General features: G+C 33.2%; 4 protein-coding genes and 1 long non-coding RNA gene across 6 annotated transcripts; 3 read left to right on the top strand and 2 right to left on the bottom strand.

The window, feature by feature from the left end:
• Nucleotides 1-1,375: 1,375 nt before the first annotated feature.
• On the top strand, nucleotides 1,376-3,721 carry LOC132629288 (uncharacterized). Its single transcript, XR_009578165.1, has 2 exons — nucleotides 1,376-1,729; nucleotides 3,409-3,721. It is a non-coding gene; the product is annotated as an uncharacterized LOC132629288 (long non-coding RNA).
• An 11,377-nt stretch (nucleotides 3,722-15,098) lies between these two features.
• LOC132626052 (DEAD-box ATP-dependent RNA helicase 37-like) lies at nucleotides 15,099-23,876 on the top strand. Its single transcript, XM_060340773.1, has 7 exons — nucleotides 15,099-15,256; nucleotides 16,968-17,936; nucleotides 18,067-18,150; nucleotides 19,084-19,326; nucleotides 19,635-19,802; nucleotides 20,444-20,557; nucleotides 22,910-23,876. The coding sequence occupies exons 2-7, from the start codon at nucleotides 17,220-17,222 to the stop codon at nucleotides 23,399-23,401; spliced, it is 1,818 nt and encodes a 605-aa protein (XP_060196756.1). The 5' UTR covers nucleotides 15,099-15,256; nucleotides 16,968-17,219; the 3' UTR covers nucleotides 23,402-23,876.
• A 9,472-nt stretch (nucleotides 23,877-33,348) lies between these two features.
• LOC132626050 (F-box/kelch-repeat protein At1g55270) lies at nucleotides 33,349-39,875 on the top strand. 2 transcript variants are annotated; one of them, XM_060340772.1, is made up of 3 exons: nucleotides 33,349-33,624; nucleotides 33,747-33,811; nucleotides 37,602-39,875. In XM_060340772.1, exons 2-3 carry the CDS (start codon nucleotides 33,749-33,751, stop codon nucleotides 38,850-38,852), a joined length of 1,314 nt encoding a protein of 437 aa, XP_060196755.1. In that variant the 5' UTR covers nucleotides 33,349-33,624; nucleotides 33,747-33,748; the 3' UTR covers nucleotides 38,853-39,875. The 2 variants fall into 2 exon arrangements, with proteins under 2 accessions (XP_060196755.1, XP_060196754.1); XM_060340771.1 differs by having other exon boundaries at nucleotides 33,351-33,811.
• A 3,552-nt stretch (nucleotides 39,876-43,427) lies between these two features.
• Nucleotides 43,428-48,504, bottom strand: LOC132626049 (uncharacterized). The gene is made up of 2 exons (XM_060340770.1): nucleotides 47,361-48,504; nucleotides 43,428-43,714 (listed from the first exon to the last, which is right to left on the bottom strand). Exons 1-2 carry the CDS (start codon nucleotides 47,874-47,876, stop codon nucleotides 43,670-43,672), a joined length of 561 nt encoding a protein of 186 aa, XP_060196753.1. The 5' UTR covers nucleotides 47,877-48,504; the 3' UTR covers nucleotides 43,428-43,669.
• A 6,044-nt stretch (nucleotides 48,505-54,548) lies between these two features.
• LOC132626048 (non-specific lipid transfer protein GPI-anchored 14) lies at nucleotides 54,549-56,566 on the bottom strand. The gene is made up of 3 exons (XM_060340769.1): nucleotides 56,038-56,566; nucleotides 55,550-55,645; nucleotides 54,549-54,933 (listed from the first exon to the last, which is right to left on the bottom strand). Exons 1-3 carry the CDS (start codon nucleotides 56,384-56,386, stop codon nucleotides 54,794-54,796), a joined length of 585 nt encoding a protein of 194 aa, XP_060196752.1. The 5' UTR covers nucleotides 56,387-56,566; the 3' UTR covers nucleotides 54,549-54,793.
• Nucleotides 56,567-60,948: the final 4,382 nt, after the last annotated feature.

The following is a 60,948-nucleotide window of genomic DNA, read 5'->3' as shown; positions in this document are numbered from 1 at the left end:
TAATGGTTTGAAAAGATACATTAAATCTAGGAATAATCTACACTATATGTTAATTAGGGTAACAATGCTATTAAAATTGACCCACCCTTTTAAATCTTACAAAAAATGACCCACTTCCTCTCCTTCCTCTCTCTCTCTCTCTCTCTCTCTCTCCGTCCATTAAATTATCAGATTTGCTCCAGGATCCTCCATCGGCCCAATTCACTTCTCGAGAAAACCCCTACTGCCGTAAAAAAACTTCCCAATTCAACCGCACAACGGTGGCGACGAGCAGCAACCACCTCACTTGTTAGTGTTTTCCGGCGACAGAAATGGAAAATGAGAAGAAATTAGAGAGCTTCGTGCTTATACATAAGCAAAGAGACATAACGTCGGAATCCTAGCTCGTAGCGCCACCGCTTTCGGTGTCTCCTAGATGTTACTCATTGGCCGTCGAGATTTCAACGCCTCCGCTTTTCTATATAATAGTGTATAATATTGTATAATAGTGTATAAGAGGTGTGTATACACTCGTATACACACCTCTTATACACTATTATATATTTTTATACACCTATATACATTATGTATATGTCTTGTGTAAAAAGTGCAATTATTATTAAAACCAGTCCAGATCTATGTTTATACCCACTTATACAATATTGTATGTTACATCCCGTACTCTCATGCGTTGGAAAGTGTGCGGTTAAATGATATTAGTAATGGACACGAGATGATCCCCTAAGCTTATAGGTGGTTAAAGTGATGGTACACACGTATCGTAAGGATTTGAAGTTAGACCAATCGAAGAAAAATAAGTTTTGTCAAGTTTCAACATTTATTTGAATGAAATGCGGTCCGAGCAATAATACCCCGTATTTTGGACCGTGAAACTAAGCCATCCAACATGAGCAAATTTACCCGAGCCCGGAGAATTCGATCATATCCAAGGATGAAAATTAAGAGCCCGGTGTATACAAGGAATGAAGTCCCAAAATTATTTAAGACGACGAAATGTAACGACGATGATCGAAAATAATATTTTATGTATGGCAAATAAGGCTATAGACTAGTGCTATATTAGATGAGCATGATAATGAGTATATGTAGTGTATTAAAATTTATCCATATTTAAGTTAATTGAGATCAGGAAATTAATTATGCGTGTAATTGATTAAATGGAGATTTGTATTGGAAACAAGAAATTTATGAAAATTATGGGATAAATATTAAGTGGACATAATCCAAGTAGGTACGGATAGGTGGCAGCAATATCATTAATACATGAGCACACGTCCACGTGGAGTCTTGCCAAGGAATGGAACAGATGACTAATGTCCTATATATTGATATATGTGTTGAAGTACAACTTGGATAATTTCCTAATATAATAAAATATTGGAGAAGAGTTGGAACCCACGGCTAATGAAATATGAAATGGTTTGGATTGTATTCTTTTTTATTTCTCTAATTCAAAGCTTGTAGGAACAATAGGTGTGACCCTTTCTTTTAGCTGAATATTAACCCTCAAATACAAGTATGGCAGCAACGTTTTTTTTTCCCTCTAAAAGAAAACACAGTAGTAACGTTATTTTCCAAAGCATGGCAGCAAGTTGCCTTTCCAAAAGAGAATAACAATGTTTCCAGTTACGTTGGGGAGATCGAAGGTTGCTTCGTAGTGAAATAAAGCGGAAGAAGAAATTGCGAAATTTGAGCAATTAAGAATAGAAATTCCTCCGAGAAAAATAAGGTAAGATTTTCTTGTTTTATGGTGTAATTGTGTTAATAGTGTTGTAATGGAGTTATTAAAATTAGATTGGACGGAATTAGAATTAAGAAAATGCATGAAATTGATGTTATAGGAATTGTGGGTTGAAATGGATTTAGAAAGGTTGTTGGGTTGTTAGAATTGTTATGGGCTGAATTGTGAGAATTATATATATATATATTTTGTTGTTGTTATTGTTGTTGATAATTTGGCCGAGTTGAATTCTCGGATTGTTGTCGATAAATTGGCCGAGTTAGATTCTCGGGGACGGTGCATTTACAGGGGAAATGCTGCCGAAATTTCGGCATATTATAAATGAATTTATTTGGAAGACTAAGGCAAGTGTGTGACAATGTGTTTAATGATTGTGTAATCTTCTTGAATGTAGACTAGCGATAGCGAGCTTGGACAAATAAGCGTAGCTAATAGGACGTGGGACATGTATGTAAAGCTGTCCTTTCCTTCTTTTTGGCATGATCTATGACAAGTACGAAGCGTAACGATATCCATAATGAATTCATTCCTAGATGTAGGATATCCTGAGTTCTTTGACCTCTTAAGCCCGAAGGGGCATTCTCAAGTTATGCGAATTCATAATGTTGACTAAATCCCGAAGGGGACATTCATAAGGTCTTTCTCTTACCTATGCATTTTATATTTAAATTTGTGAGTCTCGAAGGAGACAAATGAAAAGGGTTTGATTGTATACATGACGTCCATAATAGTTTTTTTTTCTAAATTATTTCATGACGCGACTGAGCGTGCTATATAATGTATGGCCTCGGCTTAAGTCTGAGTGTGCTACGGCCTCAGCTTATGTCTGAGCGTGCTGTATAACATATGGCCTCAGTTTACGTTATGCCAATTGAGTTATGCATATGGTTTCACTAATAATTTCGAGGAAATTAGTTTTATACTAAAGGAAACATAAAGTTAGATTTGAATAATGTCCATAACTTTCTTATGCTAACTCGGATTGTCTTGAAACGTGTTTATGACTTTACTAATGATTCCGAGAAAACTAGTTTTATACTAAAGGAAATATAAAGTTTGATTTCCAAAACCACTCCGAAGGGGGTGTGAGATTTTACTAGTTAATTTTTCAAAACCACTCCGAACGGGGTGCGAGGTTTTACTACTTCATTTCATTTACAACTTATGTCTACTTTACACGTCATCATTATTATGCCGGAAGCGGCCGTCCGAAGGGACTATTATATTATTATGCCGGAAGCGGCATGCCCGAAGGGGCCATCATCATTATTATGCCGGAAGTGGCCATCCGAAGGGACTATTATGTTATTATGCCGGAAGCGGCATGCCCGAAGGGGCCATCATCATTATTATGCCGGAAGCGGCCGTCCGAAGGGACTATTATGTTACTATGCCGGAAGTGGCTGTCCGAAGGGACTATTGTGATACTATATTTATATTGTGTATTCTAGAATTTGTGTATGCCGTATTTATATTGTGTATGCTAGAATTTGGGTAAGGTACCATATGGCACAGTTCAAAATGCTGTTCCAGGTTACTCCCGGGTTGCTTTTAAACTTGTTTACTATTACGCTTTTCCTTGTTTATGATTCAGTAATGCTTTACATATTCAGTACATATTCCGTACTGACCCCCTTTCTTCGGGGGCTGCGTTTCATGCCATGCAGGTACACCCAGATAAGTAGAAGATTTTGCTAAAGGTGTTCCAGCGGGATTGGCGAGCTCCATCTCAGTTCGGAGTGTTGCCGGGTCGAAGTACTTATGTCATGGTATTTTGTATATGTTAGAGACTTTGCAGACAGTGTCCTGTGGATAGGGCGTCGAGAGGTGCGAATCATTTGTAGATGTTAAAAAAAAAAGTATGTATTTTCAGGTGATCTCAGTTGGTAAAAAGTACGTAATTGATTGAAAGTTTTCATAATCTGTATTAAGACAATGATCTCTATTTGGAAAAGTTTCATGTTTTAAAAGTTTTTGAAATGACAGGTTTTGGTAAAGCAAACGTTTGAGGGTTCGCTCAACTCTGATGAGAGTCGGGTGCCCGTCATGCCCTACCATTGCTAGGGTGTGACAGTATGATTGTGTATAAATGTGTATAAGTGTGTATTTTCGTGTATAAAGTATAATTATATCTTTAGGAAATATATCTACACATTATACACTTTCATACACCTACATACATAATGTATCTGAAAAGTATATAAGTGTATACATTGTATAAAAGTGTTTTTGGGTTATATTTTTACAATATAGGTTTTGAGCTATATTTTTGCAATGTAAGTCAGTGAATTGTACATTTATGAAATTTCCCTTTAAATCTATGCTTGTGCATATAAATGAAAAATAAAATTTAAATAAATAGTAGATTATAAAAACTACCGTTTAACATAAAATTCAAAAATAGAAGCCACCTTGAAACTAATTTGAAGAGCAAATAGGTCAAATATTAAGTGGAATATTGAAACAAATTATTCCTGTAGAATTTTCAAAAGTCACGTCACCCCCCCCCCCCCCCCTCTGAAATTCTCGTAAGTTTTGTTCTCTTTTGTAGCACGGTTAATATATTCAAGTGCTTAAATAATCAAAGACTATTAAATATGATACTTCATGCACGTTATACTTGTAATTCAAATAATGTCACATTTTCTTCTAAATTGTAATTTTATGTTGTCTAAAATAGTTTCTTTGATTATATGTTATAAACACTACCAATATTTTTAATAACTGTAATATTTGGAGTACATGATCACATTTCTTTCTCATGTATTTTCAATTTAAAATTTTTGAGTTTTAATTACAACTATGAAAGTTACCTACATGATTCTTTTTGATATTTTTAGTCCTTTAATCTGCTATTTGACGATGTAAAAGTTCATTTGAACTATAATGGATTGGGACCAAAGATTGCTTCAGTTAGTTATTTTTCCTTATCCTTTATGCTAATTATAACTCATTAATATTTTATTTGTGGAAGGATATGTTTCTTTTTCAATTCAAATTCAAAATTTAATCACACTCAACTTAAATTTTTTATTTTTCAGTTTAAGGTCAAACGTAACCATACTTTAAAAGTTAACTCCATTCAGAGTTATTACAAACGATTGTAGCATGTTTATTTTTTAATTCAAATTCGGAAATGTTCCAGATGGTGATACGATCCTCACCAATTTTCGCGTTGAATCTCTTTACTTCTCCATTGGAAGAATTTTGGGCATGAATATATGCTTGTGGGACATCTTCAATTCGTGACATAATTGTGAATGCTCTGGTTTCAATTATTTTCGAATAGCTTGACCATATCGTGTTAGATAAAACAGAAGATTTAAAATTTTCAAGTCCAAGAACTGAATTTTATAAGAAGTCATTAGGTTATCATAAAGCAAATACAAAACAGAGTTGAGGACCTAGAAAAAGGATATGTATATTCTGGTAAAAGCATTTCATAAGTAAATTGTGTAACAGTGTAAGTAGTCTAGACTCTCGTGAATATGAGAAAATACTACATACAACGACCTTCGGTATTTTTGTAGGACTTTAATTTCATGTTCCAACTATCATGTGTTTATTTTAATTAATTTTCTTTGAGTTGGTTGATGTGGCGTGATTTTACGCCACAATCGACGCTTTTCGGCTATAAGTTTTACTTGTTTTTAAGCAAGTCTATGTTATTTTACGTGTTTTTTAGTATGTTTCAGGTAATACGGGGTCCCTAGAGCCAAAGTGTGGAAAACAAGCAAAAAAAGAGCAAAAAAACTGCAAAACTGGAAACAATTGGACATTCTGGAAAAATTCGTGAAAAAATACTCTGCGTGTTCGCGCAGGTATCCCACGCGTTCGCGCCGACGCGCGTTATTAAGTCCACGCGTTCACGCAGGAACGACACGCGACCGCGCTGAAGGAAGAGCGTGATTTTAGGCGTTCGCGCAGATACGTGGCGCGTTCGCGTAGAAGGAATTTCTGCCCAGTTCGACCAGAACTTGGGTTTTGACGATTTCTTCCATTCCAGTTCCTATAAAAAGAAAACTAGGGTTTTCTAAACACATCTTTGACAGTTTTTCATCAAGCTTTGGAGGTTAGGGTTTCATCTACACCATTGGAGGAGAAGATTGGAAGCACTTCAATGAGATGTTTCTTAATCCTTTCTTCAATTCCTTGTTTTGTATTGATTATCTAAGTGTGTAGCTTTCTATTTCATGACTTGAATCTTGTTTATGAAAATATTCTTGATTAAAGTTTGGTTTGAAACTCTTGTTATGCTTATGTATTGAATGATTTTTATTCCTAATGAAGTGGGTTATTGTTTCTTTAATTGATCTCGTTCTTGAATGTTTCCAAAGGGATTAGCTAACCCTAGGACTCACCCATTTACTTTGATTGAGCTCGGAAGAGGAAATCTAGGTTGGGAAAGATTGATTAACAAGAATTTGGGTCATTAAACCCATCTAATAACTTGAGCTCGGAAGAGGATAGTTACTTGAGGTTAAATTGATTGTGCCTAATATCACACTCTAAGGCTTGGAAAAGCTTAGAGTGAGATCCATTGATTTGGTTGGAAGACTTTCAATGAGATTTTAGAAATCATTATCTATTTACATAAACCCGTTCTTAGTTGTAAAATCATGAAATACATTGGATCGTTACTTGAGTGTAATTTCCTTTGTATCCAAACTTGTGGTCATTGATCATTTTACTTGCTTTCTAGGTTAGTTTATATTTTTGCATTAGTTATAATTTTCTCCAAAAACCAAAATATTATCCATCGTTTGACTTTAGCTTAGTTGGTGAAAGTTCCTTACTTTCTTAATCGCCTAGCATATTGTTCCCTGTGGGATCGACCCCGACTCATAGTTGGGTAAAATATATTGCATACGACCGTGTACACTTTCTCTTTGAGGAGTGGATTTGGACGTTATCATTGGTTATTATAGATCTTTTTAATGCCTTTATCTGCTTTTCTCTGAACAGGAAGTGTTTTTGGCATGTTACTCTTCTTGGTGCCAATGTACTTCCTCTTCAAGTTTAATTAGATGCACCACATCTAATTAATATTACCACTATATTAGCTTTTAATCAGCAATATAAAACTTCATTTAACTACAATTGATTTGGATAAAAAATTACTTTCGCTAATCACTTTTCCTTTTACTTTCCGTTAATTAAAAAGGGGGGAAACGTTTTACATGTGAGTTATTTTTCCCTCTTCTTTCATTAGTTATTTTCAATTCTTACACACACACACACAAAAAAAAAAAAAAAAATTAAAAAAAATCAAGTTTTTCACCATCATTCCTAGTCTTAAAGTGAGCAGTAGAATTGATCTTACCAATTACGATCTTGAATAACCTCGCTTTAAATCAATCAATCACATAGTAATCTGCATCAACGGTAATGGATTGACTATTTAAAAGTTCTTTTCAAATAAAGGTAACGACGTAGCCATGTATTACCATTATATCAAAATAATTAAAACTTTGAGGATAACATACATTATACATGTACTCCAGATATGAAGAACTGTCAAAAAATTGATACTGCTTACAACTTTGATTTGAAAGAGATCTCCAAAATGATATAAATAAGTAAAACTGCACCACAAAAGACAAGAAATAGTTTAGAATTGTTGAGACATCCTACAACAAATAAATCAAGTGAAAGAGAGCAATATGAAAAATGATATGGAAAAGTTGAACTGCATCAGTAAAAAACATGACGATAATGAATTAACAGAAAGTAACGTAATTAATAACATGAATAATGAGGAAAGAGATAGTAACACGTTAAATAAAAAACAAAAGTAAGAATATGAAGCATTGAAAGAACATCACAAAAGAAAGAAGAAGGAAAATGCTGGCGAATGTTGGATCCAGCTTTGGATTTGAAGGGATTAAATAGGGGAACGAAATAGAGATGTAGATAATAAATATAGAAGACATAGGTTCAAATTCAAAAAAATAATTCAATTTAAATTCAAACATTTTATCTGACAATTTAAATTAACCATATGTTTATCACTTTAGCCACTCAAAGCTTTATCCAGTAATTGATTTTTTAAAAATTGATTCTGAAGCGATCTTTCTTCAAATGATTTTAAATTTTATAATTAGCTTCCAAGATTGCAACAAACTCATATACATTCTCTATGCCTACCAAGCACCTTACTTTGACTGAGGAAAACAAAATTAAATAATGAAAATCAAACTCTCAGTTCAAGCACGGACTTATCTATTGAGAAGCAAATCAAATTAATTCAAAAATTGAACTTTATATTTAAAGTCAATATTTTATCTTTCAATTAAAAAACTTTATCCTTTTCAAAAAAGTTACATGGTAAATCAAATTAAAAATCTTATATTTCAACTTATATTTTGTTACATAAATATTAAACCTTGTCCGAAAATTGCTAAATGACCTTGTATTAGCTTGTCACTCGGCTTAATCACGTTGCAAGTTATATATATGTATATATAGACACACACACACATACATATTAAATAATGATTTGACAAAAAATAATGTCAAAAATTAAACTTTATCTTTAAAGTCAATATTTTATCTTTCAATTAAAAAACTTTATCCTTTTCAAAAAAAGTTACATGGTAAATCAAATTAAAAAACTTATATTTCAATTTATATTAAATATTGTTACATAAAATATGAAACCTTGTCCGAAAAATACTAAATGACCTTGCATTAGCTTATCACTTGGCTTATCATTAACAGTTCATTATTTTTTTCCAACAATACCATAACAATTATCCCAAAAAAAAATGCAACATATATTTTAGTTACATTTCGGATTAAGATTATTATTCTTGAATGTCACGTGAGTTTTATGTAGATAATTACTATAATCACTTTTATGATTATTATCTAGTGGATCTTATATATAATATTTGTTTTCAAATAATTAACTTTAAGTTCAAAATTGAAAATTTTCAATTATCATGGAAAGATAAAACATGTACCCAAAAGGTGTTTTTATTATATTTATAAATAGAGAAAATTTAATTAATTCTGTTATATATCAAGTTGTTTCTCAATTTAAATTTTATTTATCCGAAAAGTACATGTTTTATATTTTCATGATAAGATTAATTTTATAAAAAAATAATAATTAATGAAGCTAAGGTTGATAACGTACCGCAACTAAGAGATCTCAATTTCAAATCTAATGGATATGGATTCTTTTATCATTACATTTAAATTTAATTTAAAAGATTTTATCTTCCAATTTCAAATTTCAAATCTTCTAATTTTAGTTTATATTATATGTTATTACAACAAAGAAAAACATTGTCTTAAAGTAGCCAAGTGGCTTGTTATTAGCTTGCCACTTGGCTTAATCCCATTGCTTGTGCCTCTCCTTTTTTATATATATAGATATAGATATTTTTTTAGTCATAAAGCTCGAATCCGGTATTCCTGATAAATCATATTTATTTTATCACAGTTTTTAGCTCTCGTTTGATCATAGATTTTCAAAATAAAAAATAAAAAAATTGCTTGTTCATGAAATTTTAATCAGTTTTTGAAAATTTATCGTTAAATAATTATCAAGTTGAATTTTTTTTTTTGTTGAAATTTCACTTCTACTCACATAATTTTAATTTTTTCAAATAAAATACATGTTCAAAAATAACTTCAAGTTCCAAAAATTATTTTGCAAGTGGCCAAACACTAAGTTAGTGGCATGTAACTATAATGATGATACTTGTTTATGTCATTTTACGTGTTTACAATGTTGGGAAAAAAATTCATATGCATATATGACCCAAAATTTGATATGATCCCTTTCATCTTAAGTGAAAATTTTGTATTTATCTATACTATTTTAAAAGCATGAATATAAATGTTGGTTGACCAAAATAACCTTCAAATATTAAACAAATTTTATACCCTTATTATTAACTTTAACTTCTACTAGAAAAGAATAAAATTGTCATTGAAAAGAGGCTATTACATAGTCAGTTACTGATGTAAACACAAATTCTAAAAGTCCAATCCTATTTAGGCCAAGTTATGCCCATTAGCAAACATACGAACTCTTTGAACCTTGAAACCTAATCAATTATGCAACAGATTTTTAAGCATTATCCTTTTAGTACCAATTAATTGCTATAATCAATTAAATTGAGCACTATATATAGCTCAGAAGTAGAGCTTTGTGTTTTGTGTTTAAGAAAACAATAATTTAATTACCATCTTTAATAAAATAATATTAATGTTGATAACATATTCTAATTTCAAAAGACCAAGCGGTAACTTTTTGCCTATATTAATTTCTACCCCATAAGTTATGGACCATAACTATGTCCTTTTTTTTTCGGGGTAACTTACAGAAATGACTATATAATTAGAGTTGTTAATAAAACAAACAACGCATAAAATAAAAAATTCAATTCATTTGATATAGTCATAATACAATCAAATATATGTATTCAGTCATATACATATGTATATAAATACACATACAATTGTACTAAGCTTTTGATACATATATACAACTATATGTGGCTACGAAATGTAATTAGCTTAAATAGTAGTTATTAACCATAAATACCTCTTAGAGTTAGGTATGTCATGTAAATTTTCCTTTTTTTTTTTCCACCCGGTGTCCGGTATCTGCATTGGAGCCTGACTATATCCGGACTCGCACCGCGTAGGGCCCCATTCGGGGGGAAGCACTCCCTACCAAGAATCTTTCCATACTCAGGGCTCGAATCCAAGATCTCTGGTTAAGGGAGTAGGAGCCCCGTCCGCTGCACCACATCCTTTGGTGGTGACCATAACTATGTCCTACCAATTAGTGAGAATTCTAAAATCATTTCAATTCTACAAGGTCGAAAGTATATAAAACTCAAAATTTATATGATTAACGATTGATGATAATTAAATTGTAATAATATTTAAGAACCCAATATTTAAGATTTTGAGTTCAATTGAAATATTGCTATCATATTAGACTATAGAGAGACATTGTCATTACCCTTTCAAACATATCAGTACTTTAATTTTTTGAATATCTTAGAATACTAACGAAAGCTAATAGGTTCTAATTGCAAGACTTAATACGACTATATATGTAGAATATAAATAATGTTACTTCGATTTGGACAAAACTTGAGTTTTGTTATATTTGAATTTGAGTAAAAATGATTATATTATTTGTATCAAGATTTTGAAAACTCCATCTTGAACTTAAGATATAGATCAAGTTTATTGGCAATACAATAATACTAATCTACAAAAGGAATTGTTGGTCAATGTAACTCTCAAAACATGATACGGTTGAATTTTAACTTAGTAACATACTTTACGGTTGAATTTTAACTTAGTAACATACTTTTTCCTTCTCTTTATTCTTGGATATTCTTAAACAATAATATGTTTGTCCGTTAGTTTTTATTTTAAGTACCTCTATGACAATATTCAAGTTCCAAAATGTCAGAAGGATTGAAACGGTCTAATGCATAATGATTTTAAGGACCAAAACTTCCTATAATTGAGTTATTGGTTAATATGCAAATTCACTTTAGATTGCTATCTATTTATAATTCCGATATTTTATAAAGGGTCTTTTGATCCACAACACGTGCTAATAATTGGCATGATATTAACGTGCAAGACACGTTCGTAGAAACTAGTTCCACTAAAAAGTTAAAAAGTTTAATGTTTTGATATTATTGATAAGCCCATTTATGGAATGTAGAGTTGTGTGAGTTTTTTAAAAGGCTTAATACATAGATAGCCACTCAAACTTGACACTATATTTTTCCTTTTGACAGCTTAACTTAGCCTTGTTCCATTTTAACACTTGAAGTGGCCTCGGACTGTGTCATTTAAACTTCGCTATCTCCCATTCTGTGTTTAAATGACACAGTCTGAGGCAACCTCAAGTGTTAAAATGGAACAAGGCTAAGATCAGATGCCAAAATAGAAATAGTGTCAAGTTTGAGTGCTTATCTATGTATTAAGCCTTTTTATTACTAAGATTTTAGATTACAACAAAATAAATCGCTTTTTTAAAATGTTAGCAACAAATTATAGGAAAATCTTTCATTTTTAGCATTATTTCTATTTTCTTAGATTCTTATATGGAGAATTATTGATCTAAAATTCACTTTCAAGCTTTAACAATGTACATGTAATCTGTTTGTATTATGGAACAGAAAGAGTAAGATGGAATCGCTATTGCTAGTCAAGAATAGAATCGATCTTGCTTGCCCTAGAATGATGAGCATCTTTCATTCATCGCCTTATAATTTTATTCCTTTTAGCCGAGTTGAAAGACTTACCGTGATTATTTATTCTTTTCACCTTTATGGTGTTCTAATATGGTATAAGGAATATTCACTTCTTCCACTAAAAATATAGATTGGTATAAATAATATATTCACATAAATTAACATTAGTGTATATGAAACGATTTTGTTTTGGAATTCATATAATAGTTTCATGGCTTTTTTTATTTCCCTAACCAATTTAGTATTCATTCCGCAAAAAAAATTCCTATATGAATAAAAACGTCTTTCAAGATTCGAACTTTACTTAGCGAGGAAAGAGTACAAACATAAATATATCTGAACATTAATCAACGTAATCCTAAAAGCATAAAGAGAAGCAAACATCGAAAGATTATCTTTTTTTTTGTGGGTGCACAAAATATAAAATACTCCCTCCGTCCCATAATAAGTGTTACCTTAACAAAAAACACGCATATTAAGAAATTAATAATGCAATGTAAAGTTTACTAAACTACCCCTATATAATAAAAGTAAATTATTTTCCCTTTTGATTAGAACATGCATGAAAAGTAAGTCTTTCAACATTGAGAATCCAACAATACCAAGTTTTTATGTGCTTTTTGTCTTGAATACATAAATTTATCAGTTTTTATCTAAGGGCAAAGTAGGAAAAAACTTGTCAATATATGCATTGATTTCCTAAGGTGATACTTATTATGAAATAATTTTTTTTTTTATTAAGATGACACTTATTGTTGGATGGAGGTATATATACATGAGAATAGAGTTTCAAGTAAAAAAGACTCGTACAAGTATATAATACTTTACTTCAAGCGAATAGCGAATAATAGTGCCTAACTTTCTTTTGCTAGGATGAGAAGTTGACATGTTACCTCAGAGACATCATCTCTTTCTTATGTCTGTGTGTCTATTCGATATACTTAATAGAAACAAATTCCAAGGCAAAAGAGGGAACAGACAATACAGCCAGAAAAACCTAAACGCCTAAAAATCTTATTTTCACTATTTTTTCACTTTGAGTGAAAAAATAAAGTGAAGAATATTTAGTTTCTATGCCCAAATGCCTACTGTGAGTTTTTTTTTTATAATTTCTCTTTGCCATCTTCATTCAAGGTTTTTTTTTTTTTTTTTGTTAGTTTCTGTGTGACGCCATATTATTTCCTCCTAAAAAAGAGATGCTGTCTCTTAGGTAACATGTCAACTTCTCATCCTATTAAAAGAAAGTGACGCACTATTATTCGCTTAAAGTAAAGTATTATATACTTTTACCAGTCTTTTTAGCTTGAAATTCTCTTCTCCTATTGATGAAGAATTGTTTCCACTACATGCTAACTAGAAAGATCATAAGAGAAGATGCCATTAAATTAGATAGATGCCATCAAATCAATAGCTCTTTGATCCGCAGAAGTTAAGAAAAAAATTAAATTCACATGTAAATTTACGTAATAAAAACAGAAAACAAAAAGGAAAATATAGGTATAAATGTATAGAAATATAAAATAGAATACTAACTTCTTTACCGAAGAAATTTGAAGAACGCTATTCAAATGTTGAGCTTGATTATTGGATAAGACAAAATGAGTTATTTTCAAAAATTTGGTTGAATCAAGATAGTGGTTTTTTATTTTTTTATTTTTTAGGGTTGAAGTTGTTCTAGCTAGTGGGAATTTTTGGGATTACTATTATGGGTATTAAATTTGAAGTTGATCTGTATCAATTTGAAGTAAAAACGTGTTGATCAAATGTACACACAAGTAAGTTCTGATAATCTGTCAAGATTAAAGTTTTGATACAGATTGTACTAATGTCCTGATAATCTGTCAGGACTTAGGACAAGAAAAGTTTGCCCATCCATCAAAACTTATGTCAAGTCAAACCTTCAAGACTTGCAATCAAGTTTTAACTTGCAAGCTTCAACTTTTGGTAGAATAGTTATTTTATGAAATTTATTTAGACAGAGTCAATATTTAAATAGTGGCATAAATTGTTAAAATTTCATTAGGTGGTCAGTTTTCACCCTTGTTTTTGAGGTTTTTCATTTTAAAAAAAGCTATTTAATTTATAGTCGTATTGACAAACTTTATACAAAAGCCTTCTCCTTCCTCCTCCTTCTCCTTTGTAAGCAATCACCAACATCCATTCTTTTTGATAGATTTGGGTGCTCATTTCAGCATCAAATATTTGGCTAATCAATCTCAGGATTCAACCCCCCATTTGACAACTCAAGTTTTTGGCATATATTTTATGAAATACTGGAACAAAGGTTGTTGATTATATAGCATGAATACATGATGACACAGTGACTCATAGACACATAAATGTTTTTCAATTTAAACTTGGTCATTATTGAGATATATTTTTATCCTAAAGTTGAATGCTATTCGAAAGAAAAATAGTGAATCTAATTAAAAGTTATATGGTGAATTCTGAAGTTAGGTTTAGTAATACAAATTTCAAATAAGAAATGTTTAAAATATGCTTACACAAGCAATATGTCAAATTATCTATAGTATTGTTTTGACAAAACTTTCGGCCGTGTACGTCCAAAATTGATTATTAAATGGTTAAACTTACAAAAAATTACAAACTTCGATTATACATTAAATAACAGAGATCCTGAAAACGACTATTTGTGTACTTGCCATGTTTGCTCCTGTTTGTGTAAATCGCTCCAAAGAAAGCGAGATATTTGCACCTTAACCTAAATAATTCATCATCGTGATCAAAAGTGTCTGTATCTATACATTTTTCCATATATTTTTGCAGGAAAATTATTTTCGATTTCGCAACTCACATATTACTCCTAGATTATCAAAGAAATAACCATAATCACACCAAAATCCTCCTAAAAAATCGTAGAAATTTAATTTTGGATAAGCTGGTAAGATACCACGGTTATTAAAAAAAAAAAAAGTAAAAAATATTATCCAAAAGAAAAATTACTAATAATAGTAGTTGAAAGAAAAAGAATAAAAGTAGGCCAAAATTTAGCATAGCCGCAATCACAAACTGTATATATACATAAACGTACGCCCTTTTTCTTTTTCATTTCAACCCCTTTTTCCCTTTACGTTTAATCAACGGAGACCCAACAAAGAAGATTACAAAAAAAAAAAAAAAAAAAAAAAAAGAAAAAAAAAGGTATATATATAAAAAAAAGTAAAAAAAAAATCAAACTACAACCAAGATATTTTCTTTGCATTTCCGATCAGAAAACACTTACCTTTTTGTCTGCTTCACAAAACTTAAGGTTTCTTTCTTCTCTCTTTCTATTTATGTATTTGCTTTAAGTATTGATATGTGTTTGTGTTGATTTGTGTGTTTAAAGTGATTCTTGAAAATGGGTAATTGTTTGTTTTTCATGTTTGTATCTCAATTGTATGTATTTGCTTTAAGTATTGATATGTGTTTGTGTTGATTTGTGTGTTTGGTTTGGGAATTGTTGTTGTTTAAAGTGATTCTTGAAATTGGTATTTGTTTGTTTTTCCTGTTATCTCTCACATTTTATGTGTTTGGTTTAAGTATTGATATGGTTTTGTGTTGATTTGTGTGTTTAAAGTGATTCTTGAAATGGGTAATTGTTTGTTTTTCCTGTTTGTATCTCAATTGTATGTATTTGCTTCAAGTGTTGATATGGGGTTGTGTTGATTTTGTTGTTTAAAGTGATTCTTGCAATGGTATTTGTTTGTTTTTCATGTTTGTATGTCAATTGTATGTATTTGCTTCAAGTGTTGATATGGGGTTGTGTTGATTTTGTTGTTTAAAGTGATTCTTGAAATGGTATTTGTTTGTTTTTCATGTTTGTATGTCAATTGTATGTATTTGCTTTAAGTATGTGTTGATTTGTGAATTGTTGTTGTTTAAACTGATTCTTGAAATGGTTATTTGTTTGTTTTTCCTGTTATCTCTAACATTTTATGTATTTGCTTTAAGTATTGATATGGTTTTGTGTTGATGCACCACTTTGATTATGGATTTTTTGATGTTTTGTATGTGTAGTTATATATAATGAAATGGGGTTTTTTTTTCCCCTTCCCTTTTTGGTGTTTTTGTGCTGATTATTGAAATTGGAATTGTTTTGTTTTTCTGGTTATCTCAGTTTGAAAAAGTTGGTTTTTTGATGTTTCTTGAAATGGGTATTTGTTTGTTTTCCCTGTTTTTATCTCAATTGTATGTATTTGCTTCAAGTATTTATATGTGTATGTGTTGATTTGTGTGCTTGGTTTGGGAATTGTTGTTGTTAAAAATTGATTCTTGAAATGGTATTTGTTTGTTTTTCATGTTTTTATCTTATATCTATGTATTTGCTTTAAGTATTGATATAGGTTTGTGTTGATTTGTCTGTTTGGTTTGGGAATTGTTGTTTTTTAAACTGATTCTTGAAATGGTATTTGTTTGTTTTTCCTGTTATCTCTCACATTTTATGTATTTGCTTTAAGTATTTATATGGGGTTGTGTTGATTTATGTGTTTGGTTTGGAAATTATTGTTGTTTAAACTGATTCTTGAAATGGGTATTTGTTTGTTTTTCATGTTTTTTATCTCAATTTTGTTAAGTGGATGTGCCTATTTGATTGTGATTTTGGGTGTTTTTTATATGTATATGTCTGCTTAGTTATCAATTTTGAAATGGGTAGTCTTTCTTTCCTTTTTGGTGCTTTTTTGCTGTTGTTGAGATGGGAATTGTTTTATTTTTCTTCTGATTATCTCAATTTTGATAAGGGTTTGTTCTTAAGACACACACACACACACACAGTGTGTGTGTGTGATTTAAGTCAATCTTTAAGTCGATGTTTTTATCTCAATTCTTATCTGGGAATTCTGTTTTGTTTCCTGGTTATTTCAATCCATTTGGGTTGGATTGCATATTCTTGATATGAGGCTGTTTGTTAGAATATGTGCTTCTTTAAGTGGGTATTCGGGTAAGTGTCTGACTGATTTTCCGGGTTGTGGAATTTGCAGGCTGATAAGAGACTTGGTGAATTTGAATTTTGACTTGATGTTGACGAAAGTTGCTGGGTTTTGATCTGAATTTTTGTTTTAGGAAGGATAAGTAGCTTGGATTGGATTGAATATTTAGTTATCAAAAAAAAAAAAAGTAGCTTGGATTTGTAAAATTAGCTGAAATTTTGGTTTTAGGGATATCTTCTTTTTTGTTTTGGTTTCGGTAACTTGAAGAAAGGTAAAGAGTGTGCAACTTTTGGACGTTTGACTATGCCGATGTCGTGGGCTGATTCTGTTTCTGCAGCCGAGAATCCGGCTGGAGCTCCCGCCAAGTCAGCATATGTTCCGCCACATTTACGAAACCGACCTTCAGCAGATCCTAAACCTCCTGCACAAGCTTCGTATGCTGGGGCTGCTGCATTAGGTAATAATGACCATGGTGGTTATGGTGTACCAAATGTGGTTGGGAGTCGTTGGAGTGGTCAAAGAAATGAATACCAATCTGGTTATTCTGGTGGAGGAGGACGAGGTGGTGGCGGTTGGAATGGCAGAACTGGGGGCTGGGATCGTGGGAGGGATCGGGAAGTTAACCCCTTTACAGACGAGGATAATGAACCTGTTAGTGAACAAGAGAGTTCCGCGATCAATTTTGATGCGTATGAGGATATTCCGGTGGAAACAAGCGGGGATAATGTGCCCCCTCCTGTGAATACTTTTGCAGATATTGATTTAGGTGAAGCTGTCAACGAAAATATTAGGAGGTGCAAGTATGTTAAGCCAACCCCTGTGCAACGGCATACTATACCTATTTCACTCGCAGGGAGGGATTTGATGGCTTGTGCTCAGACTGGTTCCGGAAAAACTGCTGCTTTCTGCTTCCCTATTATAAGCGGAATCATGAGGGGCCAATTTCCTAGACCTCCACGTCCACGTGTGGCATTTCCTCTAGCTCTTATTCTCTCCCCGACGAGGGAGCTCTCATGCCAAGTAAGTTTTTCTGGTTATTGGTTTATATAGTTGAACAAGAGAACAAAAAAGTAACAAGGATTGTACATTGATATATGGTTTTCTTCACAAGTTTTATCTGAAGGGTTGAGGTTTGTGTTATGACCTGCAGATTCATGATGAAGCTAAAAAGTTTTCATATCAAACTGGCGTCAAGGTGGTTGTTGCCTATGGTGGTGCTCCTATAAACCAACAGGTCCTATATTTTCTCTTGTTTGCTTGGTACTTCTCTTTTAATTAGTTATGTTTTGCTGGCATTTTTGGTTATTTTTGGATTTGCATTGTTTGTTGCTGGGTTTTCTTTCATATGCAATGTCAGCTTTTATCGTAGTGTTAGCTTCTCTAGTAGGATTGTTTCTGAGGTTCTGATATATGGATTCGTTATGCCACTAGAGGGATTCATGTTCTGAGTAAGTTGTTGATCAAGTTCAAACTGGAACTTGACTACATTTTGTCACTTTCTAACCTTATTTCTTAAGTGAGTAGATTCTTTTATGCTGACCTTTAATAAGAGACCCTCTAGTCTCAGTAAAGTTATACATGTGTGAAATTGGCCTTCGTTTCACTGAAATGTGAGCACATGAAGAGGTTCATATCAGCCTAACTGGTATTGTTAATGCAATGGTGACAATTGAAAACATTTTGGGGAAATATGCATTGACTGGTTGTTGCAAAGTTTATGGGTCCATTTAATGACTCTGTGTGTGTGAGAGAGAGAGAGTGCAAGAGAAATAGAGAGAGAGAGAGAGAGAATCATCCGACTGTTTTATTCTTTTTTGAGTAATTTGTGAAATAGATTCTGATACTAGATCCTCGTTTCATAATGGAAATATAGGGTAGCTTCCCACCTTCTCAAATAAATAAATATAGAGTAGCTTTTCTTTGCTACCGCTTTGCGGGCACTCTTTTGGGCTCGTAAAAATATGAGAATCTGAGAGTGAAGCTTGGGAGAGATTGCTTCATTGGGTTGTTTAATGCGTACAAGTTTTATCTTCTTTTGGTACATCGTTCGACTCCACGGATATCATGTCTTACATTTTGCCCTTATTGACAAAGAAGAAATATCTTTCATCATTGAAGCTGTGATTAGTTTCTCACAGTCGATTTTATGCTGTGACACTGTTAACAGCTTCGCGAATTAGAGAGAGGTGTGCATATTCTTGTGGCAACCCCTGGACGGTTGGTAGATTTACTTGAGAGAGCAAGAGTCTCATTGCAGATGATAAGGTATTTGGCTCTAGACGAGGCTGATCGAATGCTTGACATGGGTTTTGAACCTCAAATAAGGAAAATAGTGCAACAGATGGACATGCCCCCGCCAGGTGTACGACAGACCATGCTTTTCAGTGCCACTTTTCCAAAAGAGATTCAGGTTATTTTTCTACATTAACGGACTCTTCTTCGATCCATCACTTTTTTGCCTTGATATTAATTTACTTTAAACCTCCATTATCCTGTGGATTTTTCTGCTTCGGACCGTCATCGTGGATGAGCAACATTTCTGGCGACCTTCCAAAATCATTACAAATTTCTTGAGTTGCTTGATCTTCTACAATTAAATGAAGAAGCTCATCTTATTCTCTAATTTTTGGATATATATTACTTGATTAAAGCATAGGGAGAGCCTTGGTAGTGATTGTTGCAAGAATTATACACTTAAAATTTTTAACCTGAACGCAGAGACTGGCCTCAGATTTTCTATCCAATTATATCTTTTTGGCCGTCGGAAGGGTCGGCTCTAGCACAGATTTGATTGTCCAAAGAGTTGAATATGTTCAAGAGACTGATAAGAGAAGTCACTTGATGGATCTTCTTCATGCACAGAGGGAAAACGGTGCTCATGGCAAGGTAGCTTCTGTCTATTGTTTCAAGTTTACTTAATTATTCATGTTTACGTGGTAGCATAGCACACTCTATTTCTCACATTTATAATTATGGGGGAATATGTTTCCGACTTCCATTCTTGGTTACGGATTTTGAGAGCAGTTGCCAGTGCCTTGCTACTGTTCGGGTGAACTAAGCATAATTCTTTACAAATTTATCAGGATGAGAGATAATTCCCGGTCTTGGAACCTCTATGGTTTGGTTTGATTAATATCTGTTTCCTGAAAATTCTTAGAATCACTATTAAGCGTGTCTGTGATGAAGAAAATACAAGTACAGGCACTAAAGATTGGCCTCCGGAGGTAGGAACAATTTAGGTAATTAAAGGAAGAGGCAGCGAAGGGTGATAGTTGTATAGATTGTCAATCTGCTTCACTTGCTGTGTGTCTGGTGTACCCTGTGATGTCCTGCCAATATTATTTTAACTTTTGGAGAGTGAAAGATATAAATTCATATCTGTGGAAATATGCCACTCTCGCCTGCGTGGTGAGTGCTGTATTATCAAGACATATGGCTGACATAATTTGTGCAACTTTTTCTTTATAATCATCCAGTTTCAAACTTCTCAACTTTTTGATTGCTCATTGCTACTCTCTATTTCTCAGCAAGCTCTTACCCTTGTTTTCGTGGAGACTAAGAAGGGAGCTGATGCACTGGAGCATTGGCTTTGTATGAATGGCTTCCCTGCTACTGCTATTCATGGTGATAGAACTCAGCAGGTACAGTTGCTTATTCCTAGTGCCTTCTGGTTGACATCTCATGATACATAAGCTTATAACAATGACTGTTTTATTCTTTCTAAGTTTTTTTTAGCCTTTTTCTTGCCTCTGTTTCTGCTTTTATTATATTCTTTTAATCCATTTCAAATTGAATTTTGCGGTTTTAATTTTGGCTATATTCACGAACTGTTCTCTTCCCGTTGTTCAATTAGAAATCAAGGGACTCTTGTTACTTCATGTCAAGTTGAACCATGTAATCAATATCTGAAATGGAGGATGTATTTGAACCTGCATTGACTACGTTTCTTTTTAGCTGAGGGTCTATCGGAAACAGCCTCTCTACCCCACAAAGGTAGAGGTAAGGTCTGTGTAGATCCTACCCTCCCCAGACGTCACTTATGGGATTACACTGGGAATGTTGTTGTTGAAGTATTTGAATTTCTGGAGGTCAACAAGGAGTACATGCTTCAGTATACCTCCTTACTATGGAACCTCAATTTTCATGATCTTCACTATGTTAGGTTGCTTCTCCAGGTTTAACATAACTTCATTTGCATTGTCTGTGTGATGATTAGCTGGCTTATGTGTATGCTCCAGTTCCAGATTCTAACCAAATTTCCAGATGCAATAGTCTAGAAACAGGAGGGGGTGGAGTTTCCCCTCTTACTCCTTTTCCTTGGGTTTAAGTAATCTTATTTGTCCACAAATGAAAGTGAAAGAAGTTGGTGAAGAAGTTGCTTCCTTCGTAGAAGTAAAATAAAATTGGAAATATTGTTTCTGAAGTTCTAAAATTGAGAGAACACATAATAAATCTCCTGATTCTCTCTCTATTTCTTGAAAAAAGAAAGAAAAAGAAAATTGACTTCCTACTCTGTTCCTCCTTTGGAAAAAATCCTTCTGCTCTTTTCTTAAAATGATATGTCATATGGTGGCACAACATCGTGCTTGCATTTGATATATACAAGTTGTAACCTTTTGTTCTTCGATTTTGTAATCTCAATTGCTCAAATCTTTTTCTTTATAACCGTGGTATTCGGGCCAGCTACGCTCACCTCAACTAATTCCACGGGGTACCTGCTACCTCCAACCAACACAAGTACCGAGTAACTTTGTGCAGCAAGGCTTGGCCTGATGAGAAGAAATCACTTAGTATTTTTATCTTGACTGGGATTTGAACCTGAGACTTCATGGTTCTCAACCCCTACTAGGCCACACTCTTGTGTTACCTCCTTGCTCAATCTGAAATGTGCTATATTTCAGCTTTTTGCTGGATGATGCTTTAATTTGTAGTTTTAATTAAAGTACCCAAGGGTGTGATCAATGGCGTGGGTTGAGAACCATGAGGTCTTAGGTTCAATTCCCAGCGGAGGCAAGAACACTAGGTGGTTTTTCCCCATCTGTCCAAGCCTTAGTGGACAGAGTTACCTGGTACTGGTGCTTGTCGGAGGTAGCAGGTGCCCCGAGGAATTAATTCAGGTGCGAGCAAGCTGTCCCGGATACCACGGTTATCAAGTTATTTTTTGTAGTTTTAATTAAATGGTACCTCAAAGTTTCATTTTTTTTTCTTTACTTCATAAAATGGAATATGAGTCGTATGCTTGCAGTCCCCAATCACATGCTTCTTTAATGCAATACTTTTTTGGCTTTTTGTGGAGTAAGATGTTGCTTTGGTGGCAATTGACTTGAGCCTTGGGGTGCTCCCTTTCAAGGTCTCAAGTTCGAAACCCACTGGGTGCAAAACAATTTCTGAGGGCCATCGGACTGGGTAAAACCTGAATTAACCGTGGTGCACTTGCGGGAAACTCCTTGCCGAGGGCCTGTGCACCCCCGGGATTAGTCGGGGCTCTAAGAGACCCGGACACCCGGTGCTTAATCAAAAAAAAAAAAGATGTTGCTTTGCATTGCTACATCTGCTACGGTTTGACTACAAATATCTTGATTTTAACAAATGAGTAGTAGAATGGCTCTGGTTAGACAAGCACTGCTGTATTTCTTATGTGCTATTATCGTGAAAGCTTGTCCATTAAGTTTAAGCTTCGAATGACAATGTTGTATGAGACAGCATCCTTTAGGTTCCATATGGAAGGTATATTTGTACTGGCATTGTGACATTGAGCATTGAATTATCCGTAATATTTCGGCTATAGCAGATTCCTGATTAGGTAAATGAGTTTCAGAATGCCAAATTTGACGTGTTAATTCAGCTTTCTTTGTTGTATGTCATCACGGTGTTTTAGTTCTCATGGTTCACTGACCTGGGCACCTCTTTACCTTATTCCTTCATCTCGCTTATGCTGGAGATGTTTTTTTTTTGGTTTTAATCCTTGATCCATTGTTGTGCATCTTTGGCAGGAAAGAGAATATGCCCTGAGATCCTTCAAAACTGGTAACACACCGATCTTGGTTGCAACAGATGTGGCAGCACGTGGTCTCGATATCCCGCATGTCGCGCATGTTGTCAACTTTGATCTGCCAAATGACATTGATGACTATGTGCACCGTATTGGAAGAACTGGACGAGCAGGGAAAACAGGTTTAGCTACCGCCTTCTTCAATGAGAACAATTCGTCACTGGCAAGATCACTATCCGACTTGATGCAAGAAGCAAACCAAGAAGTACCTGCTTGGCTCTCTCGCTTTGCTGCTCGATCCACTTACGGAGGAGGCAAAAACCGTCGTGGTGGAGCCCGTTTTGGTGCTCGTGACTTCCGAAGAGATTCCTCTTACAATCGAGGTGCTACAGATTATTATGGTGGTGGGGCCAATATGAACAGTGGCTATGCATCTGGGGGGTATAATAATACATCGTATGGAGCAGCAGGTGTGACTAGTGCATGGGACTAACCGGCCTCATTTTGCCCCGTTAGTAACTAGCAAACTACGTACTTTTTAGAGCTTACTCTTGTTTTGCTCACTTTTTTTTTAGTTCTCTTCCTTTCGTACTCGGGTTTGATGGTTGTCGGTTGTGGCATAGCAAGGGCTCTAGGGGATGTGTAAATCTTGGCAGGTAGCGGCGAATAATTACTAACAGATTAGGAATTTTTGCCTCATTTTAACTTCCTCTGGTTTTTTCACTCTGCGTTAGCATTCTGTAGGTGATGGAAAGGGGAGTTTGTGTTTCTGCTAGACATGTGGTTTATACTTCTCTTAACCCAATTTTGTTGGTTGTAGATTTCTTCTGCAGAGCCCTTTGAACCAAAAGTTTGAAGTTATGTTTCAACTTTAGTAGTCACTATTGTAATATTCTGAAGTCTATTAACCAGATTTTCTATTGTATACACATTAGATATGTTCTTGGAAAAGGTTTTGTTGTTTTATATTTCATTTCTCTTTAACGATTGGTTATGGTTTGATGGTGTCTGATAACTACATTGGTGTCCGACTGAATACAATTCGCCCCGGGAAGCCCCACATTGGAGAGTAAAGCATTTCCTAACAAACATGATTGCATACGCAGGCTCGAACCTAAGACCTTTGGTTAAGGATTGATTTAATGATAATTGGTAATGGTTTGTTGGTGTGGGGTTGAGTGATCATTGGTAATGGTTTGTTGGTGTGGGGTTGAGCTTATTGAGTTGTCTGTGTCTGTCTGATGGATGACTTGACATTACCAACTTCTTTTTGGAACTTCTTGTTAGTCCTTGTCCTTATGTTGCACCACTTTTTAATTAGTGGTTTAGTTGCCAAGGACATGTTAACATTTAGTTTTTAGTGGTTTAGTTGCCAAGGACATCTTAACATTTAGTTTTTCTTTTTTTTTAATAAGTGACGTATGATGAAAACTAGTTTTCAACACAAAATCATGACTTCTATATCTATAATAGGTTCTTTTTAAAATCACAAACAAAAGTAGATAATACCATAGGATGTTGATTCCCCAAAATAGCTCATTAATAACTACTGCACTTCGCTCTCAAATCAGTTGGAGTTGGCTATATGAATTCTCACTATATTTTAAGCTCAAGGAGCAGACTACAATAGTTGCAGTGAGTTGCAGTCTCACTAAAGTGCAATATGAAGAAATTACTTAGTGTTTTTTGTCTCCACTACGATTTGAACTTGAGACCCGATGATTCTTTAAAAAAGCTCACTTTCAAAAAAAAAAAAAAAACAGAGAGAAAAAAGGACAAAAATAATTTTTTTTTTTAAATAAAAATCATTTCATTTTCACCATGCTTTAATTATATTGCGAGAAGGAAGTTCATGGAAAGGTAGCTCACATACCTTTCCAGGCCTAATTCTTTAATAATCACTTTTTTTTTTCTAAAAGACAAGACTTCAGGCCAAATTAGATATGAGGAAAGGTTGAAACGAAAAATGAAAATTGATGGAAAATTTTACTCTAGTGGAAGAATATGTAAATGCTTTTCTTATGAAAATGAAAAAGAAAATTTACTTACAATGACATCAAATTAGTAAAACCAGGTTAAAGATAAATTCCACTAGCTCTATTGGAATAGTTGACAGACTTTCCATATTTTTCAAGGTTCTTTGGTTTTATATTTTGTCTTTTTATAAAACCCTTTCCATTAGGTGAGGGGTTTGAGAACACACCTCTTTTCAATGGCTTATATCCAATTTGCATCTCCCAATAAGACAAAGTGACAAACCATCCCTAGAAGAAAAGTAGAAAAGCTAATACAATTATCGAGATTTGCAGCGTGGATACGATTTCTTCATTCTTAATGAAATGATTGAGTTCGAGCTTTAAAATGAAAAAGAGGATAGAAAGTGCTTACTCTTTTAATAAATTTTATGTGGTGAGGATCATGATTATTCGAAGTCCTAAAGCAACTATCTATCACCAGATGAAAAATTAAAAATATAATAATTAAAAGCTAATACATTAATTTAACTCTTCAATATTGACCTAAGCATAAGAAATAAACATATTATTATAAGGCTCCTAATATAGAGAGGGATAGCTTCAGAGATGTTCCTTCAAATTTGCTTTGGCAACGTTTAGTTCATACGTTGTTTGAGACATTACACTTTTTTATTTATTTTTTATTTATAACTAAACTAGATAAATGATAAAATTTGATATGTCCCAAGTTTACCACATAATAATTTGGGAATGATTTTGTGGTATTTGTAGGTTTGTAGATGAATTGGTTGACCTTTAGAAATCAGACAAAATGGCAAGTAGTTGTTTGGTGTGGACATTAGTTGTTTGCCTAAACTCGTATAGACTTATAGTAGTGTTTATTTATTCATTTAATTTTATAAATTGTCGCATAGCTAATGTCTAAACTATTTTAATTTATTGCTTATCACGATGTCTTTACATGCATGTAATTGAAGTAGTTTTTTACAATCGAGGCTTGTGACGAAATTGATAAGGTCCTTCCGTCCTTAACTAAAGATCGGAGTTTGAGCTTTGAAAATAGGAAAATTTACTTGTCAATAACTATTCCTAAGGCTTAATTATGAAAAATAACTACCTTATTTAATATTAATTTTTGCAGCTATATTATTCTAAAATTACACTTCATAGCTACCCAGCTATATTTCAATTACTGTGTTTCCTCATCTCCTAAATACACGGTCCATTAGCTATTCTATCCCTAAATACACGGTCCACGAGATCTCACCCTTCTCTTTCTCTCTCTCCGTTACCTATCTCACCCCAGATCTGTTTTAACCGAGCGAGTATTATAAACAACTTATTTGCCATTTGAAATGCAAAAATTAAAATTCAGCTCCTTTTGAAGGGCAATCCGTGCAATTTCTTCATTGTTGTTACATATCGTTCAAAGGGTTTTTATTTTTTTTATTTTCTATTTTTAATGCTTCCGCTGGAGCATTGAATGCTGCCGGTGGAGTTGGTGGAAGTGATGCTGGTGCCTGGTGAGTATAATCGGTGGCTTGAAAGAGGCGATGATGATTTTGTAAAATATTGCTAATTCCCTTCTCTCACTGACAACGACGCTATTCTACCGCCCCTCCGGCATGAATCCAGCGCATACTCCACCTCCGATGAGAGTTGTGGAGTTTCATGCCCACCAAGTATTTGATAAAATGTTTAAGTATATTTCAATGTACTGTTTCAGTATATTTCTTTGTATTTCAATGTATTTCTAATTTATGAAACAATTTCTGATATATTTCATTGTACTCCATTGTATATACGCATACTATAATTTTTATATTTCTTAAACAATCAACCATATTTCATTGTATTCCAGTGTATATTTTTCTGTATTTGAAAGTATTTCTAAAAGTTTGGAATGGAGTAATTTGGAGAGAGAAACGTGGGCTGTTATGGAACTTTAGCCGTTATGCGTGATACATGGTTGATTTAATTTGACTTACCATTTAAAATGAAAGAAGAGAATCTGTTCCATAAATACATCCTATTTTTACTCTACCAGATTTTATATTTCTGTGTATTTCAAAAACGCGAACTCTGCCGGATTTTTGTATTTTCGTGTATTTCAAAAACGCGAAATACAACCGAATACAACAAAAAATAGCTATGATTTGTAAATATAAAAAAAAGTAGCTATAAATTGTTAAAAGCTATTAAAAGGTAGCTGTTTATGTAAGTTTCACTTGCAGATATACAAAATCTTGGTAACGAGCGCACCTGATTTAATGGGCCTTACCCAACATAAATCGGGATTAGTCGTGACCCCTAAAAGAGCATCGGACATCGAGAGGGAAACAAAAAAAAACATTTTTTTTGTGAGGATTGCCCTTCAAAGGCACTGGTCTTCAATTTTTGCCCCCTCAAATTGCTGGTCTTTAATTTTTACCATTCGCCTAATACCATGAGGTTTGGTGTTCGAACCCGGCTTAGTAAAAAAAAAAAAAATTGCAAGGTAGAGTTTCATAGCAAGATTAGGCCTATTTGGGCAATTAGGCCTGAAGGCAGAGTTTTGTAAGATTCCAATTGAGTAATTTTTTTTTTTTTTTTTTTTTTTGCCTTAATGCAAACCTCTACCTTAAGGTAGAATTTTGCCTTATGCCTGAAGGCAAAACTCTGCCTTGCGAATCTAAACTCTAGCGTGCGATTTTTCTTAAAAAATTTTTGACTGAGCGGGGATTCAAAACAGGAACCAAAATTTTTAGCGAAGGACAAAAATTAAAGACCACCAAATTTGAGGGACAAAAATTAAAGAACACCAGGGCAATCGTGCCAGTTGCCCCCCAAAAAAGGAAATAAATTTAAATCCCATTCTTGTAGGTCATGCCAAGGATATTAAGATAAGATTTTTCTGTTTTTTCTCAATTTTTTTTCAGAGTCCTAGCTACCCCACTATTCTTCACATGATAAGTTTGTGTATGTTAAACTAAAGTTTTCTAATACAAACAGTTACGTATGAATTTACCAAATATCTAAATTATGTATGATCATTTTATTAAAAGAATATGGAATAACATCCAATGTGTATTATGAGTACAATTTTATTCTCCCTCCGTACCTTTTGGATGTTGAGATTAAAAAAAGTCTTTCTTTGACCTTAACTTTTTTGCATATCTTTTAAATATTTTAAATAGTCAATTATTGTAACTTAGTACTCTTTACGTAGTTTTCAAATATGTAAATCTTATTTCAAAAAACTTGAAGATTCCATGCTTGAATTCACAGTTAAAATTAAACCGTTCGGGTCTTGAAATTCGAACTGTGCCACATAAATTGGAATAGAGAGAGTACGTGATTAGGTAATTTCAATAGTACCTTAATTTATGAAAAAGGTATAGGAAAAAAGTGTTAATTAATAACTGTGATATGATATGATTACCAAGTAATACCAACTTTATCTATTATGATTAGTATTTTTTTTTTATTATAACTAACATATGACGAAGAGTAAAAAAAAGGGATCAATGAAAAAAAATCGTAATTGCATATATTGGTAAATAAAATCCTAGTAAAATCAAACTTCACCTATGATTATAAAAAACTATAAATGGCCGGCATAATGGATTAATATCCAAACGGACCCACAACGATGTGTTATATATGGAAATTGAGCTAACCACATCTTTATTTGACCAATCAATTAATGATTATGAGGAATTGGTTAGTGATTGTTGTGCCCTCACATCTTGATTGTTGTGATATGCTATGACCGGTCATAAAGTATATAGTTATTTGACACGTGGAAGTTGGCTGCTGGCACAACAGGGTGGTGCTTTACATCACTTCAGGCGGATGCACGATAGCATTCGTGGTGGTGCTTTAGAATTTCAATATATTATGCTCAAGATCAAAAGGAGCTTGTTGGCGGACTACTGTAGTCCCATTCTTGAGTTAGTTGGAGCGCATTCATCTTGTCCATTGAACTAGCTAAAAATTATAGCTTAAGATGAAAACACTAAAAGAAAAGAATCCAAAAATGCAACAACATTGAAACCACAAGACCCCTATTACTGTGTGTGTGGGGCGCGGGGGGGGGGGGGGGGGGGGGGAATGCACTGCGCACTAGCTGAAAGGCCCTTTCTCTTTGTAATTAACATTAAGATTCGCGCTCCCTGTCAAGAATTCTTCATTTCAGGATTCAAACCTGAAATCTTTCATTAAGGGTGAAGATTATAATTACCCCCAACACCTTTAGGTGAAAAAAATAACTACTTGTTACAACTTACAAGCATAAGAAAAAAAATCAATTATAAAATAACATATGCACACAATTATTGTAATCCTAAAATTCTGAAAAATGCTACAATCATAAGTGTCTATGTTCTGCATCATTTAAATTGCATTAAATGGGTCATCTAATATATTTCCGTCAATGGTGGCAAGACGTTGAATTCTCAAATAAGGTAATTAAACATCAAACATTGAAGAAAATGTCAAGTCAAAATTTTCTACATTTAAGTCGACGTAAAAGAAACTTTCAAAATTCATTTAATAAGAATATATAGAAAATAGCAATAAATCCTCATTATAATGCTTAATATTCACTCCATAATTGAATTTTGGTGGCCTTTTTTTGGGTTGTGAATAGACGTTTTATGGGTCATTTACAGGTAGAGGCATAATTATAGATGGAGGCTAGTCTTTTTTAAATTATTGTTTTTGCATTTACTTGAACTTTTTGCAATTTATGGTTTGCAACAACTGATGGTATGAGAAACTAGATATTATTGGGAAAAAAACTAACTTTAAAATTTATTTGTCAATATAGTGCTGAAAATGGGTTACTTCAGCCGAAAAGGAGTGCTAACCCAACCACCCAACCTAGTAGGTTAAGGGCTGATCGGCTACAGGTTTAGATCTCCTGGCCCCTTGGTGTCATTTTTTTTTGCGCGGATTGCCCTTCTTTTGGGGTGGTCTTTAAATTTTGCCCCTTATATTTGCGGTCTTTAAATTATGGCCCTCATATTGTTGGTCTTTAATTTTTGCCCTTCGTATTGCAACTCTGAGTGTTCACGCAGAAATCATGAGGTTCTGAGTTTGAACCCCCACTCAAGCATAAATTAAAAAACAAAAATTGTAAGGCGAGGTTTGGGTCGCGTGTATGCCGGATCCGGCATACTCTTATTAAGGAATTACCAAATTTATGCCGGACCCGGCATACTCATGCCTTATGGGCAGACTTGGCATAAGTATGCCGGGTCCGGCATAACTTTGGTAATTCCTTAACAAGTTTATGCTGGTGGAGGCATACTTTTAATGGGCAAACTTTTATGCCGGACCCGGCATAAACTTGTGAAGGAATTACCAAAGTTATGCCGGACCCGACATACTTATGCCAAGTCTACCCATAAGGCATAAGTATGTCGGGTCCGGCATAACTTTGGTAATTCCTTCACAAGTTTATGTGGGGGCATACTTTTAATGGACAAACTTTTATGCCAGACCAGGCATAAACTTGTGAAGGAATTACCAAAGTTATGTCGGACCTGGCATAGTTATGCCAAGTTTGCCCATAAGGCATAAGTATGCCGGGTCCGGCATAACTTTGGTAATTCCTTCACAAGTGTATGCCGGTGAGGGCATAGCGAAATTTAAACTTTGCCTTGCGATTTTTTTTTTAAATTTTGACTGTGTTGGGGTTCGAACCTGGAACCCATAAATTTTAGCCGAAGGGTAAAATTTAAAGATTTCAAATATGAGGGGCAAAATTAAAGACCACCCCAAAAGAAGGGCAATTCGCAAAATTGCCCCCTTGGTGTCTTATAAATTTTCTTTGGCCCAGCCGAAACTGCTTTCTTTCTTTAGGTAGTGAATATTTCATAAGAATGATAAGTGTCATTACAGTTTTTTGATAATCTATATAGACACACCTTTGCATTTAGCTCGAACTATATATAAGAAATTAAATTTTAACAAAAACCTATAATCGTTCTAAGTTTATTTTGTAACATTGCTACAAAGGAGCAGTACATGTATCAGTACTTGTTGGCTTAAATTACAAAAAAAAAAAAAAAAAAAAATAGAAATTAGTGACGGACAATTTCTATGCTAAAAAAAAAAAAAAAACTGTTGTTAATCCTATTTAAGGATGAGTTATCACAAAATTCTAATAGTTACGGACTACTTAGTGATAGATTAGCGATGAATTTCGTAACAAATTCTTGATTTTTTTGCAGTAATGTAAATGAAATTACAAATACATGAGGTTGCTAACTGGTTTAAAATTGTTGTACAATATAATGCACATGCATACCACAAAATAAATTGGCAGCTTTGAATTTTCTTACTATGTCTTGTAATATTTATTTTCATGAATTCATTGATTTGGGCAGTGCAAAAACAAATAGGGTGTTTTGAATATTTGAGTTTGTCATATTTGAATATAGTTATAAGACATGAAAGAAAAAGTCTTTCCTTACTCTATGATTTCTTAATTATAGTGTAATGAGACATCTCTTATTAAAAAATTATTGATTAGTCATCATATCCTGTAAATTCAAAAGAGTTACCTGATGTTCATTATATTTTATATCAAATTTATATTATACAAGCATCTTACTTAAAGAAAAAAGAAAAAACCTATATATATTTTGACTAATTCCATGAGCAGTTTGTTATAGTTCAGTAGACTAGTTCTCACTTTGTGTTGTAGCTTAGGAAAAAAAAAAAAAAATCTCTCTCGTCCGAATTAATTTCTTTGTACCTCGACTAATTATTCAACAAAAGTTTGCTACAAATCAGCATACATGCCGAGTAATCTTATCTTTCATGGGTAATTCGCAAGAATGCCCCTCATTCGAGGCGGTCTTTAATTTTTGCCCTTCGACTAGAATACCCTGAGATTCTTGGTTTGAACCCTGACTTAGGTAAAAAAATAAAATAAAAAATCGCAAGCCAAGTCTTTTGAAAAAGTCTGTCTTATGCGGCATAGGTTGCCTTAAGACATAACTAAAGTTCTGCCGGATCCGGCAGAGGTTGCCTTATAAGGCAAAGTTTTATTTGTGCCATCAGGATATTTTCAATCACTTTTTTAAGCGAAAGACAAAAATTAAAGACAACAATTTGAGGGACAGAAATTTATAGACCACCCCAGAAGAAGGGCAATCCCTATGAAGTTTACATCCTCTGTTGTATTACACAGACTCATCACACACGTCTAAAGAATGCATGATGCAGTGATGCTTAAAGTGTGTCGTAATTCAATTTATTAAACCTTAAATGTATAAATAAAAAGTAATAGGGTGAAAATTACCAGAACAAGAATATTATAGTCGATATTTCTTTTGTTTATTTTTTAGAGTGTTTAATTGATTATCTTTGACTACAACTACTCAACCATATGTAAGGAAATTTTTGAATTTTCAATAAACTGCTTGCTCTTAACAAACCTTTATTTTATATATTTAAATTAAAAGGAATAGATTCTGTAAGCTAACACCAAAAAAAAAAAAAAAAAACTGTAAGCTGAATAGGTTAATTAGTTTGAGATAGAGCGTAACAAACATAACAAAATTTTCTTCTCCATAAAATATTATACAATAGATGAATTTTAATGAACAAAAAGGTCACACAAATATTAGAAAGAAATGCTCTATACAGTCTTAAATATTGGCCGTCTTGATAAACTGAATTTGTTTCAAATTATTTCACGTTTTACCAAATATGCCCTTATGACTCCAATATGATGTTAATTAAGTGAGATATTTCACAAAATGTAAAGTAATTTATTAGATATATTCTTGAGATTAAGATTATTAAATATCTTTCTTAATCAATGTGTGAAAACATTTAAAAACAGATAATACAGACAAGATTATGATACTATGATAAGATGTTTATTGATCTTTAATAATACGTTTATGAAAACTACGTTTTGAAACCAACAATCTAATTAGTACTCTCTTCGTGCAATTAAAAAATAATCTCAATAAGAATAAAATAAATAAAATAATTATTTTAAACAAATAACATGGTTTTTTTTTTTTGGTACGAACTAAAATAAATAATATGTCACATAAATTGAGATAAAAAAAATTAAAATAGAAAAGAACATTCACTTAAAAGCCATTACTAACAAGAATAAAAACAAAGTCACCATGCAGAAAACTTTAACCAAATCAAAATACAATATACCAAAAACACTTTCAAAAATATTTTAATAGAATTTCTATGTCATCTCTTAAACCCAAGTTTACCTAACATCAAAAAATATTTTTTTAATTTCATATGTACCATCCAAACAAAATCTTATTCTACTAATCTGGTGCTGACATTTTCAATATATAATTTTTTAAATTTAATTTATTTAATCTTTTCTGTCTCACCCACAATGGGACATTGAGAACAGTTTGGGTTTGACCCAATTAATTAATGCAGGCATTAAAAAAATCTGACAAAGTTTCTTGTCCTATGACTAAAAACAGAAAAAATTAAATTTTCTCAGATTACAGAAAAAACAATTATCACAAAATAATAACAGTAGTAGTATTAATTATCAAATCTACAAAAAAGATTTTCTTTAATTTTTGCAAGTAGGTGAAAGACAATAGTCCAGCTGTAACTTCAGTTATATTTTTGGTCTATTTATCACATCAGTTTTTGAAGTTGCCATAGTTCTAACTTCCAAGCACTAATATATTTTTATTTTTATTTTTGTTTCTTGTTGGCATTTTGAAAGGGGTTATAAAGTGCAAAAAGGGTAATTTATTTGGGATTTTGCTTTCTTGATCTGATTCTGCAAAATTGCAAAAAAGGTGAAATTTTGGTTCTTGATTTTTGGTTTTTGACCAGAAATATTTGTGTATGAAATTTTTATTTCAGAAATGGACCAAACAATTGAGAGGTCACCAAATGCACATAGGGGTTTTAGAGTTCAAGCTCCACTGGTGAGTCTTCCATAATCTCTTTTGACTTTTTTTTTTTTTTTAAATTTCTTCTGTTAATTTGTTTGATTAATGTATTTTCTTGAAATACCCTGATGAGAATTCCTGGTAAATGAGCTACCTTTACAAGAATTTTTGGTGTTTAGCTTGTTTCTTGAGGTACCCTGATAGAATTTTTGGTATTTAGCTTGTTTCCCACTCTGGGATTATATTGGGTATGTTGTTGTTGTTAGCTTGTTTCTTGAAATACCCTGATGAGAATTCCTGGTAAAGGAGCTAACTTTACAAGAATTTTTGGTATTTATCTTGTTTCTTGAGGTACCCTGAGGAGAATTCCTGGTAAAGGAGCTACCTTTACAAGAATTTTTGGTGTTTAGATTGTTTCTTGAAATACCCTGATGAGAATTCCTGGTAAAGGAGCTAACTTTACAAGAATTTTTGGTGTTTATCTTGTTTCTTGAGGTACCCTGAGGAGAATTCCTGGTAAAGGAGCTACCTTTACAAGAATTTTTGAGTGTTTAGATTGTTTCTTGAAATACCCTGATGAGAATTCCTGATAAAGGAGCTACCTTTACAAGAATTTTTGGTGTTTAGATTGTTTCTTGAGGTACCCTGATGAGAATTCCTGGTAAAGGAGCTACCTTTACAAGAATTTTTGGTATTTATCTTGTTTCTTGAGGTACCCTGATGAGAATTTCCTGGTAAAAGGAGCTACCTTTACAGATATTTTTTTGTGTTTAGCTTGTTTTTTGAGGTACCCTGATAACATTTCCTGGTAAAGTAGCTATCTTGGCAAAAAAATTTGGTCTTTAGCTGGTTTATTTGAGGTACCCTGATGAATATTCTTGGTAAAGGAGCTACCTTGGCAAATTGTTTTTGGTATTTAGCTTGTTTCTTGAGGCAACCTGATGAAAATTCCTGGTAAAATAGCTACCTTGACAAAAAAGTTTTGGTCTTTAGCTGGTTTTTTGAGGTACCCTGATGAAAATTCCTGGTAAAGGAGCTACCTTGGCAATTTTTTTTTTGGTAATTAGCTTGTTTCTTGAGGTACCCTGATGAAATTTTTTCTTTAAGTTTTAATCTTTCAAGGATTTTTGGTTCTTAGCTTGTATACTGTTTTTGGGTCTTGTCTTAATTTTTTGTTTGTGGGATTACACTGGGTATGTTGTTGTTGTTGTTTTCGTCTTAATTTGACCTTTTGGGGCTTCCATTGGCGTGAAAAGTGGGAGGTGCTCAGGTGAAATTCTTGTTGAATGTGCAACTTTCTAGGATTTCTTTGAATTTCTTGCTTCTGGGGTTTGCCTCATCCTGAATTTGAAGATTCATCTTTTAGTCCTCTACAGCATTATAAATTTATGAACAACTATATGTTGTTGTGGTCATGTTTCTGAAGATAGTCCTCTTTGATCTCTTCTGTTTTCCAATTTCTGCGGCTTTTATGAAAGTCGTTATTTTCCAAAGACGTTCCTTAGCAATATTAGTTCACTCTTTCGTCGAAAAATTACACAGTGTATACTATATATAAGGTCAAAATTATGTTTTATGTACATTTAATAGATGTTGAATCCCCTTTGGCTTCTCCGAGTATTTACCTATAAATTATGGATCCCCTTGGTGAAAATTCTGGGTCCATCAAAGGTTAAAAAATGATTGAATGTTAAGTTGACTTGAGTCTTTGAGCTGTTTTTAGATAGTTGCCTTTCAGGAAATAGATTATCCCATCACAGGCTCACAGTTAAAGACTGAATGAGGTCAATTATTTGTGATAAGTGAATAAATTTGCAATTATATTGCATAACTGAATATATGTGTTGTGTGAGAATTAGAAGCTTCTACTATGTCGTGAGTCTTTTCTTTCCTTTATCAGAGTGATTGCTAAGGAGGCTTAACTTTCGAGCTGCATGTGGTTATCTTGATTCTTGATTCCGTTCATTCGTTAGGAATAATGGGGACATATGATTGTCTATAAGACTGTAACATGGAGGTGTAATATTAGCTGCTGTCTTTCAGTTTCCGTTTTGAAGGGGTCCTCTTCATTTTGTGAAACATTGAGTACCTATATTTCTTGTATATGGTGAATTTGTAAGTCCCTAACTTCACAAGGTAGGGGTAAGGTCTGCGTACACTCTACCCTCCCTAGACCCCACCTTGTGGGATTATACTGGATATGTTGTTTTTGGTGCTGAATTTTTAAGTCCCTCTCTTACTGGCCTATCAAAAAAGAAAAAAAAAAGAAAAAAAGAAAGAAAAAGAGAGTGCCTCTCTTACTGGCTGTAATATTGTTTGTCTTTTGCAAGAATGCAGATTCTTATAACAGTATCTGCTTTGCTAATTCTGCACTGTTTCATTTGAATTCAACTCTGCGGTCAAGAGGTTCTCTGGAATTGTACTATTTTATACTTCCTTTTGTTCATTGTTTGTAGGGGTATGACGAGATGGAGCACTACTACTTAGACTATAATTAATGTTGTATATAGGTCTGTACCACATAACCATTCAAAAAATTTGAAAAGGTTTGTAGGATGCAGTGAAAAATAAGGTCCTGCATTATGAGGACAGTCTCATACACTTAGGAAGTTAAAATTAGGTCACATTGCTGTAAAGCACAATGGAGCAGGTGCCAATCTTGTGTATCTTCGAAGTATCTTCCTTTCCAATATTTATTTATTGGAGCTTCCCAAGAGCTCTTATGTGTTTCCACGCCCCTTTGAGACCCCGGAAAATGAATAAATTCCTTTTCTTAGGAACACATACAAGATTCGTCACTACAGACTCCATTGGTAGATTTATTTTCTTATAATCCTGCGTTGGATACATTTCTTGTGAGCCAAGGGTTTGTCAGAAACAACCTCTCTACCCCACAAAGGTAGGGTAAGGTCTGCGTACATCCTACTCTCCCCAGACCCCACTTGTGGGAACACTGGGTATGCTGCTGCTGTTGTTGTTGTACTTAAAGAACTTATAGTAAAATGATATGTGAGCTCAGGGCCGGCTCAACGTCCTGGGTGGCCTAAAGCCAAATCTAGATGAGAGACCCTAACTTTTCTTTTAAGAAAACTTCTTATATATTTTTATTATGAGGTCTATTTTTCTAACCGGTGCAATCAACACGGGTAATAAATATATTAGTTTTTCTTCCCCTTTTTCGTTAAAATCATACCTTTTTACTTTTAAATACTACTCTCTTCATTCCCATTTATGTGACACTTTTCACTTTTCGAGAGTCAACTTGACTAAATTTGATTAGATTAACTCAATATCTAAGATTAAAATTTATATATTTGAAAACTACATGAAAAGTACTATAAGTTACATCTTTTTTCATGTAAATTTGGTGAAAAAATACATCTTAAAATGCTAGTCAAAGTTCATGCAATTTGAATTTCGGGATGGAAAAAGTATCACATACATTAGGATAGAGGGAGTAATTTTTATTTAAAAAATAATATTCATAAACCTATTATTAGTGAAATGGGGCCCCCTAAAGCCATTGCTTTGGCTGCCATGCCCTTCAGCCAGCACTGTGTGAACTCAGCTAATAAAAATCTGCTATTCGGTTCACACCACATAATTTAGACTAGGGTATTTATACCTTATCCAGGCATTATCCTTCCTCTGACTCATAGTCATGCATATCCTCAACTCTTTGTTTCCCCCTCAATTTTAGCTTAAATAGTCAATGGTGAATGTTCTTATTTCAGTTCTCCTACTAGTGTAAAGATGGCATTCTCCTTTGCTATATTTGTTAGGTGCTAGAGTACACCCGCATTTTCTAATTGGTAAACCTTTGCAGGTTGATTCAGTATCATGCTATTGCAAGGTTGACTCGGGACTAAAGACGGTTGCAGGGGCAAGAAAGTTTGTCCCAGGATCGAAAATTTGCATCCAGCCGGACATTAACCCTCACGCACACAAGACTAAAAACTCCCGCAGGGAGAGGTCAAGAGTTCAGCCACCTCTTCTGCCCGGTCTACCAGATGATCTTGCAATTGCTTGTCTAATACGTGTTCCTCGTGTTGAACACAACAAGCTCCGTTTAGTCTGCAAAAGGTGGTATCGTCTTCTTGCTGGAAACTTCTTTTACTCTCTCAGAAAGAGTCTTGGAATGGCTGAGGAATGGGTATACGTGATAAAGAGAGATCGTGATGGAAGGATTTCATGGCATGCATTTGATCCGACCTACCAATTGTGGCAACCACTTCCACCTGTTCCGGGGGAATATAGTGAAGCTCTTGGATTTGGTTGTGCTGTTCTTAGTGGTTGCCATCTCTACTTATTTGGAGGAAAAGATCCAATTAAAGGGTCCATGCGACGGGTAATCTTTTATAGCGCACGAACGAACAAATGGCACAGGGCACCGGACATGCTTCGTAAACGTCATTTCTTTGGTTCTTGTGTAATCAACAATTGTCTTTATGTGGCTGGTGGAGAATGTGAAGGAATCCAAAGGACTCTCCGTTCAGCTGAAGTTTACGACCCTAATAGGAACCGCTGGACCTTTATTGCTGATATGAGCACAGCTATGGTGCCCTTTATCGGAGTTGTTTATAACGGGAAGTGGTTTTTAAAAGGGTTGGGGTCCCACAGAGAAGTTCTAAGTGAAGCTTATAACCTGGAAACCAATGCGTGGACCCCGGTTAATGACGGGATGGTTGCCGGTTGGCGCAACCCGAGCATCTCCATGAACGGTCGCCTTTATGCTTTGGACTGCCGTGATGGGTGTAAACTTAGAGTATATGATGAACCCACAGATTCGTGGAATAAATTTATCGACAGTAAGCTCCATCATGGAAGTTCTCGTGCTTTAGAGGCTGCAGCTTTGGTTCCTCTTAATGGTAAACTTTGTATAATTCGTAACAACATGAGCATCAGTATCGTCGATGTATCAAGTCCTGATAAACAAGTGGAAACTAATCCGCATCTCTGGGAGAACATTGCCGGTAAAGGTCACTTCAGAACTCTATTCACTAATTTATGGTCAAGCATCGCAGGACGAGGAGGGTTGAAAAGTCATATTGTGCATTGTCAAGTGCTACAAGCCTGAGAGTTGGCCATAATGTCTAGTAGTCCTTCTTGATGAGAACTAAGAATTAGTTCAACCTCGAGAACAAAATCTTTTCTGTTAAAGCAGTTTTGACGTCACCTCAACATGGTATCATTCTGGTGTAGTGAACCAAATTGTCGCATCATTCATTTTTCACTTCCTGATGATCTTCTGCAGATAATGCTCAACCCGGTTTGTGAACCACATCTGTATATGTCATGTGGAAGTGTTTGGATTGGCCTTCAAGAGGAGGGCTTTCAGCATCAACAGCTCATGCATGGATTTCTCCAGTATTTTCGTACTTCTAAATGAGTTCAAATGCAGAGCTGGCTTGCTGATGATTTCTGAAGTAGAAAAATGAGCCTATTTCTTCGCATCATAAAACGACCTGATAGCTCTATGTTTTGTGTATCCTTTTGACCTATAGTTTTGCACCAATAGTTTCCCGTCTTAGAATCCCTTCCCTGGACCCTGCGCATAGCGGGGAGCTTAGTGCACCGGGCTGCCTTTGTTTTTTTAGTTTCCTGTCTTAGAATACCATATTTTGAACATAGGTTGGTCATTGACCTTGAAGGACATATAGCTCGAATCTCTGCTTCTTACCGTCTTCTCTTGCTGCTTTTCAAGATTTGTACACAATATAATTGGAAAAGGAGTGGCATTTAACTGCAATTGTTGGCCGCTGAAGCGGCTTAAGTTCCCTCTAAGCAGCATTATGATCTTGCTGCCCGTGCTGTTGAATCTGTCGTTCGTGAACAGTTTGAACAGAGTTGCAATGTCTATGTCCTAAAGCTTGTGCTTTTTGACGAAAGGTTCTATGAAGCAGGTATTGGTATATTCAGTGATTGTGACATTTTCAAGATTTTGCATAACATGCTGAGTTTTGTATTCTTGCTTGCATAGGTTAATGTAAAATTTTGAAAGAGTTACATGATGCTTTTTCGCATTAGAATTCGTGGAATTTCCTTCTGTGGGAATGTAGATGACATTTGGCTAAATGTAATTTCGAAGTTTTTTATTGAAGATGTGATGTTAAATGTTTTGGTATTATGATAATGACATAAGTTGATCCTAAATGGAGAAACATAATTAGTGAGAATCTATATAGTCGACCCTAACTTGTTGGGGATTGAGGCATAGTTGTTGATGCTAATAGCCTGTTTGGCCAAGCTTATTTCCCTCCCAAAAGTATTTATTTTTTCAATAAGTGCTTATTTGAAAAAAAGTGAGGTGTTTGACCAAACTTTTGGGAGAAAATAAGTGCTTCTGTGGAGTGGCAGAAGCAGTTTTTCAGGAGCTAAAAAAATAGCTTTTGCCCAAAAGCACTTTTTTGAAAAGTACTTTTGAGAAAAATATAAGTAAAAACACTTTTTAAAAACTTGGTCAAACACTAATTGCTGTTCAAAAGTGTTTTTTTAATTAATTAGCTAAACACAAACTGTTTTTTGCCAAAAGTATTTTTTTAAAAAGTACTTTTAAAAAAAATACTTTTAAAAATAAGCTGATTTTAGAAGTTTGGCCAAACAGGCTATAAATGTTTTGAAATTTGCAAAGTACATCGTTATTAGATGAGGAACTTTGTCAAAAGACATGTGATCCTTGGAACGAATGTTTTTATCTTGTTTGTGAAGAATGACCCTTTGGCACAAAGATTCTGTATCAAGCTAAAACCCCTTACACAAATTAGAGTTTTCAGGTCTTTGATTATTATTGTTAATAACTATATTATTTGATAACCAAGAAATTCTCGAGCTCCAGCTGGCGCAAAGTTCTAAACTCAGTCCATATTGGGCCCGCTCCTCTGTCCGTCTCCGTAACACATTTTCAAAATGTATTCCTATTGGCACACAAATTTACCATCTATGACATTTGACTTCATTTTAAAATCAGAAATGCACACCTAAAGGGTAGCGCGGTTGCGTATTTTCTTGCCATAAAAAAAACATTTTAACAAATATATACTGGATATTCACTTGGGAATATTACAATTCCAAGAACACAAGAAAACCTCGAGGCCCACACACGATTTTAAACTCGGTATAGGCCCGTTTCTTTACCCTTCGCCACTTAAATTGCATGCTTTTGTCCATCGTAGGTTCAAACTGGTGACGATAGTCTGTCTCACACAATCACGCGCTGCATAACACATTTTTCAGAATCTATTCATGTGGGCACATAATTTCACCTCTATCCATAACATTTGTCAACTTCATTTTCAAATCAGAAACATAACAGAACAAATATACTATATTATTCACTTGAGAAATATTACAATTCCAAGAACACAAGCAAGAACTAAACAAAGAATCACATATATCTTAAGTCCCCCTGTTAAGCATTTCTTGAAATTGCTTAAATGATTCTTCTCTTTCAAACTTAAGTTGCTTCCTGAAATTCTTGATAAAATCATCAGCCAACTTGTCCACATCCTCTATCAAGAACCGCCTCGTCGACGCGATTCTCTCTCTTTTTCCACCATCTTTCTGCAACCCCTTCATATTTTTTGAAGAGTTTTCTTGATGATGATCCATTTTGAAACTTGTTTTTAGTGTTCTTCGCGCTTCTCTAGAGGTTGAAGAGTTAGTTAAATGTTGATGGATTTCTTAGCTAGTGATTGATGTTTAAATAGTTGCAAGATTGTGAGTTTAAGATGTTGTGTTCTTTGCTTTAAAGCATGAGTTTTTCATGAGAAAAAAGCAAAGGAAAGAAGAAGGAAAGTTAGAAAGATTAGTTATTTGTTCATGAGTGGAAGGCATTCTTATGAGTAGTTTGAAGCCAAAAAGGAAAAGGCAAAACACTTATTTCGTTTTATGGGTTAATACTTTGGTCCTTTAGTTATCGCTAATTTTGATTTCAGTCTTTGTGATAACTAAATAAGCATGTTTAACCTTCAGTTAATTGAAATATATATTTTTGATCCATTTGCTCGTGAATATTCACAAATTGACCATAATTATTAACTGTTCCACCACGTAGTTACTCGCATTTCATGTTAAGCTTGTATTGATACTTCATATTTGATGGTAATATAGTTTCAAAAATAGTCGAAATGTAACATGCTTCCTACATAAAGGACCAAAATACACAGTTTTCACGTAATTGAAGGTCAAAATATGCTTTATCAGATATTACAAGGACTAAAATAAGAATTTATTAATAAATGAGAGACTAAAAGTGCTATTACCCCTAATTATATTGTTAGCCTTTCTGTGTTTTTATATGGTTTAGCATTTCAAAGGAAGTTGCAGCCAGGATTTGTTTATTTGCAGTGCAAAAGAATGACATAAACTCACTTATAAATTAACGGATGGTCCAAATAGATTGGGGTCTTAATATGTATTTGTTAAGTTTTTATCTCTGAAAGGATGGTGGGAGAATTTATACACATTACAAAACGAAGTTTCTGACGAAATAACAAATAAAAAATTTGTAACATGTACATCATGTATTACTCTCTTTTGTGGAGTTATCCCTTGTTTTTTGAGTCGTTTGACTCAGCTTTTGTACTATTTTTGACTTCAAAGAAAACCATATTAAGGAGCATTCACCATTATTAAATCTTTACGAAAAGAAAGCTATAAGTCTAATTATTAATATCGTGTGCGGAAGTTACCAAAAAAAAAAAAAAAGAATATATATAGTGTCTGGACAAGTATTTATCGTTTGGTTAAAAAAATAAAAAATAAAAAAATAAAAAAAGGGAAGAAAGAAAAGGAACTTACCTCATTTATATTAGTTTTGTAGTACTATCTAGTTGGGCAGTTCCAACTTGTAAGCTCATAACATTAATAATAAAAATTTATGAAATACTTTCAATATATACAATTTTGTTAAAAATGTCATAATAAAGTTGAGAATAGTTGAAATCTCCAAAAAGTTATTTCAATGGTCTGAAGAGTAGAATCTTAAATTGAGACGGATATATAATTTAAATTTAATGAGTTTGACATTTAAAGTTTTTAACGTTTGAATTCATTGTACACTTGTAATTAAGTGTTCAAAATTTAATATTTGTAGAAATTTTATAATTTTTATATAGACAGTTTAAATTTGAGTAAAACCAAATAAGCTACCAGCTCTTCATGAAAACTGGGGCTCTGTATCATACCAAATTCTTTTGCAATTCATCTTTATCTTGTTCTTCCTTTATTCCGCTTATCATTTTATGAGAATTTTTACCCTGGTTTGACTACACTTTTTTTTGAGCCGAGGGTCTATTGAAAACAACCTCTCTCCCACAAAAGTAAGGGTAAGATCTGCGTATATCTTACTCTCCCCAAATCTCATGTTGTGGGATTACATTGGATATGTTGTTGTTGTTGTTGTTATCATTTATGGGAACAGCATGACAAGATTCAGAATTTAAATTTGATCGAACTTTCTACCGTTGAATCCATTGCACTTTTGAGATTAAGTGTTCGAAATTCAATTATTTGTTGAGTTTGTTGTAAAATTCCACATATATATTATGTTATGTATCAAAAATACTGAAACATGCCGCATCCTCCTCTATTGGGGAGCAAATGGTAGGGCACAAGAGGGTTGGGGGGTTGGGGTGTGTGAAAGAGAGGAATATACATCAACTAGTGTAATCAATCATCGAGGAAATGATTCAGTATAGTCCTTTACAATTTGGATAGAAGAAATTAAACTTGCTAAGATCTTATAAATGATACATATGTGGAATTTTTTATCTTGATCATACGTCTTGTACATAAGACCAACCTTGATTTTCCATCACTTCACAACAAATGAAGTAAATAATACATTTTGCCATTTCAGGTACTTTCAGCTTGAGTTGCATATTCATTTCCCATCTACTCAGTAACAAGCATTTGCATATCATTTACAGGAGCTGGAAGCTGCAAAAATAGATAATTGGTTGTTACAACTTGCAAGCAATAAGACCTAAGAGATCTTGCACTACTAAAAATATGCGATTTCTATTGGAAATCCCTCAGAAATTGGCTTGTCCGCAACAACATACCCAGTATAGTCCCACAAGTAAGGTCTTGGGAGGGTGAGGTGTACGCAGACCATACCCCTACCCTTGAGGAGGTAGAGAGGTTGTTTCTGATAGACCCTCGGTTCGAGAACATGATCTTTTCAAATTTACAAAGTTTAAAAAAATACAAATTAAGACCTTAATATGTGAATTTATGTCAGTTTCTTGTCCTGCAAATAAGACAAATCCTAGCATGCAACTTCCTTTGAAATGCTAAAACCATATAGAAACACAAAAAGCTAACAATAAATTAAAAATAAGTGCTTTGCCTTTTCCTTTTTAGCCTTCAAGTATTCATAAGAATGCCTTCCACTCATGAACAAACATAGATCATCAATCTTTCTAACTTTCCTTTTTCTTTCCTTGTTTTTTTCCCATGAAAAACTCATGCTTTAAAGCTAAGAACGCAACATTTCTTAACTATATAAACATCAATTTTTCACGAGCTAAGAATCCATCATCATTTAACCAACTTTTCGACCTACAGAGAAGCGCGAAGAACACTAAAAGAAGTTTCAAATGGATCATCACCAAGAGGGTTCTTCAAATATCTAGGGGTTGGAGAAAAATGGTGGAAAAGAGAAAGAACGGCATCCGCGAGGCGGTTCTTGATGGAGGATGATTTTATCAAGGATTTCAGAAAGCAGCTGAAGTTTGAGAGAGAAGAATCATTTAAGCAATTTCAAGAAATGCTTAACAGGGGAACTTAAAATTTTGATTCTTTCTTGTATACTTGGAATTGTAATATTCTCAGGTGAATATATACTACTAGTATATTTGTTCTGTCATACTTCCTATTTGAAAATGAAGTTGGCCCACAGTGGATATTTGGTAATAGTCTAATAGAGCAGCATTTGCTGAAACCTGATTGATCAATTTATTCAGAAGTTACTTAGAATAACTACTAAAAGAATGTGAGTTTCTGACGGACCTTTCTGTCGAAACGCCATTGGAAATATGGGATTTCCGCGAGCAACGTTCGTCGGAAGTTCACGATTTTTTAGTAGTTCTTAGTCACTCTTGAATATATAGATCAATCAGGTTTCAACAAATGCTGCTCTATCTCCAAATATTCACTATGGGTCTAGCTTATTAATACCTTCAAGAAAACTCTACTTGAATCAATTTACCGACAACAAAATATAATCAAAAACTTATTCATGAAATCCCTTTAACCCGACTTGCTGCCAAATATGCAGTTTTCAACACTCTTCTCAGTCAATAATTTGTCACAAATTCATCAATCAAGAGAGAAAACTAATCTGTCAGCAAATGAAATTCCAATAAACACAAACTCATAATTACTGCATCTCAAATAAAAAACTAGAGACCTTGAAAGCTAGCTACTATGAGGCACTTGTGATAGGAAGATGCAATATTTCAGAGCTAAAAATGGATAATTTCACCACATTTTTCACTTTATGGTAAAACCACAAACTTCTGATCATTTTAGCCAAAAAGAAGTAGCACAAACAACCATTTTTAACATGACTAAAATTTCCCAAATAAATGATCAGACCTTTCTGCCAAGAAAGGCTAACAATCCTACACGGAAGTTGCAGCAAATTTAAAGGCTATGTTGCTAGGTGTGTCCCCGATCCTCCAATAGCTATGCATTTTTGGAGGATCCAACATGAGTGCAATAACATTTTTGGAGGGTCTGAGAAATATAGCTCTAAGGATACACCAAACACCAAGTCAAACTCTCCTCGAATGAATAATGAGGTTCGCAGTGCAAAGTCAAAGTATCTACCTTTTAGGTTGACTTTGGACATTAATTTCTTGGAAGGAAAGTCTTGGAGAGTTGTGTCTATGTGATCTATAGGTCAAGGGTTCGAGCCATGAAATCAACAACTATTACATGCGTTAGGGTAGGCTGCCTATATCACACCCTATTAGGATGCAGCCTTTCCCTGGAACCTACGTGAACGCGAGGTGCTTCATGCACCAGGTTGCCCTTTTTTTGGACATTAGTTTCTTGCTTTTTGGAAAGGAGAAACTCTTTCAATAATGCTCCAATGTCTTAGAAAATCGCAGACAATGGAAACATTTGTTTGACACTCTGGACAGTAAAATATTATCAGCAGCAATAGAATTTAAACAATGATCAGGAAGAGGGGAAAAAAAAAGCAGACAAGTTGTGCAGAAAAATAGAAAAAAGAACAAACAGTTTAAAAACCCTCAAAATCATAGAAAAGTCCCATAATGACGGAAGTAAATTTCCTTGCAACTATCTTAATTTTTAATTCATATCACTTGCTCAAACCAACACAAAGACATCATTATCAATCTTAGTTACTCAAATGTTTCATCAAAACACGATCCAATTTGCTAATAGTATTACAATTTTTAAAAAAGTATATCTTTTTTTCGAAAAATATTTTCACTTACCAACCGTACACTAGGAAACATTCTCGAGAAAATGAAAACTGACTTCCGTACTACTACATACAGTGGCAGAGGCAGTACTTTCACCAAGTGGTTCATCATCTACTATATATACATAAACACATTGATCTTGTATGCTATATTGACGGGTATATGTCGGATCCTCCAAAAGTAGTGTCTTGGAAAATCCAACACAAGTACCACAACATTTTTTGGAAAGTCCGAGAAACATAAATTGTATATATGGTGTAATTTTCCGCTCCTCTAGCTCCGCCCCTGACCACATACTCTTAATAGAACAACAACAACAACTACTATGACTCAATCCCAAATAAGTTGACCTTGTATACTATGTTGATGAGTATGTGTTGGGTCCTCCAAAGATAGTGCATCTTGGAAGATCCAACACGAGTGTGACAACATCTCCGGAAGAATACGAGCAACATAACTTGTATATACAATGTAATTTTCCGCCCGTCTTGCTCCACCGCTGACCACATATACTCTTCATACAACAACAACAACAAACACTACAACGACTCAATTCCAAACAAGTTGACCTTGTATATGGGTATGGGTTGGATCCTCCAAAGATAGTGCATCTTGGAAGAGCCAACACAAGTATGACAATATTATTGGAGAGTCCGAGCAACATAAGTTGTATATACCGTGTAATTTTCCGCCCCTCTAGCTCCACCCCTAACCACATACACTCTTAAACAGAGCAACAACAACAACTATTACTACGACTCAATTCCCAACAAGTTGACCTTGTATACGGGTATGTGTTGGATCCTCAAAGACAGTGCATCTTGGAAGATCCAACACGAGTATGACACCATTTTCTGGAAAGTCCAAGCAACATAGCTTGTATATACAATATAATTTTTCATCCCTCTCATTCCACTTCTAACCACACACACTGTTAAACAGAACAACAACAACTACTACAACTACTACATCGCAATCCCAAACAAGTTTTGATTGGTCGCATTCTTAAACAGAATACAACAACAACATACCCAATGTAGTCCGACATAGTGGGATCTGGGGAGGGTAAGATGTAGGCAGACCTTACCTCTACCTTACAAAAACTTTGTAAGAAAATTAATTACCTGTAGAGCTTGTCTCAATGATCCACCACAAGACCTCAACCAAATTCCATTATTCATACAAGAATGAATAGTCTCAAACTGATGCACATCAAGCTTCTTATTAACAAAACCAATCTGAAAGTAAACACTATCAGAAGGTGGTGGCAAATCAACTCTTATTTCATTAACATTAAACCAAAAAAAGAATCTTTTCACTTCAATCCCTTTTAACTCAGTAATTGAACCAATACTTAACTTCCCACTAATCTTTTCAGCATAATAAACCAAATATTCAAACTCTACATAACATGGGGTCTTCAGAAAAACCTCAAAGTTTCCATCTTTATCAATATTATAAGATTCCACAGTGTCTGGAAATATGCCACGTGGCAGACCATAATCTGGTAGGATATCATATAGTGTAGGTTTTGGTTTTGGTTTTGGTTGTGGTGATGGGCTAAGGATGAAAGAGATGGTAAAAGGGGTTAATATGAAGTAAATAAGAATACCCAAATTGAATCTTGAATTGAAAGCCATGTTTGTTTGAAGAAATTTGTGTGTGCTTTAGATGGTTGTACTTTCTATTTAAAGAAGTGTACTTTAATTTTGGGGGTGGCGGGGGCGGGGGTGGTTTGAAGATATTTTTTTTGGAAAGTATGGTTTTATTGGTTAAAGAAGAAGACCCAAATGGAATCTTGAAATGAAAGCCATGGTTGTTTGAAGAAATTTGTGTGTGCCTTAGATGGTTGTACTTTCTTCTTAAAGAGGTGTACTTTAACGGGAGGGAGAAAAAACAATTGGGAAGTATGGTTTTATTGGTTAAAGAAGAAGACCCAAATGGATTATTGAATTGAAAGCCATGTTTTTGTTGAAGAAATTGAGCTTTGGAGGGGTGGGTGTGCTTTAGATGGTGTGTACATTATGCATAAAGAGGTGTACTTTTGATTAGAGGGAGAAGAAAGAATTACATTTTTTTTTTTCGGGTAAGGAGAAGAATAGAGTTTTATTGGTTAAAGAAATTGAGCTCCAGAGGGTAGGTGTACATTAGATGGTTGTACTTTCTGATTAAAGAGGTGTACTTTAATGGGAGGGAGAAGAAAAATGAGAAGTACAATTTTGTTGGTTAGAGAGAGGAGAATTTGGTTTGGACTTTTGTGATGATATGGGAGAAAGAAGCCAAAAAAGAGCAATTTCTTGGAAGGAGGGTTTTTATTTTTTATGATATATATATAAATATTGTGGGCCATTTTTTTTATCCAAATCTAAGTGGATAAATAAGAATAATACATGATTTTTTGGGACTTTCATAACAAAACAAAACTTGAAAAATCCTTTTTTTCTTTTTTTTGACTTTTGGTTTGTGAAAAAAATTAATATGTTAGGTTTTTATCTTGAGAAAAGACTCTTAATAGAGAGTTTAAAATAGAGATATGTTTATTTGATCAAAATATTCGTCTCCGGGAATTTGAAGTAATAAGTACACTATTTTTTCCCATTCATATTTCATACCTATTTTGGTGCTCGATTAATTTGAAGTTGTGTTGTGTAAGGTTCGTTAAAGCGGAAACCGCCCTACTAGAATTTTTTTTCACTCATAGAGATCGAACACAAAATTTCTGATTAAGGGTGGAGGGATCTTATCCATCCAATCACGATTTTTAGTGGGTTGTATTTCACTACTTTAGGATTCTTTTTATCGAGTGATTCCATGGTGTACCTATTACCTCTGACCAAAACAGAATAAGTATGTCCCCAAAACTTAAACAGATGGAAAGAAATTTCATCACTTACTTTAGAAGGTTATGCAAGTGACCATAAGAAAGAATATATTACAAGTTTGAGGTGACAGAATTGTCAAAAGCTCTACCTAAAGACTAAATTGCTTATACACTTATCTCTTCTTCTTTTCTTTCCATTCAATCTGGAACAGTTCTATTTATTCAACAAATTGAAATATGTTATTGTTTTTACACCTTAGATCGACTATTGGAGATTAGTATTTGACTTTTCTATTTTATACTAAAACTAACACGCAATCTTTTTTGATCGATAATTTTGTTTAACATGTGCAAAGAGTGACGTTCACTTGTAAAATGCAAATCATGACTAGGATTTAAAATCAAACAAGTAATGTCAAAATGTCCCAATAAGAACACGAAAGGACAATTTTCTTTGCTTATTAACTAGAACATAATTTCTGTTATCTTAACAAAACACAAACATCAAAAAAGATTAAGATATATACACATTGGCACATTAGTGTGACATGATTAAATTTACTCTTTATCAAAGTTGTGATGGGATAGATAGGATTTTTTACCCTACAGAGGTCTCATATTCAAACTTCAGGTAGTGATAAAATCCTAATCGTTGGCGCTTTCCTCTTTAATTAGCATTATGCGATACAAGTTCGAATTAATTGAGGCCCCGTTGGGCAAGGGACATAGAGTGAAAAAAAACAAAAAAAGAAAAACTCACCTACTCACTCACGCCTATCGTTAACAATCCATTAGCCGCGAGAGAGAAGGTTTGAATTTAGGTTTCTAAATCTATATATAGCTCAATGTGGAAATTTGAATAAGGTACATCTTTCATTCTTTTTTAATTAAAGTTTGAATAATTGAGGTTGCACAAAATTGATTGGAGCTAGAAAAGGAAAAGTGGAATCTTCAATCTTCATACTTATGCGTGTTTGGAACATTTTGAGGCCGAGTGGTTGATTTTTTCAATTTCCATATCGATTATGGAGAAATAGAGATTGAAGGTCTTGTCATGAGTTTTGGAATGAATAATCATTTTTTTGTGCGGATTGCCCTTCAAAAGCACTGGTCTTTAATTTTTCTCCCTGCAATTGGTGGTCTTTAATTTTTTTTCTTCCTAATACCTCAAGGTTTTGGGTTCGAACCCAACTCAGCAAAAAAATAAATAAAAAAATCGCAAGGTAGAGTTTTGCTCAGGCAGAATTTTGAATGTAAAACTCTACCTGCAGGTTGAGTTTCGAATGGTAAACTCTACCTACAGGCAGAGTTTTGAATGCAAAATTCTGCCTAAGGCCTAACATTGGCCCAAATAGGCCTAACATTGGCCCAAATAGGCCTAACTTTGCTACAGAACTATGCCTTGTGACTTTTTTTTTTTTACTGAATTGGAATTCGAACCCCAAACCTCATAGTATTAGGCGAAAGATAAAAATTAAAGACCATCCCAAAATAAGGACATTCCTGCGAATTGCCCATGAATAATTGTTTATTGTTTAAAATAAAGGCCAAATAGATCAAGAAAATAGTTACTAAAGTACTCAAGATTGCATTCTGATAACGGAATGGCCTATGGGGCTGGGGTGGTCAGTTAAGGCAGTTAGGCTGAAAGCAGAATTGGACCATTTTTTGTTGGGCAATTTGCACGATTTCCCTTATTGGGGTGGTCTTTAATTTTTGTCCTTCATCTAAAATATCTTGAGGTTTTGAGTTCAAAATTCGGATCAATAAAAGAAAATCACAAGGTAGAGTTTCGTAACAAAATTAGGAGGCTTAACTTTTGTAGAATTCCAGCAAAATAATAAAAAAAAAATATGCCTTGCAAAATTTCGCAAGACAAACTTTGGTCTTATAAGGACACTTCGCAAAGCCTTGCCTTACAAAATTGCTTTTTTTTTTTTTACTGAGCGGTAGGGGTGTTCATGGTTCGGTTTGGTTCGGTTATTGATTAAAACTATAACCAAACCAATTTAGTCGGTTTTTAAATGTCTAAAACCATAACCAAACCAAATAAAGTAATTACCACCGGTTTGGTTATTGTCAGTTTGGTTTGGTTCAATTTTTTGGTTTATAACTAGCGGCCGCAAAACTTATCAGTAAAACATTAAAAAGTTGAAAAAAATATATTTTTTTTTGTTCAAACGATAACTTTTATTTATTGTTTAAGGTGGAACATACATCATAGAAATATTTTCAGTATTAGTGATAGTGTAGTACTCAAGTTCCCAAAGTTGCTAAACTATTACATATAGAGCTAAAAACTAACTTAGTAGTGGTTGCAACATTTTTGTCATCTTAATACACATACCTGGAAATAAAGTAAAGCAAAGGAGCTTTTAGTTGTTGTTACAAACATACATATTAATTAAACATAAAGACTACTTAAAATTAAAATGAAAATATATGAAATAAAAAAACTTTGTGTAATGATCCCAAACTTTAGGGCAGTATTTGCATTTTGCCCTCAATTCTCTCCCGTTTTATTAAAAAAAAAAATTGTGTAATGATCCCAAACTTCAGATATTTTTCTATCATTATCCCCAAGACTAGGATCTCAACTACAAGGAGTTGTTCTTTTCTGTTTTTTATGAGGATTACCCACGGAAGATGTATTACGGCATTACCATGTGCTTGAGTTACAGCAAATGCTGATGTTACTGAAATATCTTCTATAGGAACCTTCAAATCTACAATCTCTGTCCTTTTCATATGAAAAATATTATAAGTTTAACCCCCATTCAGACAAGAAAAAATAAAGGTGTAAATTCGAAAAAAAAAAAAAAAACCTAAATCAAATGGCTAACAAAGAAAGGCTAAAAATTTAAATTAAAGACATTAGACTCTAACGTGGGCTTCTGTGAGTAGGTTTACACTTAACACTTAAAGAATTAAAAGATTTAAAGATTTAAAGACATGGGCTTGGACATATTCTTAAAAACATGAGCCTTAAAGAATCATGTGAAATAAGTAGACCAAAAATCAAATCAATGATTAAAAGGTATAAAATGTTTATAATTATTTATGAAAAACTAATATTATACATATAAATATTATAAAATTTATGTATATAATTTATTGGTTTAGTTCGGTTATTTTTTAATAGAACCATAACCAAACTAAATATTATCGGTTTTTAAAATTTAAAATCAAATCAAACCAAACCAAACCAAATGTCGATTTTTTTATTTTGTTTGGTTAAATTTTCGTTTTGGTTTTGGTTTTAACCAAAACTGTGAACAGTCCTATTGAGCGGGTTCAAATCCAGAACCTCGATGTGTTTTTGGCCACTTTTTTAAGCGAATGACAAAAATTAAAGATCAGCAATTTGAGGGGGGGAAAAATTAAAAACCAACGTCTTTGAAGGACAATCCGTGCAAAAAAATGTTTTTTATTCAGTCCATGTTTGGCTTTTTTTTCCACTTTCCTTTCACTAAACCAAAAATGACTTAATAATACTATTTAAGACTCTATATTACAAAACATAAAAATATTTTTCCTTATATATAAAACATACCAATAAAATTATAAAATATACCGGATCTAGAATAATTAAAAGTGTAGCCCTTCCCTTCCCCATTCCCTTCTCCTTCACGCCTCCTTCAAGCCAATCTCCTTTAAAAAAAAAAAATGCCGATTTTGTGGATTTGGTCAAAGTGGATTTGTCTAACAATTGATTCATTTGGTATATGAGAGAGAGACGAAGAGAAAAATCGTAACTACATTCTTACCTCCAATATTGTAGTAGTCAATGGTGGAAGGAGCGGAGAGACACAAGAAAAAACCTTCATGAACTGTATGGAACTTGGAACAGCGAAGAAGAAAGGAAGCAGGAACAATAGTGACTTAGGTAAAACATAATATTGTATGAACAATGGTAGAATAACGATTTGTATGTTGTTATAGTTGTATTAAATTTGTACGAGTATTTTATGAAAGTTGTATATAATGTTATTGTAGTTGTATTAAACTTTCGAAAACCTAACATGAACTTTATATAAAATTTATACAGTTATATACATATTTTATATTTTTTTTTATACAGTTTTTATACACGATTTTGTGGGTGAAATTATAAGCCCTAAGCGAGATTCGAGACATGTTTTTTTCAAAGTTTTATCATAATTGTATGTTAAGTTTGTATGAAAATTTTATTCTAAGTTTTGTATGCTGTTGTAGTTGAATTAAATTTGTATGAATATTGTATGAAAGTTATATATAATGTTATTGTAGTAGGATCAAATTTCTAAAAACCTAACATGAACTATATACAAAATTTATATAGTTATTTACATGTGTTATATCGATTTTATACACAAAAATGTGAGCGAAATTCCAAGCCTTGAGCGAGATATACACATTTCACACAATTTTCATACACGAAAATTGTGAGCGAAATTCTAAGCCTTGAGTGAGATATACACACTTCATACCGTTTTCATACATAAAAAATTTGAGCGAAATTTTTAAGCTTTGAGCGAGACATACACATTTCGTAACATTTTCATACACGAAATTTTGAGAGAAATTTTTAAGCCTTGAGCGGAAATTTTTGTATATATTTTATAAAAAATCTATTGATATATTTTGTAAACTGAAAAGTATCGTCGTATTTTATAAATATACCATATTCTTTTGTATATATATGTCATTCTCCCTAATCTATTTGGCATACCATAAGGGAAATTAACATTTGAGTTGTAACAACAATTTCCCTATGCTGAATGTTGTGATGGAGAGCGATAACTGTTGACAAAATGTTATTAAATATCTCAAAAAGAATTATGTCTACAATCATAATGGTCAAATTTTGAATTATTTTTCGATAGTCTAATGAGACATTTATTTTCCCCTCCTTGAATAGTCATCAATATACCATTGTTCCTAATTATTGTAACGTTACTGTTCCAATTGATCATTTGATTAAGCCTTAATGCATGGCTTTTATTGCCTTTTACTACTGGACCGTTGAAATCTCGGACTTTAGCATCATACCTTTGGCCTATAAATTACCAAGTCTTTTTATTGCCAATGATGAGAAATGAAGAACAAAAATTCCTTCTTCTTCCTATTTTTCACTGTGATGGGTTATTTACTTTTGTAAAATCTTTGTTAGTTCTGGCTCCTAGTTTTGTACTAGAAGAGCTTGTTGAATCCTAAGAAATACACCCATAAGAGTAAAATATTCTTAAGGACAGTGTCTTAATTAACATGCCTTAAGCTTTCAAGAATTTCGATTAGTGTTCGTGTATTTTCCGTAAGATTTCCAACAATAAGTACCCATTTATTCTTAAGAGGTCACGCGAGTCTTGGGTATAAAATTCGCATTTGTTTGGGAATGGTTTACTCCTAACGTGAGCCTTCACGATGCGAATTCAGATTTAGTCGAGTTCTAATACAAATACTGATTATTGGGAGGGAAACCACGAAAAAAGAATTGGGGTGTGGGTAAGAGTTATTCCAGAAATATAAACTCAAACTTTTCATACATAGCAAATATATTTTTCTGTTTTTTGACAGCTCAGAAAAAGAAAAAAGAAAAAAACATAATCTAAAGATTTGAAGATTACAAATTATGAGTTACAAAAAGAAGACAAAGACACACTAATAAAAGCCAACACCACAAAAGGAAACGCAAAAAGATAAGTAGTACAAATATGAAAGAAAAAAAAAAGTTGATACAATAATATATGTTAAAAATTAGGTGAGATAGGAAAGCACCATAATGACTAAAAACCCCATACTCATTTCCATAAATCCCATCCATCTCCTTCTATCTCCTCCATTACTCTTATCATTGGCTACAGTACTTGCTGGTTTTGCATTGGAATTTCCACTAACTGTATAACAAAATAAAGAGAGGTCAGAAATGGAAAAAAAATTATTACTTCCTCTATTTCATTTTATATCATAGTATTTGACAGAACGAAATTTAAAAAGAAAGAAATACTTTCACACATATCAGAAATACTTCTGGTCTTGATTAAACACAAGATGATATTTCTACAGTTATAAATAGTGATCTCCCATATATACATGAAAAATAATTTTAATCTTATATTTACAGTAAAAAATTCCGACGTATGGGAACTATTAAAAATGTGAATTTCCGACGTAACCAGTCGAAAATCCATCAGAAAATATTAAAGGCGAATCAAATTCTGACGAATTTTTTTATTAGACATCCATCGAAAATTCGTATTTTTTAGTAGGGGAGGTTCGGATGAAAATCCCTTGCAACTCCCAGGCTCCGCCGCTAGTTATAAGATGACGTAGTTATGGGTAAAATGAAAAGTTAAAACTAAAAATGTTTAATGTATCATATTTTTTAAATAGATTAAAAGGAAAAGAGTCTTATATAAAATAGAACAGAATACAAATAACAAGACAAAACCAAGGCATTAGTTTAGATTTAGTAAAACTTAATTAGATTGATTTTTTGTTTTTCATTTTTACCTGCTGTAGATGGAGTAGCAGTACTTCCTTTTGCACTCTTTGCAAAATCTTGGAAAACCTTAGCACCTGGTGAATTTGGTGCCAAATGCAACAAATCTGCAAAAATAAACCACAACTCCAAATGTCAAAATCTACGTATAATATATAACGCGCCTTATTTTTCATGTCACTAATTTTACTTTAATACGTAGTTATTAGTAATTATCTTTTATGTTGATCAACAACAACAGCAAAATACTCAGTGGAATTCCACAAGTGGAGTTGAGGAGGGTGACGTGCACGCATTTTTACCTACACAAGGTAGAGATGTTGTTTTCGATAGACTCTTGACTCAAGTAAAGCATATCAAGAATCAAGTATGTAAAGCAAATACAAGAAGCAACAACAATCTTCTATGTTGATCGATATTATTGTAAATTCTTTTTTCTTACAATATCAATGCATAGAAGCTAATTAAACGCTTAAAAAGACATGTGTCATGTACTTACCGAGGCACTTAGATATATTAGCCACATCAGGGGGAGAATGACATAGAGTTGGAAGGCTTAATGCACGAGTAGCATTGATCTTAAGACCAAGGCTAGGATCATCTCTATCTTTCACCAATATACAAAGACATTTTTTGCTTTTGTCTAGCACTTCTTTTAAACCAGTGCAACAATCTGGTGTGGGAGCTTTGGCTTGTCCGCTAGCATAAGGAAGACACGTGGCGAGACCGACGAGTTGATTGGCACATTCTTCTTTATCTTTATCGATATCCGCCCTCGAAAACTCGAGTAATAAGATCAAGAAGAAGAAGAAATAAAGTTCAAAAGTGAGAAGTTTTTTTGAACTCATTGGAACAATTTTTCAAGGAATAATTTGGGAGTATGAAAGTAAGATGTATAGACAAATGAATAAGTGATGGGAAAGTTTGCTTTTTATGCTTTTCTTGTTACAAGAGTTGTCTAATGCTGCATGTGATGTGTACTGAAAGAGTGGAGGCAAATAGGTGTGGTGGGAGATAGAAAAAAAATGGGTTAGTTTATGGTTTTTGAGGTCTAAAAAGTTTTTCTTGTTATAAACTCTAGGGGCTTCACATGTATGTCCTAATGTTACTAATTTCTATTATTTTATTAATTAAGCTAAAGAAGAGAATATTTCAACATATTCTTGATCAAATCTCATATTTTCACTTATTTTAAATAGTTTAATTTTTATATAGTGACAATGTAAAGAGTTTTTATGTCGAAGTCATTTAAAAGATTATTACAGGTAGTTCATAAAAAGTGGAGTTACCTACTTCAGAGGCGGACACGTTTAGTTATGGGTTCGTCCAACCTAATAGTTTTGCTTCAAACTCTATATTTGTATTAATAAAAATTCATCGAATATGTACAAATATTTATTAATTTAGAACTCAATAATAATAACTAAAACTCAAATCATAATTAAGCTTCAAATTCTGGCTCTACCTCTGCCTGCTTTGATAGGTAAAGTCACTGTTAGGATAAAAAAGAAATTTTAATGTATATAAGTTAAATCGTGTTTGAAAATCTAATAAATTAAAAACAATAGCATTCATTTTTGGTGACCCATTGCAATCTGTAAATGGTTTTGTCTACTTAGTTCCTTAATGACTGAAGGAGTGATTACAAACCACTAAATTTGAAACCTTTTTTTTTCTTGATTTTTAGCACTATTGTTTATTAGTGAGAGTATTATTTAGTAGTAGTAGTTATCCTGACATTATCACTATTTATTAGCATGTCATCGACTGCATTAAAATCAATGGTCCCCTTCTTGGAAAATTAATACTAATATTAACACATAAGAAAAAATGTTTTTGGAGTATTAACACATAAGAAAAAATGTTTTCATCATCCAAAAATTTCCATTTTCATTATACTTTTGTTTTATTTACTTCTTGAGTAGTTCCTTTTAGATTAATGTCTATAAGGATGGATCAATAAATACACCTTTTTTTCCCCTCCCTCGTATCCGATATTCATGTCAAGGTTTCAATTAATTCAGATTATCATTGCATATGGTTCATTAAGGGAGAAAACGTTTTCTATAGGATTTTTTTTTTAATTTTCAAAGCTTGCACTCGAAACTTTTGATTACGGAGCTAGGATAGGGATACTATCCATCCACTGCAACCTTTAGTTATGTGTTTCTTTATTGTCAATACAAGCTTATTTGATTATAATTATCAGTAATTTAATGTGGTATCTTTATACCTGCATATTGTTATGATTCAAAAATTAAGAAAAAAAAATGATGGCTTGTTTAGAATTTTTACATGTTATCTTTACTTAAAAGTATCAGGTTTGAATTTTGAAAATTGAAAACTTCTATTGAGAGCTCTTTATTCCCTTAATAGGTTTATTTGGTCGCCACAAATTAGGTATAACAAATTCGGATTAAACCGAGCTAGTAAATTTCTTACACCGAATGATTAAACTAAAATAAAAATAAAAAATCAACATCTTCATTTTATTTGGAGAATATTCGTTTGTGATCTTTTTCAGATTTTCTATTTGTTGGACTAAAAGACAAATTAAATATGTAAAACAAAAATTAATTAAATATCAAAGTGTACCCCCGTGATGGATGGAGATTTTAAAAAGATTTATCTTCTTTGCTTTCTAATCCGTGACCCGGTGACAGTATGTTTGCTTCATCCGTGATAATAGATATTTAACTCAATTTTATGTCATTATTAAACATTTAGACCAAACTAAAGAATATTGGTTATTTGGTATTACGATTATTATTAGATGAATATTTTTTGTAATTCTTTTTTTCAGGGGCGAATCAGAGTATCCGCTATTGGTTCGACCAAATCCAACAATTTTGATATAAATTTGTTATATATATTTACAAAATTATTAAATATATATAAATATTAAATTTCAAATCCACTTATAATTGACACTTCAAGATGATTATGCTAAAATTCTAAACTTATAAAATTTAAATTTCAGATCTGCATATATCTTTGTCTCTTCCAAGAAAAAAGAAGAAGATATATTTTCAGTTTAACGTGACAAAAGCCTCAAATTATGTAATCGATGATAGATTGGATCATGATCATATTCCCATGTGACAGAAGTTTTTTTTATTTGATATTTTAGTATACCATTAAGTACCTGTGATCCTGATGGTCCGAAATCTGGACTATTTGGATATTTTCATGATCATGACTTAAAAAGAATGTTTTTTGGTTATATATGGGATCAACTGATTATAACACTTTTTTTTTTGGCTTAATGCATGTGCGATCCCTAAATTTTTTTTTTTCACTTTGACATCTTAACTAAGTGTTATTTATATTAAATTCCTAAACTTATCTTCAAGTATGTCTATCAAATCCCCTAAATCTGATTTTTATTAGGACCAAAAATTAAATTGGGGAAAGAAGGTGGAATAATAATTTAGACATGTGGTAAGCTATTCTTTAGGTCATGAATGTGTCGGTTTCCGCTGCTAGCTAAATTAAGAGCTACTCTTTTTTCCCCTTTCAATTGTTGCTAATCTTAGTTGAAAGATGACATAATTAAATTAGAATATCTATTAGCATGTTGCTACATTGAAGACGAAACACTATATAAGTCGGATTGTGTTTAATAGACACACTTGATGACAAATTCAAGGATTCAATAGGAACAACCCTTAGTTGAGACGCCAAAATGAAAAAAAAAAAGAACAAATTTAAGGAGCTGCATATGCATTAAGCCTTTTTTTTTTTTTTAACTTCTATGAACTGATAATAGAAAAGATTTTTTAATTCATCAGCCATCTTAAAAGATAATTACACATAGCACTCAACAATAAATGAGATAAGTAACTTAAATAGGGCCCAGATTTCATTTGCTCTATCTCCTATTTAATCCTTGTTTATTTAGTTGTTTGTTTTTTAAAAAAAAGTTACAAAAAATAGAAATTAGCTATAAATTTCGTCATTAATCTGTTGTTACATAGCTGTAGCTAATAATTTTCTTAATAATTCATCGTTAATCCATTATTCACTAGGAGTATCAACGATTTTTTTCGGTTTAGTAACAAAAATTATCCATCACTGATATTTTTCTTATGTCGATGGAAAAAGTGATCTATTTATTGCAACTAAAAACCAACACGTGTTGGAAGAGAACAATACAAATTTTTCCTTGCTGTTCATTCAATTAAAATTAGTTGTGAATTGTGATCATGGGTCACCTATTTATTCATCATTAAATGCTGAATATTTATTAACTCAGCCTAGAAATCTTATAACGTCCCGTTGTTTTCTCTTACTAAAATTGGGCATTATACACTCCCTCCGTTCACTTTTACTTATCCACTATTTTTAAAATTAATTTTCATTTTTACTTGTCATTTTTCACATATTAAGATAAGACAATATTTTTTTTCCTATTTTACCCATAGTATTAATTACTCACTTCAAATCATTTTTAAAATCCAATAAAAATATGCATCAATTAATATGGGTACATTGGTAAATTATGTAATCCATTTATTATTTCTTAAACAGCGTGAAAAGTCTAAAGTGAACAAGTAAAACGGAGGGAGTAGCTTAAAGTAACTTTCAATTAAAATCTCTCCAATTATATTTTTGAATAATTGCATATTCTATTTCGTAGGAGCTATCTACTATTCTGATTATCCAAATAAGTTTTTGTATAGAGCAAACAAACCATAAAAGAAAAAAGGACTGTCACTACAAAAAAAAAAAAGAGATTTTACGGCGGTGTATTTTAAAACCGCCGTAAAATGTAATATGATACTGCGGTTTCGGTGACGCCATAATTTTTTTTTAAATAACGGCGTTTTTATTAATATAACGGCGGTTCAAACCTCAGCTATATATATATATATATATATATATATATATATTTTTTTTTTTTTTAAAAACAATTAGCCCTAATAGTGAATTTTATTCCGATTCTTCGAGAACTTTGAAACAAAATTGGCACAGCTCTTCACTCTTCACTCTTCACTGTCTCTCTCTCACTCTCACTCTCTCTCTTCATGCTCTCTCAAAATTCTCGGTTGTTTCGCATCTTACCTCTCAACACATACAATTACAGGTTGTTTTGCATCTTACTCTTCACTCTCTCTCTTCGTGTATGTTGATTTTTTTTTCTCTGGAATCGATTTGCTAAAGTTGATAAAATAACGGAATTCCTCTCCTGAATGCTACAGGTTTTTAGCAAAATAATAGATTCCTCTGCTAAATCGATTTTTAGGGTTCATGCATGAAAGGAATTTCCTATAATTTTGAAATTTCAGTTTCTGTGTAGTGATTTTACTGTTCTAAGTGTGAATTTGTTGCTACGAGCAGTCAATTTCACTTCCTGGTAAACGATTAGCAGTCTGTGTGTTCATTTCCTTTCTTTTAGTTTTCGATCTAC

The sequence above is a fragment of the Lycium barbarum genome, chromosome 2, assembly GCF_019175385.1.
Source record: "Lycium barbarum isolate Lr01 chromosome 2, ASM1917538v2, whole genome shotgun sequence".
Taxonomy (NCBI): Eukaryota; Viridiplantae; Streptophyta; class Magnoliopsida; order Solanales; family Solanaceae; genus Lycium; species Lycium barbarum.
Note: the sequence above shows the minus strand (reverse complement) of the source record. Positions and strands in the feature narration are given on the sequence as shown.

Coding starts and splice junctions, on each gene's coding strand:
- LOC132626052 (XM_060340773.1), top strand. CDS start 17,220: ATGCCGATGTCGTGGGCTGATTCTGTTTCTGCAGCCGAGAATCCGGCT. Junction 18,151..19,083: donor GTGCTCCTATAAACCAACAG/GTCCTATATTTT, acceptor CACTGTTAACAG/CTTCGCGAATTAGAGAGAGG. Junction 20,558..22,909: donor ATGGTGATAGAACTCAGCAG/GTACAGTTGCTT, acceptor CATCTTTGGCAG/GAAAGAGAATATGCCCTGAG.
- LOC132626050 (XM_060340772.1), top strand. CDS start 33,749: ATGGACCAAACAATTGAGAGGTCACCAAATGCACATAGGGGTTTTAGA. Junction 33,812..37,601: donor TTAGAGTTCAAGCTCCACTG/GTGAGTCTTCCA, acceptor AAACCTTTGCAG/GTTGATTCAGTATCATGCTA.
- LOC132626049 (XM_060340770.1), bottom strand. CDS start 47,876: ATGGCTTTCAATTCAAGATTCAATTTGGGTATTCTTATTTACTTCATA. Junction 43,715..47,360: donor CATTGAGACAAGCTCTACAG/GTAATTAATTTT, acceptor CTATTTTTGCAG/CTTCCAGCTCCTGTAAATGA.
- LOC132626048 (XM_060340769.1), bottom strand. CDS start 56,386: ATGAGTTCAAAAAAACTTCTCACTTTTGAACTTTATTTCTTCTTCTTC. Junction 55,646..56,037: donor TAATATATCTAAGTGCCTCG/GTAAGTACATGA, acceptor TTATTTTTGCAG/ATTTGTTGCATTTGGCACCA. Junction 54,934..55,549: donor TGCTACTCCATCTACAGCAG/GTAAAAATGAAA, acceptor TTTGTTATACAG/TTAGTGGAAATTCCAATGCA.